Here is a 65,847-nt window from a genome sequence, read left to right on the forward strand (position 1 = left end):
AAAATGATGTTTGGGAACACAGATAGCAATAAAAACCTATAAAGTGCATTTTTGTTACTTTCACGACTTGTTTTAAAGTAAACCCTTCCTTCATCTTTCACGACTCCCCAAGTCTTTAACTCAGAACATCAAACAAACTGCTCAGTTCTGGAAAGGCTTGCCTTACAGTCCTGCTTACGCATGCAGCTGCTTTAAAATGGTTCATTTGGCTCTTGGGTTCCTGCTTTTCAACAGGCAGGCAGGCAGGCAGGCAGGCAGGCAGGCAAGCAGGCAGGCAGGCAAGCAGGCAAGCAGGCAAGCAAGCAAGCAAGCAAGAAAGCAAGCAAGGTGGGTGTGGGGCTGCCGACTCGATTGCTCATGACTAGTGTCATATGACACGTTAAAGATGGCTGAAGGGGAGAGTTGCACCCCATCTGCCGCGGAAACAAAAGAAGACTTTGAGATTATTGACAAAAACCAGATTCCTAATACGACTGAGTTGAAAAATGAGGAAAAAGAGAAAACGGAGGAAGCGAGGTGGTCTGCTCCTATCCTGTCGCTAGCCAAGAAAGCCTCGGAGAACTTAGCGCTGAGCTATGGCAACGCTCTGAAGTCTGCATCTTTGGTAGGATTCATATCCAAACCAGTCAGCAATGACAGCACAGCAAAAACAAGTATGGTTATGTTTATTTAGTAAACTTGCTTTTATGGTGCGCAAATAAGTTTGCTCCCGTAAGTGCTGTTGATTAGTGTCAGTGATGCATGGTAATTACTTTGAATTTATTTTAGAAAATGTGATGCTGCAGTTTTCTTTTTTTTTAAGCAAAATGTCCTGCTTTGAGGTAAAACAGGACCGATTTTGTTCAGTAACTTTATTTTTTAGCCAGGCCTCTTCTAATTACTGAAATTAACAGCATATTATAAAAACAACACAGATGTAGGACTTCACAAAATTTACTGTAAACAGAAGAATGTTGAACTGTTAATATATTGGGGAAAATGGACTTTAGTTTTTTGCAGTAAGCTTTTATGTGATTCCTTTTCCCCCCCTCTCTTGAAGTTCACCTCAGCAGCATCTGACTGCACTCACGAGTGATCTCGTCAATTTGTTATCCTTCCCAGGTGTGCTGGTTCAGAGAAGGAACTATACTGTGCTTCTTGTACAGCTTTCATGTCAGAAAGTGGACAAGTGAACTAAGATATAAATTTGTTATAAATTACTTTTTAACTACACTAAAAATGCCTTAAATTTAACCACAGCTTGCTTTATTAAACATCTGTATTCATGGATATAGCAGCTGTACAGATTTATGGAAGAGGTCTCTTAGAACTGAATTAAAAGGGCTTTAGTTAAATTCATATGGAAATTAAATCTCAGTTATATTCATAACATGGAAACAAGACCATTCAAATGTAGCAGTAATTGGGCCTGGAGTCTTGTACTCCAGGCTGTCAGGCTAGCACTTAATGGTTTTGGAGCAGTGGAGCTCAGTTTGCTAGTTGGTCCTGACCTTTTTGTTTTTAATGATATTAAGTATTCAAGCTGAAGTTCTGTGGGGATGAATTGTGACTGTGTCATGAAATAAGTACTGCTGATGGACTTTTTTATTTTTCTGTAGAAATTCCTCAATGTTGCGTAGTCAGAGTTTAAGATTTTCTGTCCTGAAAAAAAATAGATTCTTGTCTTTCCCTGCATCTATAAGTCTCACAGCAAACTTCTCAAAGACTTCTTTCCTGCATGCCCATCTGGAGCACCTGGGACCTAACCTAACGAAGGGCAGAATAGCCCATTTTCTTCAGTTGCACTTGGAATACTGCTGGGAATAGATGTAATTCAAAACAACATACAGCATTTGGCAAGGGGTAGGGAATAAAACGTTCTCCTGTCTGAAATGGAGCTCCCACACTTTGTGGCACTTTTACTATAATCTTTCAGCTTCTTATCTGTAAAGTAAGGGAATACAACACTACCTCTCCAAATTGTTCAAAGTATTCGGATAATATGTTGATGAGTTTTACGGAAAATTCCATAAGAAAAACCTGTTCATAACTTAAATATGAAATGTGAACAGGCAATAAATCACCTATTCTACCTAGTCATTATTACCTTTGACCAAGCACTGTAAAGTCAATTTAAAGCCTGTATTTTTAAGAAATAAGCTGAGGCCTGCAAGACCACTTGTGGAAAACTAGCAACTTGTTCCCTGCTGCCATCTTTTCCCAGAGATTTTGTAACATCTACCTGCTACTTCAGATCTGTTCATCACCTGTAAACTGTTCTACACACTATGCAGTCAGCTGGACATACAGAAAGGCACATCATAAAACCACACTGTTTGCCACTGAAGAAATTCTGTCCTACCTGGCTGAGAAAGCAGGGAGCTACAAATGTAAAGAATACAAATTAAGAAAGACTTGTAGTCTTAAAGACCAAGAGATGGGGAACTGTTAGCTTTTCTTTGTTCTTCAGTGTTTTCTGACTTTGAAGTGTGCTGAATAATTACAGTAAACAAGGCATGGGACTTCAAAACCTTGTTAAAAGGAATTTGTTGAATTGAATGAGATAGAAGACTGTGTGACCGCATTCTTAAAGATTGCAGAGTAATGTCTGTGATCTTTTGCACTTAGGTAAACTGATTCCTAATCTTTGACACTTGGCTTTGGTAATGTGTCTAATAATCTGTCTTATTTTGCATGTACCAACTTGTACACAGTTTTGCAAAAGATATAGTTGACTGTGTAAATTTGCAACAGTCTAAAAAATTATTGTTCAAGTAATTATTTAACTTAAAGCAAACCCTGATTAAGACACTGTTTAATTTAAATTTGTGTTCATAAGGAACATTTCATTCAGAGTTTGGGGTTTTTTTAAGTCTCACGGCTAATACAATATGTGTATCTTCATCAAGGCTTACAAGCAAAACATTCCTAATAAAGTAAAAATTCAAATTCAGGAAACCATCTATATAGGTTGGTGAGCTGCTACTGAAACACCCCAGTACTTAAAGGCACTGATTTTCTGTTCCTGATGTGTAACCTGACAATACTGACATCAAAACTTAAAATATTACAACCCTTTTAGTCCTCAGTCCCACCTCAAGACATTACATGCAATTTTGAGGGATCCATTACATTGACTATAGTCATTGATGCAATAGGCTACTGAGAAGACAGGACTTTGTGTGCTTTGTGATTAAAGATCAGTTTGATTAGATTGACTCCCTGCTTTTACTCTTCTGATACAGGAAATTTTGCTCAGTTTTAATCAAAAACTAACCCTATGTGCACAAAAACGTAATAATAAAAATTAGTACTCAAGGAGACATTTTTGGTGTTAGAAATAGTGTTAACAGTCTTGCATGTGACTGACGCAGGGGCTCTACCTGTCTGACTCGGGTCTTCTACAACTGCTATTTCTGCCAGGAAGCATGACCCTTTGATCCACAGGTGACAGCAGGACTCTCCTAATGCAACAGCCTAGGCTCAAAAGACGGTTTAGGTGGCCGTCGGTCTGCGGCTGGCACAACCTGTTGCTGACTGAAGGAAAAGCGGTAGCTGGCGGCCTGTTCCTCTCTCGCCCTCCTTCAGGTTCAGAGGAGGCGGGCCCGTCCCTCGGCGGCGGGCGGACGCTCCCACCGCCACGCACCACGAACTCTTTCTAAAATGGCGCTGGGGGTGGCCCGCCCTCGCCGCGCGCGCTCTCGCGAGAGTTCGCGGGGGCGGCGGTGCAGCGCGTGCTGTCGCCGCGGTAACGCGGGCGGGAGGCCTCGCCTCAGCCCGCGGTGTGGGCCGCCGCCGCCGCCCAGGTAGGGCCCCCCCCTCGCTCGGCCGCTGAGGCGGCGCTAGCCCCGGGGAGGGCGGGGATAGCCGCCGTGTCCCCTCCGGGGGGCGGCGGGTGCTGGGAGCGGCAGGGCCGGTGTCAGTTCTGGAGGCGCGCGTATGGGCGTGTTGGGAGGGATTCACCCAGACTGTGTCCTACACCCAGCTCTTCTCAAGCCGCTCACCGCCGCAAGATGGAGGCCAAGGCGGGGAGGCACCGCTCTTGTCCGCGCTGTGTGGGGTCAGGAGGAGTGCGTTCCTAAAAGCAGCTTCTCTTTCTCCACCCGTGTCCCCCCGGCCAGGTGCGAGGTGCCACGCCATGGAGGAGCGCGCCAACCTCATGAACATGATGAAGCTCAGCATCAAAATCCTGATCCAGTCGGCCCTGAGCCTGGGCCGGACGCTGGATTCTGACTTCCCTCCCTTGCAGCAGTTCTTCGTGGCGCTGGAGCACTGCCTCAAGCATGGCCTGAAAGGTGGGCGCCCGCTCTCCTGCGACTGGTCTGGCTGCTGTGCTGAGAGGACAATAAATGAGTCTGTGTTGTGTCTCGCCATGTCTCCGGCTTGACTTCTGTATGACGTTAACATTAATAGCATACACTGTATGATGCTAATCAGTATTACGGATGTAACTGTGTGGTTGCTTTCTGATATACCCTGTATTCAGTGCCTCCTAAACTGTCAAGGTATTTGTAATGCCCCCTTTTCATTGAGGTGTCAGGAACTGGTAAGACAAAGTAAAACACAGACTAAAATTTGTAATTCTGGAGTTGGAAGCCTGTCACTTTTCCTCACAAACTTCTCTGTATACTCCCTTTAGTGAAGAAGACTTTTATTGGACAGAACAAATCATTTTTTGGTCCTTTGGAGCTAGTGGAAAAACTTTGTCCTGAAGCATCAGATATAGCAACTAGTGTTAAAAATCTGCCAGAGTTGAAGTAAGTTGATTGTTGGGGATGATGCATTTCACTTGTGCTGCTGGGAAAAAGAATCCTTCATATAGTCTCTCTCCTTCCTTAATGAGATCTTGTTCCCAAAGAGAAAAATAGGGTATGTAGGAGGCATTGACCTCTCCAAGAGATAAGGAGGACATGTCAAAATACTCTGTGCTTATGATTCAAACAATGTAGTCATTAAAAAGCAGCATTTGGAAACTTCTGTAAGCTTGCTAAAAATAACTGCAGAGTCTTCACAGATTCTTTCCTCTTCTTTCTGTCACTTTTATGGCTTTGTCTAATTTCGTGCATGTGCTAGTAGTATTTCATTTGGGTGATTCAGGATGAAGAAAAGAGACTAGTTTTAATGCTAGGATGCATCAATAGTTGAGTTATGGTGGTAGTTGAAAATATGTATGTCTTTCCAAGTTAGGAAGGTTTTACGAGACAATTTCTGTTCACTGAGCTATGGGATTTACTCAGATGCTTCTGTGTTCTGGAGAGAACACTTTGTAAAGCGATAGTTTTGAATTGTATGAATCTAGTTAATAAACAATTTTGGTTTTACCAAAACATGCAACTTTTCATTTTAGGACTGCTGTAGGAAGAGGAAGGGCTTGGCTTTATCTAGCACTCATGCAAAAGAAACTGGCAGATTATCTCAAAGTACTCTTGGACCATAAGCATCTATTAAGGTAACAGTACAGACATACGTAGATTGTATTCACTGAGTCACTGAAACCTTGCATTAGTGCGGAAAGAGGTCATTATTTGACTAGTTTAACTTTAAGCATTTTCTTGCAACCTGCAGAGGAGGAAGTTGTTCATTGTTTTTGCAGTGAACTTACGCAGGAACAAGTAGAGTATTTTCTGTGAGAGTTCTGCGTCTTCCACCTTGTGCAATAAATTAGCGATGAGGGAGATTTATAAGGACTACATTACTATTTATAAGATTTCAGTGATGAAAGCACCATTATAATTGTTATGATGTGCAGTGATGCCTTATAATATTTCTTCTAGTGAATTTTACGAACCTGATGCATTGATGATGGAGGAGGAAGGAGCAGTTATTGTGGGTCTGCTAGTTGGACTGAATGTTATTGATGCAAACCTTTGCTTGAAAGGAGAAGACTTGGACTCCCAGGTGAAGATTGCAGACTGATTTTATTTAAGCTTTATAAGATTGCAGTAGAATTAAGCACATCTATAAATACTTTCCTGAGATGGGCCCAGCCAGGGTTTGCTATTGTTTTCATAAGAGGGCATTTGATTGTCTTATGGTAAATCAAAAATGGCATGAGCTCAGCTAATTACAGGAGATACATTGTCAAGATCAATCTTTTGGGGGCTTAAGGGAGCTTTTGTTTTGAGAAGGAACGGTGGTTTCCTTTTGACTTTGGGGGGGGTGGGGGTGATGTCACATACCTCTGCTGCTTTAATGAAACAGCCCAGGAGTATAAGGAATGTTTGGAGGTATTTGTGGTCCAAACAAATAAATGCCTTAGGTGAATCTGTGCTTAACAGATCTGTGAGTATCTTCTAATTTGAAACTGTGTTCTCTTTCAGCCAATCTGTTTTACTTTTGAATTAGGTAACCTTTGTCAAAGTGGGTCAGAAGTCTAACTCTTTCTAAGATGTAAATTTAAAATATGTGTTGCTATAATTTTATTCTTATTAACCTTTTTGTCCTTCAAAAGATAATGTTGCAGAAAATGTTGACATTATCCTGCCTGTTCTACAAAATATGAACATGGCTAACTATTAAAGTCTTTATAAGAACTCAAAGAATTGCTTAAATGTCCTGTCTACATAAGATACTGTGTTTTTTAGAAAGCATGATTTAAGTTCTTTTTTTTTTTTTTTCCTTTTTTTTGGGGGGGGGGGGGCGTAGTTGGGCAGGAATGTCAGGTGTGGAAGCTTGTCATGTTTCCCACATTGCATCAAGAAAAACTACATATGTATCCATCTGTTTAAGTAGTGATTTATAGAAATGCCGCCAAAACTGATAACTGCTAGAAACTGAGCACACTGAATATGGTTATTTTGTTGCTTTTACAGCAAACCCTAGCTTGTACATTTGCTTCAGCTGGGAATAATATAGTTATTACCTGTCTTTAGAAACTTAAACTTCAGATGTTTACCTGTTTCCAAATATAAAGTTATGCCTGCTCCTACACAGAATTGTACTGTGAAGGTATGTTAATGTCTTAAATATATTTTTCAGGTTGGAGTCATTGATTTTTCCTTGTACCTTAAGGAAACACAGGACAGTGATGGCAAACAGTACGTATAGTGAATTAGTGATTCTAAATTATTATGGGTTTTGTAGAACAAACCTGTCAGACAGTCTGTGGGAGCACATGAGTGCTAGAGATCTTAAACTCTCTTAGTTATCCAAAAAAGCAAATTCAAAATAGATTTTTGTTAGCTAAACAAAAGTACTGACTTTCAAAGGTTGAGTCCATGGTAGTTTTAACAACAATACGGAGTGGAGGGTTTTGTGTTCTGAGCTGGGACAAAATTAAAAGCACCCGAAATTTTAGGTTGTGCTTTTTATTGGGTTTTAGAAAACATGATCTGCCAGGTCACCCACTGCTAAATCACTGCTGTTTTTCGAAGCACTGTTTCAGAAATGCTCTCAATTAACAGCTGTCTTTGTGGGAGACATAAGTTATGGAGGAGAAACATACTTTTAGGTGAAATGCTAGGTGAATTAGAGACTGCAACTGTTAGCATCACTGTATCTAGACCTGTTGTGAATGGAGGGGACTTTATAGTTTGTGTGCTTCCTGCACTTCAGAGCACTTTACTGTTTAGCTGCTGAGGAGAAGTAGCTAAAGAGCTGCTTCGTCTCCCTAGTGCTTCCAGTCTAGCTCAGGCACAAGTATTTTTATAATAAAGAAAAGGAGAAAAGGTTTCAACTTAGTTTGCGAGTCCATGCTGAAAACTCTCATACAAACGAACACTCTAGAATGAAGGAGTTTCTTCTCAATCAATACATTCTCTCTTTTACAACTAGAGATGGAGGAATTACAGCTGTCCTTGACCAGAAGCATTATGTGGAAGAACTTAACCGACATCTAAGGTGGGATTTTCATCTATTCTAATGTACAAATACTTGTCCTGTTTAGCTTTTCCAGTATAGCTTTGAATGTCTCTGCTGTCGGTCATGTAGATTTTTGTCTGATACTGTAATTTCTTTTCTGATTATTTCCCAAAATCTTAGGGTTTTTTTTTGTAATCTTACTCTTCTGATGGCATATGCAATGCAGAAAACAAGTCTGTGTAATAATAGTTGACTTTTTTGAGACGTCTTAGTGATTAAGAGAAGATTTTTGGAGCTACTCTTTCGAGAGAAAACTGTTACAAGTGCATCTGGAAATTCATTCTTTAGAGGAAGAGTCTCTGTTCTTCCCCCATAGGTTGCTCAGTGGGAGGAGCAGGCCCCACTTGCCCTCTTGAACATTGGAGAGGTGTTAAGACTGCAAAAGCTAAGCCACAACAGGGCTGCCAAGTAATACAGTAGGCTGCCAACTATAGGGAAATGTATGGTTGTCTCAGAGCTTAGAGAGACAATTGTCCTTCCTCTGAGTTCTTTGCCAGCTCACCAAAGTATTTCATTGTTAACAAATGCAAGATGATAAAAGTATGATTGAGGATAGGAATAAATGTTGAACACTGGCAATTCTTTTATTGTTTATTATGCATCTCTTTTTCCTTGCTGCAGTTGCACGGTTGCAGATCTCCAGAACAAAATAGACTGTTTGGAAAAGACCAATTCAAAACTCCAGGAAGAGGTTTGTGTCTGATCTGTTAAATATTTCTCATAGCTCTTTTCCATCAGAGGCGAAACTCCCTAAGAATGTACCTTAGGACCTAAAATATTTGAGTTGATACTAGTGAAATGTGGAGGATTGGTATGACTGGCATGAGTTGGCACATGAGGAAAGCTCTGTGGAAAGCTTCTACATTGTGTTAGCTGTTAAAATGCTTTTGAGCACAAATTTGTTAGATGGGTTTCCTTAATTGAGTTTTTTTGCCTTGCAGTGGTGTCACCACTCAAAAGTGATCACACTACTGTAGTGAACATGACTTGTCCCTCTTCCTTCTGCGCATACACGTGTGTGTATGTATTTGTCATGTGAGTTAAACAGAACTTGGAAAAAGAGAAGGAAAAGAATCACACTTCAATTAGGAAATCTTTCCTAGCAGGGAACTGAAATAGAATCCAGCAGCATGCATGATAATGGTTGTTCTGGGTTTCTTTGTGGTGGGTTTTTATATAAATATATGTATGTAGTTCAGAGTGTATCTGTACAGTCCAATTTCCAATACTCTTGGGGATATCTCCCCTTGAAACTGCCATAAGGTTCCACCAGTGACTGTCAATGCTGACTTGCTGCATGACTTCTAGTTCATACCAGAATGAATACCACAGATCTGTGGTGGATTTTAGCCTTTTACACTATGATGCATTTCTTTGCATGGTTAATATTTAAAAATATTGATGAGGGCTTGAAGCAGAAATCAAATGAACCAATGTTGGTGAGCTTATTAATTGAGGCTGTACAGTGAGTGTGGCTGCAAATGGGCCAGGCAGCTTCTAGGGAAAATGAAAGATGAAAGGGGAAGTGAGCACTGCACCTGCTACAAAGGCTGAGCTACTAACTTTAGAATTCCTCCAGATGTTGCATGCTTGTACAGTGTTTAAATATAGATATGTTCTCTTTGTAAACAGCTTGCAGCCGCAACTGACCGAATTGGATCACTTCAGGAAGAACAGCAGCAGTTAAAACAACAAAATGAATTAATTCGTGAACGGAGTGAAAAAAGTGTAGAGGTGGGACACCTATTTAAAGATTATGAGGATCCTTAAAATAAATGATCTCTCTTGATCAACTGTAGTTAGTGTTCTCAAAAGCATTTTGAACTGGAGTGCTAAGTGCAGTTTAAAATGCTACTGTGTAGATCACTGGTTTTGTGTATAGTATGCACAGGCATTAGATTTTGCTGTTCTTTGCTACACACTTAAACCTACAGAAGGGAGAAAGCATTAACAGTATTAGAATGATTTATTTGTATTTTTACTCTGTTCTTTGAAATTTCAGCTTATTAACATTTGCCAGCTTAGTAATTGTAAAATAGTAGGATTTTACTTGAAATAGCACATAGAAATACTGTGTTAACACACAAGAAATTAAGGCATACTTTAAATACATACCTTTTTGATCTTTGGTGGCTTTTTTGCTAATGTTTCTTGTAGGTGACAAAAGAGGATACAAAAGTAGAATTGGATACTTACAAGCAGTCACGCCAGGGCCTTGATGAAATGTACAGTGATGTTTGGAAGCAGTTGAAAGAAGAAAAAAAAATTAGGCTGGTAAGGAAACTTAACTGTAGAAAGTGAAATGAAAGATACAGGATTCTGCCTACTTTAAGGTGGCATTACAAATGTAAGATGTATGCTCTGCACTTTTTGCAGCTACTCAGAATTAATAAAGGAATTACAAGCAAGATGCTGGACACTGGTCATTAGCAGTGTTTGTAAAGAACTGGAAATGGTGGTTTTAGAATGCTTGAAAATAGAAGGCCTTTCCCTGTTTAAGAACCACCAGTGTTATTATAGAGACTTAGAGAGTCTCTCTGTTATAGAGACTCACTCTCTCTCTATTATAGAGACTAAGATCAAAACACAAAGAGAGGTAACTGTCTTTATGGAGGAAAATATGGTATATGCACAACAGTCACTTCCACAGTGAGATGCTAATTAGTGACTGGTGAAGAGGCTGCCCAGGCTTGCTGAAGCCCATGACTCTTAAGTCAACACAAGTCCAGCTGTCAGGAGAAATGCTTCATTTAACAGGCCACTAAGTTACACACTGAGCTCTACACTTCCTGCCAGCAGATCTGCACCCTTGCCCTGATCAGGAGAGTTGAAATAGCATTTTGGTCTTACCAACTTATTGTATTATTTGCTGCCTAACTCTTCTGTAAAATCATAGTTCAGTATTATCTCAGAGTAATACATAGTTTGTGTATGGAGTCATATGGGGTTTGGAAATGCTTATCCCTGACATACACTATATAGCAGTAAGTAGGAAATCTTCTTTCTAAGGAACTAGAGAAAGAGTTGGAGCTACAGATTGGAATGAAAACAGAAATGGAAATTGCCATGAAGCTTCTGGAAAAAGATACTCATGAAAAACAAGACACTTTAGTTGCCCTTCGCCAACAGTTAGAAGAAGTGAAGGCCATTAACTTGCAGATGTTTCACAAATCTCAGGTATGTATGTAGTGGAGAAAAGAAACAACAGCTGTAGTGGCGGTCTTTTATGCATACATTGTGCGATGGGGGTGCATATGCACTTCTGCATCTGAAGTAATACTTAGATGCAATAATTCTTTTAAGAATATCTATTTTAAGCTGGTTAATTTTTTTATTATGCTTCATTATTGATATTATATTGGGAATATTCGGAAAGAAAGGGGGTTTCCTTCAGTGTGCTGCATAGTGTGCCATAGGATCATCCAGCAAACGCTGAGACAAATGGAGAGCTCTCACAGGGGAGAAGGTGTTTGCAAGGGTCCTTTGTTCTAACCACTAACCACTTTAAAAACTGCATCCACAGCTGTCTTGCTTTTCCTTCCCGTCTGTGTTGTCTTGCCTTTCACCTGCAGCACATTTAACCTTGTACCCAAATGGCCAGCTGAGTGCCAGTGGAGAGGCAACACTGGATTTGGGGAGGGAGGAAGTCTGTGGTCAGGCTGGCCTCTGGAGCTACCAAGAAGTTGTTGGATTGGTTTAGGTATTTTGTTACACCCTCTTTAGCACGCGGCTCTCCAGGTGTAAGATGGTTAGAGGAGTAAAATGGAAAACGTTTTGCTTTCTGGGCCTGTCTTCCTCCCTCAGTCTATTCCTTATCCTGGCAGTTTTTAGAGTTTACTTTCTCCATCTGTTGTGTCATATCTATTGCAAGGGTTTGGGGGTAGTTTTATGGGTTTTTTTGTTGTTTGGTTGGGTTGTGGTGTTTTGTCTTGTTTTTTCTCAGTTGGACAAAAAATACACTGATAGGCATTTCTACAAGAAGGTGATGGAGTAGTAGTATTCACACAAAAAGTGAATGAAATAAGAATTTAACTAGACTGTCCCTCCCATACCTGGTGCCAGAAATCCAGAGGGGATTTCTCTCAATTTTTATGGACTGTTACCTGATGCCTGTTCAGGCTTTATCCAGGCCTTTGCCTCCTTCACAGATGCACAGAAACTTGCGAGGCAATGGCCAGTGAAACCCCAGTGCTGAGGTATGCCTTTGCTTTCAAAAGCGGTATTTATTTTATGTTACTGTTTTGCTTCCTGGTTCCACACCCACCGAGTGCAGTTGTTACATTCAAATCATAATTGATATTCTTAGCCTGTTGATTTAATCTGATAATTTCTTTCTTCAAGCTTGTTTCTAAACAGGAGATTTTTGTCTTGTAGTTGATCTCATGGGACAAAACTTAGTAGAGTTAAGTTTGTTTCTTTCTGAGCTCTTAACAAAAAAAAGTTGCGGAGTATGTGCTTTGGCATTATCAGCATTTTGTTTGTACATTCCAGTCAGACCCAGGCATGGCCTGTAACAAGCCAAACATTCTTTATCTAGTGACAGGGTTTCATTAAACAGTAGCACTTCGTGCTTTAGAAAACTAAAATGTATTACCTGGAATATCTATTCACTTATTCCTACAGAATGCAGAGTGTTCATTACAACAGAAAACAGAAGCAATATCCTCTTTTGAAGGAAAAACAAATGAGATGATGTCCTCTATGAAACAAATGGAAGAGAGGTAATAATTACAAGCTCAAAAAGTCAACGCTGGAGTCAGTAGAAAGTTTCCAACTGAAACCTTCATAGGATGACCTTCATACACCTCCTATAGACACTTGGGCGTGTGTGCGAGCTTGACATTATTTTTCCTTTCCCCTCCTTATCGCCCTCTGCGCTTGCCTGTTCTCTTTTTCCAGGCAAACATGCCCGTAATTGATGCATTCAAAGACCATAGCTCTTTCCATAGGTAGGTTGTTTAAAAACATGTTGGCTTTAGTTTAAGAACAGGTATGACTCACTTTTGGTGGTTGGTTTTTGTTTGGGTTTTTTTTTTTTTTTTTTTTTTCAGAAACAGTTGCTTTCAAAAGTCTTTTTCTCCATTAGCATTTTCAGTTCAAGCTTTTATAAAGACCTGTATGGTAGATTTAAAAGAACAGAATGAGAGGGTGTAGGCAAGGAGTATGTGAATAGACAACAAATGTACATGTTCCTTACTTTCTAGATTGCAGCATGCAGAAAAGGCAAGGCAGGCTGCGGAAGAAAGATGCAACAAGATGAAGCAAGAGCTTGCAGGCAGGCTTGACACTTGTCGGCAACAGATGTCCCAACTGGATAGCAAATGGTATTTAATATAATCAGGTTTCTTTCCTTCCCTTTTACTATTTCTTTTAAAAGTGCTTTCTACTCCTTTTGTGCTGAAGTCTAAAGAGGGATAGGTTTGAATTATATTGGGTTCAGCAAGTGTTGACATAATTATGCAAGATCTAGGAAAGCACAGCACTTCTGTCTAGTGCACAGTTAGCATGAGGGTTTTGAAATTCTTTTTCCAAAACAACCAATGTGGACCGTAGAGTGCCAGTAGAAATCTGGTCAATCTGATGAGCAATGGAGCTTTCAATTGCTTTTCTACTAAATCAGGAGATAGACACGGTCATGCTTGTAGGCTGAGCATATAAGTGACAGCCATCCAAATGGATTGTGGTTTTTGGAGGGGTTTGGGGGTTGGGGAGTGTCCTGGTGTTCTTAGGGAATGTTACTCCTCTAAAGATTTCTAATACCTATAGAAAATGCTCCTTTCACTGTTCAGACTTCAGGGTAGAATGTCAGTTTTAAACATGGCTGTTTAAACACAGGTAGTCAAATATGTACTTGCGGGGATTCGTTTTGGTTTTGTTTTGAGGTTTTTTTTCCCTTTTTTCTTCTGGCCATTCATTGCTGCTTGTTTTCTGTGACCTGAAAATGCTAATGTAGTTTTTGATATCTGCTGCCATAACATCCCTGTTTTTTCCTTTCCCAGAACATCACTCTAGTGTTTGCCCTGTTTTGGACAAGGTTTTTTTCTCCTCATACTGTTGCTATCCTTAAGTGCTATAGGATATTTTTCTGCTATAGGGTTTCTTAGACTGAATTATTTTTAAATAGCTCAACTCTGGAAAAGGAGTTAAAATCTGAAAAGGAACAGAGACAAACTTTGCAAAGAGAACTACACCAAGAGAAGGATGCTACCACTCTGCTTAAAACAGAATTGCAACAAATGGAAGGACTGAAAAAGGTACGCGTAGTGCGAACGTACCCTGTGTTCAGGTTTAAAGCTGATTTAGAACCAGTGCAGTCTTTGCATCTGTAGTAGAGTATTTCTTCTGTACCACTCCTCTCTGAGTGGTTTCCAAAGCTTGGCTGACGTGACACAAGTCTGCAGATGAAGTGCCAATACAAAAGTCAGCTTAGCCAGAGGTGGCTGAGGAGGTTTCTTTGTGCCCTGCCGTAGCCATGCCAGTGTCTGAGCCACTCAGCCGCCAACTGAAGGCACTGCTGTACACCAGTTTCTGTCTGTACGCTCATGTGCGGGCATAGGAATGCTGCATTCTAGCTACGCTCAAGGATGTTTAAAGCCTGAAAATCTTCCTCTCTTTTTGGTAAATATAGTTAAATGATTTCATTGTTTGTGCTCTATAAGAACCCATGAGTAGTTCACGCATGTAATTAAAAAAATCAAGCCTTAGAAATAGGTAGCTTTGTAAAGGAGCTTATTCTTGTGAACTGCTTGGGTAGTTTGGATAGACCAATCTAGGTTATAGGTCAAACTTAGCACACAAAAAACCAGATTTTGTGCTTGATTTTATAGGAACTGAGAAAACTGCAAGATGAGAAGCAGCAGTTAGAGAAGGTCTGTGAGGAGCAGGACCAAGCTCTTCAGGAAATGGGACTTCATCTCAGCCAGTAAGTTCTAGGAACTGAACTCCTCTATGTGACGTAACCTGGACAGTGGAGTATCAAACCAATAGAAATAATTTTAAAATGCATCCAGTTATAAAAATCAACATGAGGATTTTAGGAGGCAAACAAAACAGCCGTGAAATAGCAGTGAGGGAAGATAGGGATCTTGAATAAGCGTGAGTAAGACGGCTGAGATGGGCAGCGATACAGTAAAGGGTTAGTTCTTACAGCAGAACTGGGCTTTCCCCACACTTCTCTGAATATGCTGAAAAGGGGACGGGCCCCGATGTGACAAAGCTTTCTGTGATCCTGAGCGGTTCAGAGTTGTAACAGGGAACTGAGTGAAGAATGAGACTTTAGATTCAGTGGCTGGACAGTGGAATGGCAGGTAAAATTGAACACAACTAAATGTAAAGTCATGCAGAGGGAGTTGTTTTTGGTTTTTTTTTTCCAGATCAAAGTTGAAGATGGAAGATATTAAAGAAGTAAATAAAGCGCTAAAGGTACTCTACATCTCATGGATATTTTGACTAAACACATGCATCTCATTTAACACCTTCAAAGTTCACCACAATTATCCTACTTCAAAAGATGGCTTTTGAAAAATACCAACTATGTTGGTAAGCTGCCTTTTGAATTTTATTTCACAAACTTATTCGTATATACAGTGAGGGTTTTGTTCTGATTTTCTAGGGTCATACCTGGCTGAAGGATGATGAAGCAACACACTGCAAGCAATGTGAAAAGGAATTCTCTATCTCAAGAAGGAAGGTAAGTGTCATTCAGTGGATTGGGGTTTTTTTTCCCCTTTTGTCACGGAAAACAAAAATTGTGCTGTTGCACAGTTTGCTAGGGAAGACGAACGCTGCTTCAATTCCAGATCTTGTTGGCATGATAACTGCATAGATAAGTAATTTGGTATTTCCCATCCTAAAAATAATGTTCTGCTTGGGTCCTTTCCTTGGTAGGGAGCTGTTGTGGGCTGTGTTCCCTCATGATGTGGTTTGTCTCCCTTCCCTGTTGAGCTGTGTGCGGGGAGGGCTGGGTGCTGACAGGCGTGCTTAGCGCCTTGTCACGGGGCACTGCTGCGGGGGTGCTGCTCTGTGGTTTGGGACCGCTCGCTGTGCCCGCACAGGGCAGCCCAGGCACCGCATTTCCTCTGCGTAGAGCTGGGCCTGTCCGTGCTTTCCTGGAAGCCCCGGCCTGGCTGTGTGGCGATACACACATTTTGTGCTGTGAAACGGCAGCGGAGCAGCTCCTGCAGCCCCTGGCCGGGTCTGCGCCGTCTGTGAGTCCCGGGGCAAGCAGCTCCTGGTGGCGGAGGGAAGCCAGGCTGTGCAGGGGGCGCACCACTTCACCTTCATCCTCTGTGCTGCCGGGAGGGCTGGGCCTGTTGGGAACTGGAGGATGATGTCAGTGGACTCCAAAAGCTTTTCTAAGGTCTGATTTATCTCTTCCTGATGACAGTTTTTAGGCAGCTGCGCTTACTCAAACTCTCTGTTTGCAGCACCACTGCAGAAACTGTGGAGACATCTTCTGCAACACTTGTTCCAGTAATGAACTTGCACTGCCGTCATATCCTAAACCTGTCCGTGTTTGCGATACGTGTCACACTTTGCTCCTTCAGCGGTGTTCATCTAATTCCTCCTAAAGCTTTCGTAACCTTGACGGGACCACTTTAATATTGGAAAAGGAGCCATTATTTTTTTAATTCTGAATTCCAGGCATCTTCTGTGCACCGGACTGCCTGGTCTCTAATATTTTCAACTGTAAGACAGAGCAGTGTAAAATAATTTGTAGGGATTATGCAAGCTAATGTTTCTCCAACTGGAATCATTAAGAAAATTCTATCAACTGTAATTTCCCTTAAAGTTCTATTTGAAACTAAAATGCAAATTCACTTTTCTGATTTTTTTATAGATATTTGTATTAAAATTTGTATATGGCATTTCTACATTTATTTGATCCCTCTAGACGTCACTGTCTTTCTGCACTTAACTTCAGTTCCTGTGTCCTCACTGTAGGTGCACCTGTCTTACTGGCTAGTGTACAGTTTTGTATTTGCTCTAAGGACAGAGAAAAGCCAATTTATGAATTGTCTACAGAAAGAGCTTTATGATGTGTCAATGAATGTGCCTTCTGTTCACTGCAGAGTCAAAAACTATACCTTGTACTTGTTCTGAGTGTTGCTGTGACCACAGTACAGTAGTTACACAATAAAGCCTTTTGTGAAAATCAAAAGTGAGACTGAAGTTCTGATTTTTAGCAGCTGTTAGTCACATATCCCAGAAGTGGATTTTCTTGTACAGCTGTGCATGTTAAGGGCTGAAGTGAGACATCGAAATGGATCTCACGGTGCTCTCCTGGATGGTGCCACAGCTTTGCAGTGGTAACTAGCTGCTGCTGTAGTTCCCCGGGAGTGGGGGCAGGACCCCAGGTTTTGCTGTGGCTGCCCCTGCCTTAACCAGCAAGGCTGCACATCTCTCGCTAATGAAGCTGTTTGCTCAAGCCTGAGCAAGGCTGTGCTCCGGGCTGAGGCAGGACAGTTCAGGAGTAGTTTGCCATAAGCTGCATTAATGGCAGTGTCAGGGCAGCAGCTGTCACATGACCCTGATGGTCAGGGGAAGGCAGCCCTGTCCCCAGCAGCACACACTGCTCGCTGCAGAACAGCTCTGGTTCAGTGACACGCGGTTGTGTACAGGCCCTTTCTGTCAGAGGCTTCATTTGGCACAGGATGAACCACAGCAAGACCCTGCTCTGCCCCTTGGCCGTTTCACTCCCCCCACCCAACTCTGCGGGAAGCTCAGCCCCAGCCCCGCCCCATCTGTGATTTGTGACTCTGGGCACCATCCCCCGAAGGAAGCAGGTTTATGTGAAATGCTCATGATTTAACCCTTTCTAGCTCTGCTGCTGCCAGATGCGATGGGGTTTTCTTCACTGTAGAAAGGGACCTCAGATTTCTAACCCTTACAGAAAAATGGTTAATTAGAAAGGGCAAACTATTTTACTATGGCAAATACATAGAAGCAGTTTCCATATTCTTTCAGGGGAAGCTCCAGTGCTCAAGAGCTGTAACTCAGTGTAACCATATCTTTAAACATGATGTTTGACAAGCTGAATTTATTGAAACATGGTTGCACTAAGGTGCAAAGTCAATTGAGGCAGCACTTTGGCTCCAAAGAAGAGATGCCTATGAGAAGTACAGAATCACCCCTCCACCCCAATTTGAGCCCCAAGACCCTGCCCAGCATCAGCTCTGGCCTTGGTCATATCACAGCCCAGGGGCACTCCAAACCAGCACAGTCAGCACCCACAGGTGCCGGTTTTCTTCACTAACCCCCCCTCCCCCCCGTGGCTGAGACACAATCACCACTGTAACACGCCCCAAGGACAGCTCTCAGGAGGGGACTCTCACTGGGAGCAGTCACAGCACTCATGGCAGATACATGTTTAAGCACCACAGTGCAGAGCACAGCAACACTCCTGCAGGTGCAGCCACACCCCAGAAGCTAGAGGTCAAAAAGGAGTGAGTTCCAGTTTTTAAAAGGAAGATTTATTTAACAAGTTTCACTTAGCGCAATACACCTAAAAAGGAAATCACAATACAATGAAAGATTAAATCAAGGCCTCAGAATTTTATACGAACACCAAGACCAAAATCCTAAAGTAGCCGTATTGCGTCTCAACATGTTTCCCCCATTAACTTAAAAAAAAAAAAAAAGCTTTAACGTGCCTTACAGGATATTAAAAGAAATAAACTAGAACTAACATGCCAAATGTTCACTTTGAATTTCAGACACAGCCCCTATATTGTTTCTTTACAAAAAAGCATGTCTCTTTCAACATGTATTCAAAACAGTGTTGGATGTAATATGGTATAAGAGCAACATTTAACATAATTCAAACAGCTTTAACCTAAATACGCTTACTGCTTAAATACACTCCTACAACAAAACTAACTTGAGAAACGCTCAAAGTTGTTTAACAGTTATAGTCTTTACTCAACTTGGTTATTACATCCTAGATGAATGTTCATTTCTGTATGTTCAAAAATACTGAACCTGAAAGGTTTTAAAATAACAATCCTGAATTCACTTACAGTAAAGCATAAATCACAAGCTCGTATTGCAAAACTGTTAAACTTAGTTTTTTGTTTTTTTGTTTTTTAAAAAAAGATGTGACCAAAAGTCAGCGATTGGTTACATTCCCCAGCCACCACTCATGTTGGACATGTTGGACATGCCGCCCATGCCGTTCACTCCCATGGACGCACGGTTCCCGCTGCTGTAGTAACTGCTGTTCATGGCGCCCTGGCTCCCGGGGTCTGGGGGGGAAAACCGACAGCAGGTTCACAGCTGGCTCAGGCAGACTCGTAGCATCCTTCCCCCAACGCCTGTCCTTGCTGGGCCACCGCGTAAACACCATCTACTGTGCCCAACACTGCAAAGCGTCAGTTCATTACAGCTCCGGACCCAAAATCAAGTTTATAGGTTGAACAACTCAACGAAGAGCCAGCTCTGTCTCACCCTCCTTTTTATTCCAGTGTTTTCTGTCACTGTTCTGTGGAGGCAGAGAGCACCCAGCCTCCCGCGTACCTTCCCCTGGTTGTACTCATGTATGTAAACAGGCTGGTCTCCAGCTTCCACACCAATTCCCAGTATGTAATCAGCGTAATGAAGTCTGGAGACCACCCCATCCAGAATCATTTCCCACATTTCCCCCACCCCGCACCCCGCTCCAAGTTCCTGCTTTGAATCCATTCCCCTCCAGTTCCCCATTAGTTCTACAATTCACAATAGCCAAGTCTTAACTTCCCAGGCTTGTGCTGCCTGGTCTGTACCATGACCCTTCAGCAGCAGCACACAGCACCTTAAGGCATGTTAAGCCAGCTGCACTTGGCCCACCTAAAACCAGTGAAGAAATGCTCTTACCATATCCACTCATGCTGCTTTGACCACCATATCCTCCTCCATAACCCCCACTCAGCTGCTGGTTAGCTGGACCACCATAACTGGATTGGCTTCCTTTCAAGTCAAGGATAAAAACATTAAGAGTTTGCATGTCAAAAGGTCTGCTCATTACCAACAAACCCACCCTTCGCTTAACTAACAGCCCCCATACGCTGGCACTAGCTCGCTCTCTCTCACCTAGGTAACTTGGTTCCTAAGTATATAAGGTAACAAGCTCAAGGTAGGTGATCACGTTTCTAAAGCCATTCCTACAATCAAGCAGCAACAAGAACTTTAAGAACTACAGCAAGTGGTTGTGATTCTCAAGCACTTCTTGTAAGGGTTTGCGCTTTTGCAGTTTCTATGGGTCAGTCTGCTATTGTATATAATACACGGACCAAGAGACTCAAACTTGGCTTTATGTGACCTCACGCAAGCCCGCAACAGCGCCCAGCCCTTGCAGAGGCATGCTGACTCATTAACCAGAATTACCCATTTGTATACGGTCCAGAGAGATGTACTGCTGTTCTGGACTGGCTGCACATCACAGCAGTGCTACAGAAGACCTCCACTTAAATCTAACTACTGTTCTTCACCTCATCACTTGTCTATGCTCCCACAAAGCTCTTCCATATTTAGAGTATCAGCATTAGACTTCAAACATTTCATAATCAAAATACTATAAAAGCAGCAGAGTATCTACACACACACACACACCCCCCACCCTCGAGAAAGAACCCCCCCCAAAACCCAACCACCACCTCAATCTCTAAGAAACCAGGGAAGTCAGGTATCAAGAAGGGTATCTGCTTTAGAAACACAATAGTGGCTTTAGATTTGTGTTGCAAACACACATTTTAGATTTTCAAATGATTCTGGAGTTTGCTAGAGCAATTCAGACAGTTTCTCCAAGCTCCTAATACATTTTTCCCTCACCACCACAACCAGGCTGGAACAGCAGGCCACGTGCCACAGATACACCCTCCATCACCAGACTGCGTTTTGGTCTCCAGAACAAGGGAGGGGGAAGGAGAGTAAGAGGACAGGCATCTCCCACTGCACTTCCACACCACCACACTCCCAGGAACCACTCATCCCACCACACACCCCACATTCAGCACCACAGCTTATTCAACCTATTAATTGTTCAAATTATTCCCAAAAGGTTTATATACCTGGCAATGTGCTAGTGTTCCAATCTTGGACTACCCCTTCCGATTCCTTGACTGTGATTAAGACAGAATGTTGAATTTCAGTTTTTATGCCAGGCATAGAATAAGCAGGAGCTGTAGAAAATTAGCCAGCTTCCTTAGATATCAAGCGCTTGCTTAAAAGTGCAGTTAGACTGTGTACACATACCCATTGCTCCCATCATTTGACTGCCATAGGCACCACCACTTCCTCCTGCTGTAGAATTCAAGAAGAGTTCTACATATCTGTGTTCTGCAAGAAGAAAATTTTGCCATGAGAGCATTTCAAACCAAACCCACACACTGTTTGCCTCACTGCAAGTAAGGCTGCAATAAAACCTTTGGCATTCTGGTTACAGCAGATGCACTACGCTGCACTGCTGCATTTTCCTTAAAGCCACATATTCAGAACAGTTGTACTTACGCATATTTGCTTTGTCTTTGGACATAGCGGCCACTGCATCCTCATGAGTAGCAAATTCAACGTCTGCCTCTCCAGTTACTCTGCCATCTGGTCCGATTTCAATGTGTACTCTTACAGGGTTCAGAGGTGAGAAGAACTACATACGAAATAGTCAAACAGATTAAAACGCACCAATGCAACAGTTCAGCTGTTTCCTCTAAAGGAACGCTCGTTAACTGCAGTGCAGTTGACATGTCCAGTAATGACCACGGACTCTTAAAGCCATGCAACTTAAGAGAATGGCAGATTTGGCACTCACGTTATAGATGTCATTCTCCGTAGCTCTGTAAGGCAGACCTCTCATGTGGACGCAGTGGCCAGTCGTGCTCTGGAAGGTGGATCCCCCGTCGCCGTATCTGTGGTCCGACATTCCTGCAGAGAAAAGAGTCCATTCTAGGTCTTTCAGATGTATTTTAGTTTCTTTTGGGACGTATTGAAAGGTTGGTTACTATTCCTATTAGAGAAATCTTACCTCTTCCAAATCTATCAGAACCAAAACCATAGCCATCATTATACCCATTGTAGTCATCATAACCTCCATAACCTACAAATAGATTGGACAACATGTTCATTTCAACTACAGCAAGATCCAAATATACATGAACACACTGCAGACAACCAGTATCAGAACATTCTATTTCTTCTATAAGAAATAAAGCCAAGGACATATACAAACCAGTAGTTACACAGCAGGGAAGACACTACCAGGTCCAAGTGTTGCTGCTTCTCAGATGAGCAGCTCCCTCTCGGACCTCATATACGTACCTCCTCCGTAAGCTCCACGCCTCATTCTTTCCAAGCTACTTCCTCGACCAAGACTGTTATATCCCCGCGTAAGACCAGGTCTGTCATAAGGACCGGGTCTCTGCATTGCCAACAGCTTGCGTGGAGGGTCGTAGTGAGTGCGCACTTCTGCTCGACTACTCTTGAAGATCTCAATGTACCTAGAAGTGTTTCCACAGAAAGAAGTCAGTCTTCAACTCTTTCCATAAATACCTCACAAGTTTACATTAAAACAAGCCATTTAGTCATAGCCTCAAAACTGGCAGTGTATTTAAGCCAGGTTTCTTTACGTTATGTAGGCAATGACATACTATTGTAAGCACTACATTACTTTCAAATCAGTGTATTTTCAAGAAATTACAATTACTGAAGGGTTCACATGCTCCTCATACTTCACAGTATCCCAGCCTTAGGGGTGGGGGAGCAATATTGATTCCCCACCCTCCTCCCCCCAATTTAAAGTGTTAGTCAAAAAAAGTAGGAGGGACTGATGTCCACTCAACTCCGCACTGTTTTGCTCACGTGGCAATATAAACAGAGGGTTAAAAACCCGGTCTCCACCAAGACTTTAACCCATCAGGATGCTACAAAAAGCTCTGCATGTGCTAGTGAACCCAGCCTATGCTTCAGTGATTCAGCGTAGGCAAAAAGTGCATGCTTCAATGAAAAATAGTCACAAGTAAAATAGAATAAAAACCCCTTTGTGACAATTTCTTGAAAGCTATGCTTATTACATGGAAGATTAATACAGTAAGAAAATTTGTTACATTTCAACTTATAAAACAAGTTTAGAAAGTATCACATTTTCTTATGGTAATCAAGAGTACTGTGCATGTCTTTAGAGCTAAAGGCATAATTGGTGCTATTTGAGAAGTTAAAGCCATAGTCTCTCAACTTCATTGCTTTCAAGCTATCAGTTTTGCACACCTCCAGTATGACCAAGTTTCCAAAACACATTTCAGCTTAGCCCAATTTTATCTTTCCTTTTGAATAGATCCAAACAGTCTGTGCCATCCACACATTAGCGATACTTTTACCAATCACCAAGTTAGAGACCAAAATACTGTTTCTATTCGGATGTTAACACTTTCAGAAGAGAGAATATGGATTTAATTGTTTACCATAAGAAAAGTGACATAGCCAACCAACCATCCATCCCCACCTGTGCCCTATTCTTTCCTTGTGTTTCTTTAGAGCCTTTTCAGCTATTTCCTGTGAAGCAAACTGCACGAAGGCCTCCCCCGTACTCCTCCCCTGGAAGTCCACCGGCAATGTTATCCCATTTGGCACGATTTCCAACCCTTCAACCCAAGGACAAATAACCCCAGTAGGGGGGCAATATTAACATCACAAGCCCAGTCATGAGTTTTTCTTATAGCTTTAAATACACCAGAATTTTAACACTTGTAAGCGAATGGTATGTTGATTCTAGAACACTAGAAGAAAAAGCATGTCAACAGAAAGAGATCCATGACCACATACCATTCAGTTTACTTTCTTAACCCACCCTGCAGAGCACAGAAACATTCTGAGTGTCACAGACAACTCCTCAGACAAAGCATCTAATGCAGGGTGCATTAAGAAGTTCACATATTACAAACCTCTCAATTCTGTGAAAGTATTTAAGATGAACTTTTTAAGATAAATTCAAACACAGCAAGTTAAACAGCTATATATATAGAAAAGTATTTTTACTCGAAGTCACTCAGGTAAAATAATTAGTCTTATGCAAATATCAAATTTCAGCATTTTTTTTATCTTTAGGAGTGCTTAATTAAGAAAAAATCATGAAGTAATTTGAAAAGTATTAGTTTCTGAACAGAAGAGGCACATTTTGTGTATTAAGCACATTAACAGTTTCTAAAAGTTTGAATCACTTAACCATGTAAGAAAGAAACAAAATGCACATGCTTAGGAATTGCTCTTGTTCACAATACACTACTGATTCAGAAAAAAAAAAAACAACCAAGTTCTGAAGTTGTAAAGTTGGAAGTACTTCTACTGTATTTTAAAGCAAAACAGTAAGCTCAATCATATCTTGTTATAGCAAACATTCCAGCTAATTTTAATGCTCACATTTAGAAACCTACTACTTTGAAAATAGTTAACTCCTAGATAAATCAACAGATTTAATTCCTAGGCATTTGGTTATAATAGTATTCCAGTTCCTAAAACATACAACAGCTGCAAAAAAGTGAGAATGAGTCAATACAAGACATTATTTCTTGATCTACAAAAACTTTAAGCTAGACATCAAGATTAGGGTTTTTTTTTCCTCTAGGAAAGGGAGAGGGGGGAATTGGTACTTGAATAGAGTTCGGCAGGTTGGTTTTTTCTGGAATTTTATCCAATACTGAATCTATGTTTATAAGAAATCATGGGCACGATGCGTACCCTTCCTCAGATCCTGCTCCTTGTACCGAGCCCAGCAGCAAGGGTGTTCTGCATCCTTCACTGAACAGTGTGAGCCAGCTAAGGCTGTGGGTGGAAATATCCTCCCCATCTGAATTGTTCACTTTTAATTCAGAAAGAGCAACACTTGTTTTCTGTTATCCTTTCTTGGAACAGTATGTCCCACTAAGTATAAATTAGAGCAGCTTTGTGGAGTTCCCTCAATTACTTAATGAACAAGTACTTTAGGAATTGATCCCTCAAGCCCAAATAACTAATGAAGAATTGCTTATTTACTTTTAATACCCATCAGGATACTGTTGGAAGTACTACTGGGCAATCCACTGTGATTTTGCTTAGCATAGACCAATAGTGCTACAGCTACTACTTTTATCTCACATACCTGAAAAAAACTGTACAATTTCTTCTTTACTACAGCCAAATGGGAGTCCTCTAAGACGTACAAAACCATCATTAGCTGTATCAGGACTGTTGGGACCAGTATGCTTCAGAACCCAATCCATTTCAACGTTGTTTGACTTGAAAACTGTAAAAGGCACTTAGAATTAATGCATTCTGCAATACACAACAGTTTTAAAAGCCATTTGCCTTGAAACTAGTCAACTTATGATATACAAGCCCATTTGTCCTTTCACATGCATTTTAAAGACACAGAAAAGCAATTAACCAAAAACCCATCAAGCACAAACACATTTAGTCAGTTACTAGACCAACTGAGTCAAACCTTCAACATATCTGTGTCCCATTGTTTCTCTGTCTTTTTTCAATGCCAATTTCACATCCTCCTCCGATTCAAGTTCAGCAAATGCTTCCCCACTTGGTCTGCCCTCCCTGGTGTAGATGAAACGGATACCTAAAGCCCCGTTTAAAATTTTGCAATCTGAAAATGAAACAGGAAGGCCAGAATTAGTTCAATTATTACAGCAACATTGTAATTTTAAAAGTTTCAGATATTCTATAAGGGGAAAAAAAAAAAAAAAAAAAAAAAAAAAAATCAAAACAACTATCAAGTTATGCCAAGAACACAAAACCAGGAGTTATAACTTTTAGTGACCAATAAACTAAGACTAACTAAAATCAAATTACCCTTCTCACCAAGTAAGAAGATTAGCAAAACATTAAGGATAAAAAAGTCAGCTATCTATTTTCAAAGCTTTGCTGCCTCAAGTCAAGTTGATTGCGCTATCTGCTTTTGATTGTAACTTAGACTTTCCCATCAGCATGAAGCTAAATGAGGAGTTAGTAACAGTAAGTGTAATGAACTAAATCAGAACCAAGTCCAATACACCAAACTCCTGAAGCAACTTCAAAACCTCCAGCCACCAAAGAAAGCGTGTATTTATCACCACTATTTATTACTGCAGATTGCTAATAATTTGGGGTAAAGACACAATGCACTAAAGGTTTAGCACAAGAAAGCTTATTAGGACAGCACCAAGAACTAAACTAATTCAGTTCAGTCTGAAAGAGGAATTTTGAAGTTTTCCTTAAAAGGGAAGCTTCTCTCTTCTGGCTGATTAAAAACCTAAGGCTGTTGTGGCTATACCAGCAACTGCCAGACTAAGCTCCTTTGTGTCTAGTTTCTGCTAGCAAAACCATAGTTTTCCACACTGCATCCTAGCTGAGGCGCTTGTTGCATTACAAACTTCACTAGCTACTGCAGTGCCCCCAATGCTTTCTGGAACTACTCACTGCAGCACTCCAGCTGCCAGTGTCCCCAGGAGGAACCCAGAATCGACAGAGCCCAGCCCCTCTCCCAGACCCCTATCCCCCCCTTCCTCCCCCAGTTCTGCTTACCAGAGAAAAACCTCTGCACCTCCTCGGTGGAGCAGGACCAAGGCAGCCCCCTGACTTTCACCACGTATCCCTCACTGCTCTCCGTGTTGAGCATCACATTAGGGGTGAGGCTCTGCTCCGTCTCAGTTTCTGTGGTTGCTGGAGAAATACAAAGCAGACACTTTGAGATACCGCACAGCACGGCCGCCACCCGCACCCCCTCAGAGCGCCCGGCGGCCCCCCTGGCCTGTTGCCCACCCACCCCCGAGCCTCCTCTACCTCGGACCGCTGCCCGCCTCACAGAGCCGCTCCCGCCTGGCCTGGCCCGCCCCCCCCGGCCCGCGCCCAGCCCCCGTCCCCGCACGCACACATGGTGGGGCTCCGCGGTGGTTCTAGGGCTCCGAGCCTGATCCGCTGTCCGGAGAGCGCCTAGTCCCAGTCAGGCGGCAGCGAGCGGGCGAGCCTGTGGCGAGAGCGCGCTAGGAAATGGCGGCGGGTAGTCCCGCTTCCGCTGGGCTGGGCCTTCCGCCGCACAAAGAACCCCCGGCCCCAGACACCGCCCTGCTGTGCCCGACGACTTGCAGTCCCCGCCGACGCACACAGCACCCGTAGCCGGCAGAAGAGCGGCGTGTGGCGAGCGGCGCGTGGCGAGCGAGCTGCCCCCGCCGGTACCCGCCTGGCGAGAGGCGCCGCGGCCTGGCTGCGAGCGCGGCGGGGGGCGCACGCGCACCAACACCCGGCGGGCTCCTGCCCCGCCCCCGCAGGCCCCATCTGCGCATGCTCTGTAGTACCACCGCGCTCCTCCGCCCCGGGACACGCACCCACGCCGTTCCCGCCAGGTTGCGCATGCGTCCTCGCTAGTCTATGGTCTTCCACCCGCCCCCGGGTAGTTTGTGCGCATGCGTCGCCTGCTTGCCCTTCTGAACAAAGCCGCCGCGGCGCCGACTCCCGCGCAGAGCGCGGGCCGGGCCTGCGCGCATGCGCCACTCTCCACACCGCGCAACCCCCGTCCGCCCTCCGCCGCCCGGCCCCGGGGAGGGGTGGTGCTGGGGAGTAGGGGGGGGTGGGGGTGGCCGGTCCCCGCAACCGACACTCGCCCCCCGCAGCGGCACGGCACGCGTGGGAGGGAGAGCGAGGAGTCTGGCTGCACAGAGAGGTGTGTGGGAACTAGCACTTACCAGCTTCAAATGCTGACGCTACCCCACGTGAAACAATCTGCTCGCTTCGGTCACTGAAGCCTGGTGTGTTTGTAGGAGATGGGGGAAAGAAGAGACATGGGTCACAATTATCATAAAAGAAAGGAAAATATAACTCCCTCCCATCTCCTCCAAACACACCAGACCTAGCTAGGTTTCACCCTGAATCTCATTTTTATAGAGGCAACAGGAAGTTACAGGAATAACTATGGTCACACAACCTCAGATAGTTGCACCCTTAAAAACTATCCTCTAAGAATCCTCCATCCCCTCTCTTTACCCTGGAAGGAACAAGCCGTTCATGTTTCGGCTTGCCCACACGGGTAGCAGAGAACCCGTGCCAGGAGTCAGGCAGATTCCGCACAGGGCCGGGCATGCCAGCGCTGGCAGGGGAACCCGAGCAAAGCTGCTGCGAGCAGCACCGAACCCTTCATGCATATCTCTTCTCCCGTCACACCACTGCTGACCGACAGCCCCAGGCTGAGCCCTTTCACTGCCCTCATCCCTCACGGAGCTGCGTAAAATGGTTCATTTAACAGATACCGATCTGGGCCACTAACAGCTACCTCCCCCCAAAAGCTGGAGGCTTTTTGAAAAAGAGGAGAAAAAAAAAAAAAATTACCACAAACCAAGAATACTCTCATGTTTATGTCTTTAAACCAAACAATACAAAGAATTCGTATACGTTAATGCAAATCAAAGCAGCAACTGGAACCTTTTGACGTTAATTTCCTGAACAAAAACAGCTCTGCCCGACCTCACTCGCCAAACACCCAGTTAAATCCCCGGCGGGGGCAGCTCCCCCGGCCCGGCCCCGCGCCCACCGCGGTGGGGAAGGTGGGAGGGAGGAAAGGAAGGAGGGGGCATCGCCTCCGCCTCTTCCCGGGGAGTGGCGGCGGCCATCCCGCCCACCGGCTGGCGGGAAAGCTTAAAGCGGACCAGAGCAGCCAGCAGCCCCGCGTGCTCCCGCCCGGCACCGCCATGTCCACCCCTGCCAAGCGGCGCTGCCGCAGCCCGGCCGGCTCCCTCGACTCCAGCTTCCAGAAGCGCCTCAGGAAGATTGCCATCGAGGGGAACATCGGTGAGCGCGGCGGGGGAAGGAAGCGGCGGTGGGGGTTTCGGGAGCAACCCAAGGTGGCGGCGGAGACGCTGTGGGAGAAGGGCGGCTGAGGGGCCTTTTCCACCCGCCTCCACAGGAAGGCAGGGGGGTCTGGTTAAGGGAGAAGCACCGAAGGGCCGAGACCCGCTCCCAGCGGTGCTCGGGAATGGGCGCCATCCCCGGGCAGGGAAGGGGGGAACCCCGCAGCCACCGCCCTGCGCGGACCAGACACGGCGAGGACGCGGTGTCCTCGTCCGCGGTGGGTGGGCTTGAAGGAAACAACCATCCCGTCCCTCCCGGGCTCAGAAGACCGCCCGCGGCCGTTGGCGGGCCGAGCCTGGGCACCGCGGGCCGCCTCCCGCGCTCCGTCCCGCTACTGCGCCACCCGCCCGCCGGCGGTGCCAGCTCACTGCGCGCACCGCGCATGCGGCATAAGCCTTTCCCTCTCCGCCCTAGCGTCGCGCATGCGCGGCCGCCGCCCGCCCGCCCTTCCCCCTCCCCGCGCGCGCCAAGGCCCGCCCCCGGCTCAGCCGGCTCCTAAAATGGAGGCCCTGCCGGTCCCTATCGGCTGCCCGGCCCAGGAACGGCTTCTGGCGCTGGAGATTAGAGCTGTTTTCTCAGAAGGCGGAGAGGCGGCCTTCCAGCCCTTCCCTAGCGCCGCCCCCAGCAGCCCAAAGCCTGCCCGGGCTCCTGTGCGCCGCACACACCAACAGCTCCTCAAGAAACCTCACACGCTGTCAGACCAGCCTAATCCAGCCCCTCAGTGAACTCTCCACATCCTCCGCAGCTGCAGGGAAGTCAACGTTTGTCAGGCTGCTAAAGCAGTACAGCGATGAGTGGGAGATCATCCCTGAACCCATCGCCAAGTGGTGCAACGTCCAGACAGCTGAGGAGGAGTACAAGGTAAGCATGCTGCCATCGGGAATCATGGGGCACTGAAGAAGCCACAGCGGTTGGCCAGGGAGCCATGCTATTCATTCAGCTATGCTTGGTGGGGATCCCACTATCATAACAGTTGGTCAGACATGGTAAAGGCTACCTAAGAGAATAATATTAAATGCATATTCCACATAACCACCTCTACTCCACAGGAATCACAGTCTGGAACCGGGTGATCAACCTCTTCTAAAGAAGCTGACTACCGTCAGCTGAGAAACAAATCTCATTATTCCTATGCCTAAGCAATTTCCTAAAATAAAAAAAAAAAAAAACACACCACAAAAATACAAGGCCATGAATTCTTACTTCAACATACCAGAATTCTAGATTAAGAAAAAGGAATAAAATCCTGCAAATATGCTATTAATTTCTCTCTTGTGCCATAGGAACTTTCAACATCTCAGAAGAGTGGAGGAAATCTACTTAAAATGCTGTATGACAAACCCACAAGATGGGCTTATACATTTCAGACTTATGCTTGCTTGAGCAGAGTAAAAGCACAATTAAATCCTGTCTCAGCCAAACTACATGAAGCAGAGCATCCAGTGCAATTTTTTGAGAGATCTGTGTACAGTGACAGGTAATTACTCTCAACAGCAATTAACAACTGGGGAAATAATTAATATTATCTACAAGGAGCAGGTTTAATTCAACAGTAAGAGTTGGATGGAATAAAGAATACTTTACAGATGTAAGAGTAAGCAGCTATTTTTTCAGTACCACAATCCTGATTCTAGTGAGAAGTGGTTTAGTAGTTCACTGGTCATTCCTGGCATGAGACTAACATCTTTCACTGCAGATACGTATTTGCTTCTAACCTGTTCGAGTCTGGAAATATTAATGAAACAGAATGGGCTATTTATCAGGACTGGCACACATGGCTTTTGAATCAGTTTGAATCAGATATAGAACTGGATGGCATGATCTACCTAAGAACGACCCCTCAGGTAAGTTCACAATTTTCAGCTCTAACTTTTTGTACTCTCTTAAGCTCCTGGAAACAAAACATATGTATTCATGACATAATACCGCAGTGACTAACACTGAATTAGCTCCCCCACACAATGTAATGGGAAGCCTAGCATAAATTCAGATTTCATCCAAAAACTGAAGTAAGCCTTCCTTCTGAGCTACTATTCTGATGTCAGCCAGCAAATGCTGCAGTCACCGGCACCCACCACTCTCAGTAATGATCCAAGGCTGAAACTGAACTAATGAAAAGTTTGACTTCCTTTCCCATACAGTCCTGAGTTGAAGTTAATTTCTAATAAGAACTACTGAATTTAGCTGAAGTGGCCTCAAGTTTGGGTTTTTTGTTTTTTAAAAAAAAGTTATTCTAGATTTAACTCATTTCTGTTCATTCAAGCATTTAAAATTAATGCTCAATAGTGTCTAGCATCAGTCCTAATTTAAGGATGGCTTGATCTGTTTAGCTGATTTAACCTTCAACATGATTAATGTTCAGACTTTTTTTTTTTTTTTAGAAGTGTATGGAAAGGCTACAAATGAGGGGAAGAGAAGAGGAGCAAGGAATTGAGCTTGAGTATTTGGAAAGCCTCCACTATAAACATGAGACCTGGCTTCATGAAAGGACTATGAGGTATCAACCCCTTTTCTATAGACAAGTTTCATCTTACAGCCAAGGCTCTTTCCTACACTATGCTAAAGTTGATTGGGGATAAAACTAAGGTTTAAGTCCAGCTTCACTCAGGTACAGTTGGAAGGACTTATCTTTAGACCCACTCCAAGCTTTTTTGCACGGGTATCATTACTCTAGGTTACATGCAGAGGGAAGGTCATCTTTTGGCAGGGATAAATAAACTGCCAAGAGATGAAACTTCATCTAACTTAAAGCCTTTGTTAAGCATTAGCTTCAAACTCCAGCTAGGATATGAATTTTGTTAACTGGAAGTACACAGGAATAGGACAGAGTTGAAATGGTGTTCAGTGTCCAATCACATTAAGCTACCTACTAAGCAGCATTCAGTTCCAATGTAAGGGAGGGCAAGGTCCCAACTACCTTTAAACTAGAATGACTGTTTCAAAAAGGTTTAAATATTAATCCTGGATTCAAAATAAACAATAATCAGAAAGGCTTTTGGCAGGCACTATTACACACACACGAAACCCAGTCAGTGACTAAGTGATCTCTGCATACCTTCCCCCCCAACTTCCTTACTGACTCTTACTAGCTTTCCCGTCCAAACAATCTCTAAATGTGAAAGCAGACTTTAAGTCTTCCCCTAGAGGTGCCTGAAATACTCTACTGAATGGGAAGCATAACAATTCCAGGAAAAGTACATTATCAGTCACATCTACTTTAAGTTTCATGTAAGATGACCCAAACACTTAGAAGACATGAAGGCACTGTGTACTGTGGAATTTTGGGAATGTTTACATCATGTACTCTTCCAAACTTGTGAGTGAGCATTTCCTGTATTTTTCATAGGAACACTTTAGTCTGAAGAACACAAGAATGTTGTTCAGCACACTTACTGCATTTTAAAAATGCTTTTCACACATAGGAAAGGAGAATAAATACTGCTTTGAGAGAACAATACATCCAGTTGCACAACTACTGCTCCTATCTGCTCCTAACACGTAGCCAAAATGGTCTTGCTTATCTCCAAGCCATTTTAAATACCAGTCTTATAACCTGCTAAAGAGGTCATCCCCACCAAAGGAAGCTTTAAAACTGCATCGTAGTAAATGGATTAGCAGTTAACTAGAAAGGGGTGGGGGAGACAGAAGGCAAGTGATATTTTAAAAAATACTCCCTTTTATCAAAATCACATTTCTGATAATTGATTCCATAACAAAAATGAGGTAAAGAAAATTAAGGTAAGAAGCATTAACTATCTTCCCCCTCTACTTGTACAATAAAACCAAATATTGAAGGCCAGATTTATGAAATACATTTAAGTTATGGTGATACAATGTTGACTGGGTTATACAAGAGCAATTAAGGACAGACTTGACTTGAGCTTTATACTTAAGTCATGGGCATGAGCATTAACATCTCAGGTGCATGTGGTAATCTTGAGTAATGAATGCTGCACCCTCTGGATAACTGGGAAAGCAACATTGTTTTCTACACAGTACTTTATACCATTTTTACTAGCATTATGTTCTTCCATTCAACAGAGTTGATTTTGAGAACCTCAGAGAGATTCCCATTCTAGTTTTGGATGTTAATGAAGATTTTAAGAATGATAAGATTAAACAGGAGTCCCTGATTGATAAGGTAAGTATTAAACAGCATTTCCTCATATCTGCTTTTCTTCTGCAGTAATAGCTTTAAGTTATCAACTTATATTCTTAAAATTTGTGAAGTGCTTGCTTGTTTGGGACTAGTATAGTCAGTTTCCTTCACAGACTTACAGAGCTACACAGCTGCAGAAAAGGCTTTTTGCTTTCCTTCAAAAAAAACATTTACCCCACCTCCTTATCCTCACAATTGAAAAGAAAACTGGGTGTTTTTAAAAGAGGGGCAGTTGTGGGGGGATGCAAGTACGCAGCAGCTGGAGTAGTCAGACTACTCTCTGCCATACTGTTCATTAGATAGTTTACAGAATGATACTGTCCCATTCCAATCAGCCATGACATCAAAAAATCCTGCTATTAATGCCCCCCCGCATTCTAGGGATCTAGGCTCTTCCTCGACAGAGCACAACGCATCTGACAAATGCAGAAATGCAGAGATAACTGAACCTTGTACGTAGTTTTAAATGCATGAAAGGATACTTTGCAGAGTCAGGAGGAAAAGTCAACAGCCATTTGAGGAAAACAAGGTGCTAATAAATATGTCACTTGAATCAAAATGGTGTTTGCCCATTCCAAGGAAAGATGAGACTTAGGAAGTAAGTGCCTAAAGAAATTCTTCTGCTAGAGCCATGTGCTGTATGCCCAGTCCACCTGGGGGGAACCCAGCCCTGATACTTAAAAGCATGGGGCTCATCCCCAACCCTCCAAGCAGAGCTGTAACAGCACTTATTCACTCAGTGGGACACTTTAACCTTCTGTTCTCACTGCCCCAAGACTTTTCTTGTAAAATGGAAAGTGACCTATCAGGCCACATAAACCATTTTCTGTCTTGTTCTGGGTCATCAATTTGAGACTCCTTCAAGCCAAGCCTCATTCTCCCAGTTAAATAGCCCCATATAAACTGGGAAGGGGAAAACAGTATTCAGTTCTGGAGGTATTTGTTGTTAAGTTACAGCCTCATGGAAACCAGCAATTAGAAGCTTACACTTATGAACCAAGCTACACTCATACATGCTGCCTTTAACTTGCCCCACTGGAAGTGCTGTCTTCACCAAAGTCCCTTCACCAGCCAGCCCCAGCTTAGGGTAGTGGGTACAGCAGCCTGATTAAGTAACATTCTGTAAAACATTTCAGAAACTACCTTTCATAAGTACTTGCTACTTTTGAGTAATTACTCAATTCTACCTAGTATGACTTTAGAGATCTTGGGTTCACAGCTGTCTGCCATACTGAAAAGCATTTCAGGTCATGAATTAATTATAGGTAGAGGCTGAACAGCACTGAAGACTGGACAGTAACAAACCATTTGTTTCGGAAGAAAGAAAGGGAAAACCCTCATGACTTGCTGTTATTTTAATGCAAATATATATGCTTTTTGTTTTCACAGGTCAAGACTTTCCTGACTTAAGAACATGAAAATTAATTTGCGTGACAAGTCTCTAAAGTTCGAGAGTTAAAACTAACAATCAGTGCTTTCTTAGACAATTTACTTTAACTGAATGCATTACCTGTCTAGCTTATTTTAAAACAAGACTGAAGTACAAAAGACTGTTTGCGTTTGGGTTTTTTTTGGCTTGTTTGACCTGTGTGGGTTTCGATAGAATTTTTTGTATAGTTAAAAGGAACAAATACGGGGTGCTCTTATAGTGTTCTTTGTGTGTATTTTCTACTGCTTAATAAAGATTTTAAAGTAATATTGACTAATAATTGGTGTTAACAGAGGAGGAGTTAACCAGTTATCAACGGCTGACAACCCAGTAAATAGAGATAGCAGGCGCTGAGGCAGGGTTGTTTTGCAATAACTGGCAGAGTTCACCATTTTAAGACGAGACTGTTATGGCGTCCAGAAACCTTTACTTTCAACTTCTGCTTTACTGAATGGCTGTTTTCACAGGATTTACGCTACTTAGGAATGGATATTACTGCAGTCGCAAGGGTTACACCTGCAATAAACTGCAATTTAAACATATCTTGTTTACGGTTCCCCCCCCCGCCCCGGTACACGCATTCCCCCAATACCCAACACGGTACGGGGGAGTGGGGGAGGCAGCCGCCGGCGATTCCACCGGGGGCCGGACAGCCGCCCCCGCCCCGGGGCCCCGCCACGACGCACGCGGCGCTGGGGGGGGAGGGGAGCGGCGCACGCGGCCGCGCCGTCAGGCCACCACCCGGTCGGGCCCCCGCCGCCATGGCCGCCCCTGCCCGGGGCCGCGCCGCTAAGACTGTACGCCGCCGCCCCCCTTTCCCCCCCCAACCGCCGCCATCAGGCGCCAAGGCGGGTGCCCGGCGGGGCCCCGGAGCGGGCGGGACCAGCCACCCCTCCCCCACCAGCCCGCCCGCCCCACCCCGCTTCCCCCTCGCCGCCGCCTTCCCGCCCCCCCCCCCCCCCCCCCCCCCCCTCCGCCGGGCCTTACCCAAGCCGGGGATCTCGCCCTCGGTCTCCTCGGTGTGACAAGGGTCCATCTTGGCCACGCCTTCCCCACAGGGGCCGGCAGAAGAACAAAGCTGGGCGGCGGCGCTTCGGGTGCTGCGCAAACGGAAACAAAAGCTCAATAGCTGTCGAAGGGGCGCTCCGGCGAAGGAGGATCGGGACTTTTCGGTCGGTTTTTCCCCGCTCCTGGGGGGGGATGAGGCGCGATGAAGCCGCCGGCCTACCCGAACCCGACCCGCCTGCTCGCTCCGTCTGCGCAGCGCCCCTCCGCCCCTATAAATACCCGCCGGCCGCGCTGCGCAGCGCCCTGACGTCACGCACCGGCCGCCAGCCAATAGCAGCGTGACAAATTAAACTAGCCAGTCACGTCCGGCCGCCGCGCGGCGGGGGGGCGCCCGGGCTTGGGGGGGGGGGGGGGGCGCGTTGCGAGGAGCGCGGCCGCCCCGGGGGGGGCCCCACAGCGGCGGCGACCCTCCGCGCACGGACCCCGTGGGTCGTGTCCGAGTCCGACCCCCCCCCCCGGCTCAAGGGCCCGTTTTTCTACCCAAACCCCCAACATGGCGGCGGCTTTGTCCCTCCCCGCCCGCCGCGCCCACCGCTTCCTCCCCTCCACCACCTCCCCGCCGACCCCCCCCAGCACCCCCGCTCACGGCGGGCTGCGGCCGCGGGGCTCCGGCGCGGCGATCGGCGGCTCCGCGCACTGCCGCAGCGCCCGCCGCCGTCAGGTGGGCTGGGCTCCGCCTCCCGCCGCGGCGCGGGGAAGGGGGAGGGGAACGGACACGACACACAGACACGGCGGGGCGCGGGCCCGGCGCCGAGCGGCCTGGTCGGGCCCTTCCCGCGGGGAGCAGGCCGCAGGCCGCTCCGCCGTGAGGCGGCGGGGTTGGAGGGAGGGTGAGGGGGGGTCAGGCCGCGCTGCCGGCCTCGGAGGAAGGAGCGAGGGGCAGCCTCGCGGTCCGGCAGGGCGAGGCGCGGCCTGCGGGAGGCCCAGCGCCGAGATGGCGGCCGGGGCCTGGGCTGGGAGGAAGGCCTTCCTCGGGCCGCCCTTCCAGCGCCTGAGCGACGCTGTTTGCGAGCGCTGGCACGGAAACGCTAACAATGGGGAGAGTAACGGCAGCGCCTGACAATCCGCCAACCCTGACCTTTCCAGATCGTGCTTTCAGAGTGACTGACTGTTTGTTTGGGGTTAGATGCATTCAGGGTTATTTGCGGGGTCTCGGATTGGAGATCACCCAGGGCCCTGGCAGGGTGACACGAGTGGCCTCTCTCTTGTGTCCCCTGCAGTCTCCTACACCCAACCAGACCAATCCCTTCTGCAAAATACTGTTGCAAAGAATCATTAGGTAAAACAACTTTAGATTAGAATAGCTGTAAGGGAGCCAGCGCGATTGAGCAGATAAGTGGTGACCTTAGGACTGTGGAGGTGTGGCATCTCTTCACAGCTTTGTTTCTGAGTGGTTAGAGTAAAGCGAATCCCTTTGCTAATCCCTATTGAAGCCTTTGCATTTCTAACAGTGATGATAATTTCTGTCTTTTTTTAATGTATATTAGTAACCGTAGTCGGGTGCATTTACTATGTGTCATTTTATTAGTCTGATTGGTCTTTTTAGTCCCCATTACTGCATTTGAATAATGGAAAATGGGTTCTCTGCTGTTTATGCATCACGATCCACATGATTTCATGGCTTTGAAGTGGGCTGTACTGGCTGATTTCTTGCTATCTTGCTATTTCTTGCTATTTTCAATGATAAATAAAGCCTGGTTTGCCCAAAATTTTCTTGATCATATGTTTATTGTTGTCAAACAGCATTCTGACATAAGTTTTTTCTTTAGAGGTCTCTTAGGAAATTAAAATCTTCTTCTGTTCACACCAGGAAGAAGTTCTGCATGCATATTCTTCCAGTGTTAGAAGAAAGGTCATGTGGCTTTTTTGTAAATATGTAATTGCTATTAAGAGTAGGCAAAATACCTGCCTGCATTGAAATTTGACACATCCAACAGGAAGGTGGGTACAGCCACTTGTAGGGAAGAATGTGACTGTGGACAGCAGAGGCAAAGACATAAATAGCTACCAGAAGAGTTATAATTAGTCAATGTATATGTGGTGTTTGAAAGATGAAAATAATTAACAATTCAAGTGGAGTTACTGTTAACAGCAGCAGCCCTTCTCCTGAGAGGCCACCTATGGTAAGTGCTTTTGTAAATTAAGGGTAGTCCCATGGTATGCGAGCACTTGCAAAGAATGACATAGGGGATAAAAATCCTGCTGGAAACATCCGATGCAGGATTTTATTAGGTTTCTTGAGCAAGGAAACAACTATGTATGTACTTTACACAGGCAAACTTCCATGTCTTGCTTCCGTGATTTCTTCTAGGACTCCGGCATCATCAGTTTACCTGGCTTTTTTGTTTTATGGTGCCAGCCCGACATCTGTACCTTCCCTGAGAGCAGACGCAGCTGAAGTGTAGTGTGTCTGTCAGCATGTCTGTCTCAGCAACGCAAGCTGCAGCTTCAGGTACTTGTTTTTCTCTGAAAGGGCTTTGTTCTACTTCAGAATTTCACTGGCCCGTTTCTATGAAGGGGAAAGGCACACCTGCAGCTCAGACTGCTGGGGAGAGGAGCTGCTCTCATTTTCCCACTTGCATTCCCAGAAGATAAATTTCACCTCGTGGAAATCGGCCTGGGGAGGTCTGTAATCTAAGATGGGCTCAGCCTGCTGGGTTTTGTAGGCCACCCAGTAGAAAATGGGCAAAGAGGTGGCTTCTTGGGTAGAAATCTGCTGGAGAAATGATCTGCCGGATAGTCACACAGGTCCTGTGCAACATCCCCAATTCCCTCAAAGTTCATGGTGAGCAGGACTGGGAGCAGAGACCTGCACCAGGACAGCATGAGCACCAGTCTAGCCTACAGAGGTGCATAAAGCTGAGTAGACATGTTAAGTGTTAAACTGGACCAAAGTAAAGCTCTTCCTTGAAGCCTGCTGCCTGCTCAGGACATTTATTTTTGGTACCAGTCATAAATCTCTATTTGTTAGCTTGCTTAAGTTTCATTCCTGAGCAAGAAAATAATGGAGAAAATCTGCAACTCTGGTTCAAGGATTTTATAGGCATCTAAGCCTGTGTGGAGGCACTTTGCATGTCTGGAAGTGATACAGATGCTGATCTCTGAGTAGGTCTTGGAGATATTACTGCAATGCAAAAAAAAAAATCACCAATAATTCTTTTATGGGTCAGCATTTGCCATTACAAGGAGAAGAGAACAGTAGTCAGAGTTTAAATACCTGCTCTGAAAAGATGACAGAACTCATTATCCATCATCCCGACCCCATCACTGTATGCGCCTTCCCTTTCTCTCTTGCCTAGCTAGATGTTATCCGTTCCTCCATGTTATCCTTCTGCCTCCATCCTTCATGTCTCAGCTATGTGTGTTGCATGTTCCTTGCATTTGCATATAAGCATGTATAATTCAGGCTCTTACAGTTAATCTGCAAACCTGATTAACTCTCAGCAAATACTGCTAGCAGCTGAATTGCTTTATCATCTGAGGTCTGAAAATGGGGAATGCATGGAAGTCTTATACTACCAACGCTTTGTAGGTTTCTCTGTATGAGTGACCTCCAGTTAAAAGCCCTAGAATTCAGTTATAACCTTTTTGTCACTACCTGTGGCTTTAGAAACAGCCTCTAGCTGTGATGCTGTGACGCTGTGACAAATGCAAGCTAAACAATGCTATTAAATATACATGATGTGTGTTCTACCATATTAGATAACTTGGCCACATCCATCATCTGCTAATGCTGCCAATTCACAGCTTTGCTAACGCAGCTTTTCTCTCACTTTTGCTTTGGGCAATTTAAGGGGCTTTTTGGGTTATATTTCACCTTTACTTTCTTCCTTTTCACCTTTTTTATCTTTATTCATTACTCTGAAGATGGCTGGCTGCAGCAGAGGATGGGCAGAGCTTGTGTTTCCCCACTTTCCTGAGCTGAAGTTCACTACGAAGCCAAGCCAGGCTGGAAAACAGCTGGAGAGGCTGATGGACACTGCGTTAGTGAAAAGCAGATACCCAAGTCCCTCCTTGTCTCTGAGGCGGCTGTTGTAATGTTTGAATCTATCACCCTTCCCTTTATACCACCAGTTTATCCACAGCTTATGCTCAGCATCCTTTGTCAAAAGGAAATGGAAGCACTGCCTCTCTTCTGCTCCCTCAGTGATCGCATCGTCTTGGGGCTCAGTTGGGAGTTCACCTGTCTGAGGTTTTTTTGTTCATTAATGTAACTCAGGCCTGTTACCATTTCGGGTTTGTACCATTATAATCATGGCAGTTGGCAGAATACCTTCTGCTTTTTACTGATACGGCTACCTACCTTGCTGTGAATGTAGTTGCAGCAGTAGAAGAGATATCTTCACCCAGCATACTTTAGGTATCTGCATGTTTTGCCTGACTCCGAGCTAGGTGAGCATGAGTCAGCTTCTGATCCAGATGCCATCTGGCCGTGCAGTGCTGTACTGAGCTCATCAGGCTGCTCTCCCCAAGAAGGTTTCTTCACTCAGGCAGAACATTTACAGCTCTTTGGCAGTTCAGCCTTGCACCAACCAGAGGGAGGTGGGCAAGTGTCCATTTGCATCCCTTGCAACAAGCTTTGTCTGCATTTCCTTACTCCTCCCAGAAGGAGAATGAGCTGTAAAGCTGTAAATACTTTACAGTGGGGTGACGGAGTCCAGTCTTGTGAGAGTGTGCTGCGGTATCTGTATCAGGACAGATAATACGATGCCTGAGCTCTTGTTCTAGCCACGCGTGTTCATGAAATGGAGCCTGTTTTAGCCACTCACCAACAGCAGTGACCACAGCAGCACACTGGTTTCATCCCTGCTGACATGATGATCCCCAACTTCCAGCCCATGCAGGTAACATGTCCCCAGCTGTTTGGAGTCACCCAGCATTTTCTTGTCAAGTAGTGCAACGTCAAAGCAACATGTGCTGCTGGCACAGATCCTCTTTTATTCTCTCACTCTGGGAGTGCTCTGTGAGTCCTCCTGAGCGCTGACCCTACTTTTGCTTCTCATATCTAACTTTTACCTTCAGCTTTTAGGCTCTGGAAATCCCTGAACACAGAATCAGGCACAGCATCGGCGAGGGCTGGAGCAGGGCACACTCTCTCCTACCCTACCACAGCAAATGTCTGTTTTCCTTTGGAAGGAGGGCATTCACAAAGGGGCACATTAAGCCCTGTCCACCTTGTAGTATGTACTGCGACTCTCCTCTCACCAGGGGAAGGATGAATTCTTGGTGCTGTCTTACAAGTGATAATTGCTGGGAGGTATAAAACTGATGAAGATGAGACAAATTGTAACCTTAGAGTGTGGATTTTCCGCGGCCTCCGTTATCTTGACCTGCTGACATGCAAAGTGGCAGGTAGCTTTGTTTTTTCTTGGATTTTACCCCACTATGCAACCCAGGAATGGCTTTTACTGCACAGGGCTGTGGCCTGTGGTAACGTAAAGGGAGTATTTGCCTGCGGGCGAGAGGCCCGCTCTCACAGGCCGGTCTGAAACATCTGCACCTCCTTCCATGGCCGCGTCTCTTCTGCGACGGCGTGGTGTGCCAGCCAAACACGATGCTGTCAAACCACAGGTATGACACAGGTCAGCCACGGTCACGCTCTTCACCCCAGTCCACTTCAGTCTCCAGCGAGGGTTGTGCTCTTGCACCCACACCCTCCTGTTCCCCTGGAACAAAGGACTCCTCCTCCCTCTGATCTTGCTCTGTTATGCACCCCGTGGATCTGTGTGTCCATACGCTTCCCCGGAGCAAGAGGGTTCTGCGTATTGCTGCCTATAACATTCTCCTCGGTTTTGGCGCTGATGGATACATCATTCAAAACGACCGCGCTGCACGCAGGCAAGCACTGAAACGCTGTTACGTTGACAGCGAGGCCTCTGCAGACTCAGCACATAAAATGGGTCACTACCGCAGTTATTTCAGTTACACAACTCCAGTGTGCCTGCCTGCCTTCTTCCTTGCCCTTGAAGTCACTTGAATGTAAACAAGTAAAACTAAGACAAGGGGGTAACCAAATCAGGATGAGGAAAAGAGAGGGGAAAGGAAAGCGTCCCCCAGTACTGGTCCGGAGACGAGCATCCTCCCAGCTCCAGCCAGCTGGTTCTCCAGAGCTCCCATCCTGGAGCTGCTGCAGAAATAAAGAGCCATTGAGAAGTCTGGCTCCAAATTAGCATATGAATTCCCTTGTAGTCTGTTGTCAGATGGGCAGGAGGTGGGTGCTAGTCTCCATCTCTCAGTACTGATACACAAAGGTGGCTTTAAAAGGTCCTTATTTTTCTGAGGGAAAGAAATGCATTGCTCAAACTATGGACACTTTGTGTTTTCCTTTTTTTTTTTTTTCCTCTTTCCCTCTCCCTTTCTCTTCTGTTTCACCCCCTTTCCCGGATCAGGCTGAGCTGTAGATAGACACGTCTGGGTATTGTTAGCCCAGTCTGACCTACTTCTTTCCCTCCCCTTGGCCCCGTGTTATGGATGCTGGTGCTATGGAAACCTGGGTGACATGCCAGTGCCACAAAGCCAGGGCCACCAGCTGCACCCTCTTCTCCCAGCCCCACAGGCCCTTCCTCTCCCAAACACACCCCCAAAGAAAGTCAGCAGTACTGCTTCCCAGGGAAATTCAAGGGTGTGCTCTGTCTGTCCCACCAAGCCGTGCTCTGGAGGGACTGGGGGGGCTCTTCAGCGGGCTTGGGCGCACGGGTGCATTTTATCCCCGGTCCCAGGGCACCGTATTTCGGTGCTGGGGGCCACCTGTAAACCCGCTGGTGTCTGCACACCAGACCTGTCTGTGCACATATCCCACACGGGCCATCACATGACAGGTAGGAAAGTACATGTGGGCACCCTTGAAGTTTTCAAGATAAAAAAAAATAAGCTACGAACTTCTGCAACGTGGTACAAAAGCCTTACAGGAACCCGGCTAGGCTCCTGCGAACACCGAAATGGGAACACCATGCGTGCCGGCTGTCCCTGCAGCGGGTGGGAGTTGCTTCGTCACGGGGACATCATCATCACTCACTCGCTGGCGTGGGAACAAGCCCCACCGGAGGACTGAGGCTTGTTTACAAGTTCAGCCCGTGCGTTTCCTGCGATAAAAAAAAAACTTCTCGCTGGTTCTGCAGGTTTCCTTTCCTCTCCGCTGGCCTCCCCTCCAGCTGGCTGCCTCACCTGGGAGGCTGTGGCTGTATCAGAGCGGACTGGCTTCCAAATATCTCACCCCAAACCTTTTCCTCCCCATTGCTGACACTGAACCGGCAGCGGTAAGGGGAGGAAGCAGGATGGGGCCCGGGAACCCGCAAAGCGCTGGCAGGCAGCTCTTCTATCTGCCGTCGGCCTTCTCCAGGAGATGCTGCGAGGCTCCGGGTGTCGGTGGTTTGGGCCTCCCCGACCCCAATCCCCGCAATGCCGGGGCCTGGCCCGGCACAGAGGAGACCCGGAGCAGGAGGGTTCGTGCGGGAGCGCCGCCGTGGGTGCCCGCGGCCCGTCCCGGGGCGCAGCCGGGGTGCCCGCGGCCCCCCCCCCTCCCCGGGCTGCGCTGAACGACGCCTCTGGCGCAGTCCGCCGCTCCGGGAGCAGTTGCGGCCCTCCAACACCGCTCCACCCCCCGGTCCTCCCGCTCCGGCGGCCACAGCCGCGTCGCACCAGCGCCCTCTCCCGAGCGCGGCGGGAGGAGCGCGGGGGGGGGGCGAGGCGGGCGGGCAGGGCGTGCTGCCGGAGCGGGGGGGCCGGGGGAGGTACCGGGGGAGGTACCGGGGGAGGTACCGAGCGGGGGGCGGGCTCAGGCACAGCCTGCGGGTCCTCGGCCCCGCCTCAGCGCAGCCGTACCCGAAAGCTGCGCGGCGGAAAAGGAGCTGGGGGTGGTGGCGGAGGGCCGGCCGAATGTGAGCCGGCAGCGTGCCCAGGTGGCCAAGGTGGCCAACAGCATCCTGGCCTGCATCGGGAATAGCGTGGCCAGCGGGGCTAGGGAAGTGATCGTCCCCCTGTACTGGGCACTGGTGAGGCCCCACCTCAAAAACTGTGTTCAGTTTTGGGCCCCTCACTACAAGAAGGACATTGAGGTGCTGGAGCGTGTCCAGAGGAGGGCAACGGAGCTGAAGAAATTAACCCAGGACACAAATCCCCAGGTGGGGGGAGCTGAGGTGGCTGCGTGGGGCACCCGCCCCGGTGGGGAGGGGGATAGCGAGGACTGGAGCGGCAGCGGGGTGCATCACCCCGTTAGCCATGGCCACGGTGGCTCTGCGAGTGGCCGTGCGGCAGTGCCGGGGCAGTGGGATTCGCCGTTAAAGTGGGACTGATGGGATGGGCTTTACCCCGTGTGGATGGTGACCTCGTAGCTGGGTAACCTCAGGGTGTCGGGGCAGATCCTGTCCCCAGCCCGCAGCCCGCCAGGCCAAATCCGGCCCCACAGCATCACCGCCACCGGTGCGGGTGTGCATAGAGGTTTCCTACAGCAGATCCTGAAACCGTCGACCGCATCGCGGTCTGGTGCGAAGTGATTTTCTTCCATGACAGTTATGAAGTGGCAGAGTAATGACAGCATCCCTGGCTGGAGGGGAGGAGCTCTCCTTCTGTGAGAGGGCACCTGAAATGACCCCTCTGACAATTATTTGAAGGGGATGACGTGCCCTGCAGCTTTTCCGTGGCAGAGCTAGCAACGGCGGGCAGCTGGGGCCAGAGCCTGGCTGTGCTCCACCAAGATTTTTAATGATCCTCTCTGCATCCAGGGGGAGAAGCCGGCTTGCCACAGCCTCGCTGCTGAATCATTAAATTCCCTCCTTTGAGTCACATTCTGCAGCCCTGTCACACGCACAGGGCCGAGACAAGCAGGGCTGAGGTGGGTAGTGGCTCCGGGTCGATACGGCGGGGTTAGAAAATTGGTTGCAGGGTAAAAGATGGAGGTTGCGTCTGCAGAACCAGTGAGCACCAGCTTGGACTGACCCGAGACAGCAAGCTTTGGACACGGAGCCAGGACCTGCACCAGCAGCTGGGGCTGGTCCTTCTGTATTAACCCTCTGGGAGGTGACTGGCTGTGCTGGTAAAAAGGTGAGGACTGAGAATTAACTTCAGGAGGTGGTGGTACGTGTTAACATAAAGGCTAAGTAAGGTCGCGCTAGGGGCAGCTGGCATGTCTCTTCCTCCCTGGGCCTCGCTAAGGCACAGCCAAGGTTAAATGGCACTCAACTTCTTCCAAAGTGTATTACCAAAGCTGCTAGAAAAAAAAGTTATTTTGTTGTTGTTTATCTTGCTGTGACACCCCGGGGGGTTCCTCTGAGGATGGGGCCCCGCTGCACTGAACACTTTGCAGAGGCGAGTGCTGTACAGTTATATTTGCTTAGATTTAAGCCTTCCCCTGCAGTGTTTTCCAACTTCATGACTCCAAGGCAGGAGAGCCTGAAAGGGAAATGGACTGGGGGCTTTGCTGGATAAGCCAATTTAAAATACAGGGAAGGAAACGAAACAATGTGAAAAATTAATCACTTCTTCCAAAAACCCCCTGCCTTTTGTTCTTACAGTCTGGATGTGCAAACCCCTGGGGAAGGGAGGGGAGGACAGCAGGCTTTAAAATGTGTTTGGACTGGCAGCACGTTAATGCAGTTATTTTCACTCTTTGGGTTTGGCGTGAAGTCCCCCCGTGACGATGGCACGGAGCACTGCTGGCGTTTTCTGAGCTGTGTCGCTAACATGAGCGGACCGATGGCCAAAAGCATCAGCGTTGTGACCGCTGAGCTCCCGGGAAAACCCAGCCCTTCCTGCTGCAGGGGGGCCAAGCCCAGAGGGGGACCTGAGCCCCGTCCAAACCACCCCGTGGGGACCGCTGTTTGGTGCTGAGTGGCTCAGCCCCTAATCCGGGAGCTCGGCACCTCTGAAAATCAGCTCCTTCAGAGCTCTCGTCCCGCGGGACGTAGGGTTGCAGGCTGCGTTGTGCTGCACGGCAAGGAAACTGAGGCAGACGCCTTGTGCTCAAACAGTCGTGGTTTTGTTCTCTGCTAATTGCTGACCCACAAGGAGACACCCAGCACAGCAAGCTCAGGGCCCTTTTATTCGTGCACGTTGCCGCTCAGCTGTATCCAAAGTTACACATGCAGTAGTGGTTATGAGTTTGCGCAGTCTGATTTACAATATCGCCCACAGGCAATGGCTAATAACCATTACGAGGGCACTAATAGACTTTTGCACAACATGTTGGTGGCTGCTCCTGTTTATCCCTCGCCTCCTTTGTTATGCCTCAGCCTGCATCTGGTTTCAAACAAATGCCTGCCTTAGGTGTGGGCCTTGGAAAACTGGCATGAACCCGCATTTGGCGCCAGGGCTGAGGGCAGAGCCACTGGAGGAAGGGGAACGCGTGGCGATTCCCTGGGGTGGCTCACTGGGAAGCTCAGGCTGAGATGAGTTTGCTTTTATGTGTCCGGTGTTCCTAAAAATCTCCTTGTTTTGGACCGTTGTTGTTTCCACATCAGGCATGATATGGAGCGGCCAGATATGGAGCACTTGGCACAAATTGTGCCATGGGGGAAAAATACCTCTTGAAGAGCTCAGCAGTTCGTGATGGTGCTGGGCAGCGGGGAGGGAGGTGTTAAAAACTCAGCTGAGTGTGGACTTGTCGTTTGTGCTGTATTAGGTACAGCCAGTCTGTTACCATGGGCAGGAGGGGCAGAAGGCGAGGACACCGATGAGGGACAGAGGAGCAGGTCACGCTGTGAGAAGCTGGAGGACATTCAACCCCACGTAGTGAGAGAGGAAGAAATGCAAGATGCCCAGGGCTGATGCTGCAATGAGAATCCAGAGAACTCCGGCGCTAACGTATATCGGCGCGAGCCTGGCAGGAGAGAGGGAACCTGCTGAGCCAGAGCATCGCTGCTCTCACCCAGAACAGTCCCTTTGTCCCTGGAGAAGGGGGGTGGAAAGGCATCCTCTGGCTGTTCCCTGACCCCTGAGTGGGGTCCCAAGCCCTGCTCCCGCCTCGAGGGAGAATACGCACACCTGCAAGGGCTCGGGGAAGCTCCAGCCTTGCCCCGTATCCGTGTCTCTGGTCCCAGCCCTGTACCCATGCCTATGTTATGCCCTCGGTAGAGCTTGGCAAGGCTGAGTCATGAAGGGACCCCAAAGCAGTCAGAGGGAGTCCCAAGCTTCCCCAAAGTACATTATATTTCCAAATGCAAACCCACAGGGGTTACTGCATACTCCAGGACGGCAGAGGCATTTACCTTTCTGAGGACGATGCTCTGTATCCCATAAAGTAGCAGTAGCGGGCATAGAGATAGAGCAGACCCAAGGCTGCAGCCAGACCTGCAGTGGAGAGAGATTACGGTGACCTTTTCAAAAGGCTTTTCAGAGCTACTTTGAGCCAAGCAGGTAGCCCAAAGTGAAGGAATAGAGGCTCTGTGTCCCCTGGCTCTTCCCTCCCATCAGAGACAGAATCACTGCCTAATGTATTACTCAGAAGGTGAGCAGGATCTGAGGACTGAGCCAGGACTCGGGGAAACAGATCCAGTGACAAACCAGGTAACGAGCTGTTCTCACCTTGATGGAAGAAGAGTCCAGCCTGCCACAGAACTGCCAGGAAAATGGGAAAATATTCGGAAGAGTTCACCCTGTCAGGAGAAAGGAAGGTCATAAACAAGAGAAAGGAGGAAGATCTTCCTTTTTTTTGCTTCCCGTAGCAGTTTCCAGAGGCTGGAGGCTGTTGCTTTTTAAAGCTGATGTCACCATAAAAACCTCCAGGCTTGCACCATTCCCCACAGTTCCCGTCCCACCTTTACTCACAGGAATTAAACAGCGGAAGGAACTGGGTCTTCAGGGCACAAGAAATTAAATAAAAGATGCCCAGGTCAGACAGTGCACAGAAAGGCTCCATGAACCACCCCCACTGCCCATTCCCGAGTGAAGGTGAAGTGCATCTTAAGTAGATAAGACCAGCGCAGCTTGGGCTTGGCGCAGGAGTGGGAGGGAGCACTTAGTTGTTTAGATTGTTTGTACGCCGTGTCCTGTCTCCCCAAAGACAAAGTAGTAAGACCAAGAGATGCTGGATGAGGCTGAGTCCAGGCTGGCAAAGGAGCAGAGAAGGGGATGGCTGAGAAGCGGATCCTGCTCCTGCTGCCCGCCGCTGTTTTTTGAGCGCTCGGCTACAGCAAAAGTGGAAGTTTCTTCCCCCTGTGCCTCCCTCCCCACTGCAGCCCTAGCACAGAAGTCACAGCAGAGATGCTGAACTGTGCTATCCCCATCCCAGCCCCAGCTGAGATCTCTCTGGGAGCTTATCCTTCCCAGCGAGCGGGGTTCAGAGCAGGGCTGAAGCTGCTTTGACACCGCTTGGCTAAAACCAGCCTAAGTCTCAGGCACCAACAACTGTGGCTTTAGCAGCCCTTCACTCTACAGCAGGGATTCCTGTGTGATTTTTATCAGCAGTGGCTGGTGTGTTTAGGACTCATGATCCAACACAGTCTCAATGCTGACTCTTAAGCCCATTAAGTTAAACTGGAGGGAGGTGGGTAACTGCTGAATTACAGTCTGCAGAAATGAATGGCCAAGCAGGGGAGGGGCAGTGCCATGAGATCTGGAAAGCATCTTGTAAGAGGAGTTTCTTACTGTGCTCGAAAGATCCTTTCAAATTCGGGTGGGCCTGAGATCTTTGGAGGAGAAATGCCAAACGCCCTCCTGGCATAGATCACCTGGAGGAAGAAGTAGGCTGCAGCAAAAGAGAGAAAAGTAGCGGTGGTCAGTCCTCCGGCTGGGCACGGTGGGGCCAGGAGTCTGGCAGAGGTAAGGGCAAAAGTTTTGTGGTCTTCTCCTAACCTTGCACCCCCACAGAGCAGAGAAAACTGGATGAAAATCCCAGATTAAGTTTCAGATGTGGAAAAGGAATGACCCAGTGCAACAGTGAAGCGAGGAGTATGCAGTCACATACCACCAGCAGATATCTGCTCTCTCTCTTGCATAATTAAAAGATCATCTATTATCTACAGAAATTGTTACACAGTTCAGATCCACTTTGTTACTGCCGATTTTAAAGTTTTTTCAATCTTTAATTTTTTCCCTTCTAAATCCTGATAGCTGAGTAGGGAGGGAACTGATGCCACAGATAAGCAACCCAGACACTGAATTGAGGAACCACGGCTGGGAGATGTTCTGTGTGACCCACCACAGCCCATTCTTCCACCTTTCTGCACTGTCGTGCTCTTTGTAGGTTAACATTTACATGAACCTCAGGAACTGCTGTAAACCCATTTTTCAAGGACAGAAATTCTACATGTTTGCAGGGGAGAAGATCCACCGAGAAATTTCTGAACTGAGGAGGTAGGTCCTATCAGAGGAAGGTCTTCTCAGGTACTCATTTTGTTGAATACTTTTCAAAACCCAGACAAGATATCAGTCCACTGAAAAGCGGGGAAGTGCCCACGCAGCAGCAGAAATCAAATACGGAAGTGAAGGGAAATCAATGGAGGTGCAGTAGACTGACCCAGCAAGTACTTGGGCATGTACGTCCGATGGTCCCTACCTTGCTCCAGGACTCCCAGGACTGTCACAGCAGCCAGCAGATGAATCTGATCCAACATATTGACTTTTCCAGACCCTAGAAAATCTGATTTCTTGATCAGAAGCTCCTCTGGCCAGGTTTAGTCCTTGCTGATGTGGCAGTCGGCGGTGGTAGCTGGCAGCATAGGTTTGCTCTAATTGAACAGGGAAGATTTGTACGTGGTGCTTAAACCCAGGAGGAGTCTGGCTTGCCCGTTACTATATGCACCATGGTATCGGCAGAGAGAGGTCTAACGGAGAATTTCCGTTCCCACCCTCCCTTTTCCAGGAATGAGTTATGAGGAAGCTAGCAGAGAGTGAACACATGAGAGATAAGAGAGGGGAACTGGGAGCTGGATAGGGGGGGACAAATCTCAACAGCCCAGCAATCCACTCCCCCTGGGGCATCTGGCTTAAAACTGCTCCTAATGAAGGCTGAGGCACATCCCTCTTGCTGATGTTGCATGAGAAACCGCAGCCCCGCTTGGGCTGTTCTGCACCTCTTGAGCATCAGGACAGGCAGCATTCCACGGTCCATATCACTGCATGCCCAGACTTTGGAAAGCGTGCGTTGGACAAAGTGCATGATTTATGGCCACGACACCGAGACAGCATCGAATAAAGCCCCCGAGTGAAAAACCCACTGCAACGGTAAGACAGGATGGGAGAAAGTATAAAAGGTACAGATCTGTCTTGCACAGTGATACTGTATTTGGGGATGGGTCCTGCAGAATGACTGTCAGACACCAAGAGGGTTTCAGAGCCAGCCCTTGTACTGGAAAGACTGGGAGCTGTGTATTTAAGGCTTCTGATCAATCCTCAGCCAAATTAACTCTCATCGTAAACACCAGAGACTTCTGTGTGGGTAAAAACCTGCGAAATTCATTAGGATACAGCAAAAGGAAAATGATGTTTTCACATGTCAGGAGAGACCCACTCGGCTAATTCCTATCTACGAGCGCAAAGCTGGCGCGGCTGCGAGCTGCTGAGACTGTCAGCTTTGTTTCCTTCCTCTCCCTCCATTCCAAAAATTTTTTCTTTGGACCATGGTAAAAGGAAAGCAGGTTAAGACAAAATGATCCTTAAACGTCACTACTAGAAAAAATAAGATCAGATTAAAGCAGTTTACAGAAATTACATTGTATGCCTGATGTCCCTGATAGACTTTCTAAGAAGCAATAAGGTGGTTCTGGTTTTCCGCCTTTCTCTATAAAGGCATCCACAGAGGCTATAACCGTGTCCCAGCCTTGTATTTCTCAAAATATCAAACATAGACACCACCGTTTTTCAAGCTCCAGCTGTAAGATTAATTCTTTCATCTCAGAATTGATCCTTTTTCATTCCAGCGACTGTTTAGAAATACACGGAACACTGTGTTTTGTTTTCTCCCATTTAGCTGTCAAAGAAATTAAGGACTTTCCCGTATCAGCTCAAAAAGGGCAGAGGTCTCACAGTGCTTAATGATGTTTGATTTCCCTCTGCTCCTGTCTGATTACAACCTGCTAGCAAAAGAAAATATAAAGCAAAACAACCGAACAAAAAAGATCTGAGCTTACGCCTCCATTGGATGACAGTGCAGTGTAACCTGCATCAAAAGCGCGAAATATGTGTAAAGAAACCTGGGCCAGGAGGAGCTGCCATAGAGCACTCCCACTCCCCAGATCATCATTAGATGCAAAATACTTCTAGTATCATCTAGCGTAGTCTAAATATAATAAAGGCTAGTAGAAACATGAATGAATAAACAAGCGCAGATGTCTCTCCCCTCCTCCTCCCTCCCCCATAAGCATAATTTTTCAAGCTGTCTTTACCTCCTGAAGGGCACCTCCTGTTTGTCACCATCAGAACTCGCCTTATTTTCCATTCTCACTCGGTGTTTGCAAGGAGCAGACACAAGTACCCTCCTCCTGGCACCAAATGCCCTTCGATGTTGGGATTGTCACTGGTGCACAGCCTCAGCATCCTGCGGACCACAATGGCCACCAGCATCCCTGTGTAGGGGTTGCCACAGCTGTCTCTGGCCGGCAGACATGGTCCCCCTCACTGCCCCGGCCTCCATCACCTTCCTGCCATTTGCGCCTGACCTAACGACTCCGCAACCGCGCAGTGACTCGGATCACGCCGTTGATCAGACAGAAAACTCTCCGCTCTGCAAGCAAAGAGAGACCTGCTTGGGGACGGCTCGGCGAGCCCGGCTGGCTGCACGGCCACCGCATCCCTGGGCTCTGCGGGAGGAGAGGGGCAGGAGGGGCAGCCGGGGCGGGGAGATGGGGACAGGGTGTCACCACTCTCATCATCCGCCTGCAATGACACTAGAATAAGCGTGTTGCAAAACCTCACCCTCTTGAGGCTGACGCAGCCTAATTTCCTCCTAAGCAAAGACAAGTTCTGCAGTCCCAGGCTCACCTCGGGATGGATTTCCTGAGCGGGAGCGAACAAAATGCTGTCCCACTCTCCCACTCCCCAGCATGTACTCTGCTCTCCGGGTGACACTGTGCAAACATGGCCCTGCGACAACGGGGCAGCTGGACCTGGCACGGTTCAAACTCCTCGCACCTCCCACTGAGTCATCGCTAGAGGCATTTGTGTCTCTGCCCGTGGTTGCTTCTGCCACCTCCTCCTGCAGCCATTAATCCTTTATGCCTCCTAATTACCACTATATGGCCACACTGTGAGCTGGATTGCAACACCAATCAGGATTAAAAATAATCCTGGGAGGAACAAAATAAGCAACACAAAAGGCTTGGAGGGGTTTTAAGCAGCCACAGAGTTTGCAGTACCTATTACTCCCCAGGAGCAGCGGGGCGAGGAGAAGCCAGCAGCACTGAGTCCAGCACCGTTACAGGCAATATCGTCCCCCCCAGAAATATATTCCGTGAGACTACAACAGGCCAAGAGCTCTCCGTTAGTGGAAGAGGGAACATTTTGCAGCTGAGCAACTTACCCTTCAGCTGTGAAGCATCACCTTGTCCTTCCAATCGTATTGTAAAAATATGGAAGTATTTTCTAGTCTCGTCGGTGCTTGTGCTTCCTTTCCCTTCGAATTCTTTTGCGAACACTGAGCACATCCAAACCCGTGACCATGGAACTGCTTGCGGGAAGAGTTAGTGTCTTTCCAACAGCCACATGGGAAAAAAAGAGAGGGTTTTTTCATTCAAAAGAATTAAAAGCGACACAGAAAAAAAAAAAAAAAAGAGTTTTCTAGTTCCAGAGAATGAAAGAGAGCTCAGCCCCGAGCCCCTCCATCTGTTCGAGGCTCGGCTCCCTTGGGCTGGGGCGGTGGGGCCGGCGGCACTCCTCCCCGACCTCTCATGCCTGCGGAGCCTTCTGCAGCTCAGACCAACATGTGTTGAGATTTTCCTGGAATTCTTGGATTTTGCAGCTGTAAGAGGGAAGATGGGCTAAAAACACGGCAAGAAAAGGCCAATTCGCAATTTCATCCCTTACGAAGATGCAGTTGGCCACGTGTTCCTAGGAGGGGGGGAGAGCGGCAGGGAACTTCTGCTCTGCGGTTCCCATCAGGGCTCCCAGTAAGGCACAAACTGGCTCAGATCTCCTGAGCGTTTTGAAACGTGTCCTGGGTTCTGCATTTTGCAATAACCATAAAAACTTTGCATGACAAGAATTGCCATGTCCTCCTAAAATGTGCATCTATACAGAGGCTCCTCCTTTCAGACCGCAAAATAGCAGGTGGTTGGTTTTGCCAGCAACATCCAGGCTGGCATTATGCGAAGCATCCCTTGGAGTACAAAGCGTGCATGTTGGAGATGTGCATTAGCCTGTTGATATCTAGACGGGTTTCAGACAGATATTCCTGAGATTTCTGGACCTGTGGCATGTCAAACAGGCCATGTAAACGTTCTCAAATGATTGGTTACAGCAAAATTTTTAACAGCAAAACCAATCTTCTCTGGGGCTGCTTTAACCCCTCTGAATGCCACTGCGTGGAGCAGGACCATGGCCAAGTGCTCCTACTGACAGTGCTTCTCATCTCAGTAAAGGTGAAGGTTTCACTTTAAAGATAAAATGGAGAAAGTGTTTGAAGCCATTTTCTAAAAAGCAAGATGGAAAGCTGAGGCTTTGGGAAACTACCTAAATTAGTATATGATACTTATTTAGTTAAGGATAATTTGGAGAAATTTTTCTTAAAGCTTTCTTCTAAAGGAGTTTGGTGAGCTTTATCTGTACGCGTATTAAATGTGACTGGAGAGCACATCAGTATAAAAGCAATGCCAAAATTCTCCCCTTAACCCATCATCAAAAGGCACTGATACATGCAAATGAATAATAGCCCTGCTTTTATGGTCAACATCTGTTAAAAATATTAAGCCAGGCAAATTAAATCCCTCTCTTGTCCTGCCTTGTCTCATGCTATTGTCACATGAGGCAATTCCTTTCCATGTGTTTTGCCAATTTTCCTATTCCCTTTTCAGCAGAATGTCAGAAATAGCAAATAAACAAAAAAGAGCAACACCAGAAAGGCAACTGCACTTCTGGCTAGCTCGACGAAGAATGAATCTCTGGAGCGATAAGTGCATATGGCAGGGAGGGGGAGGATTTCCCTTTGCGGAGGGACAAACAAGCCTTTCAAACATCTTTGGCAGCTCTTATGTTAACACACGCTTAGTATTATCCTATAATGATGTGGGGGAAATATTGCAAGGCTACAGGGCACATCGAAATACATCAAAGGCTGAAGAGTGGTCATGGAGTGCAGCTTCCCTTTTCCTAAATTACAGGGTGAAGAAATAGAGCTATTCAGCTTTTCTGTCTTGTTTGGACCAGAAGTCTGGATTCCGGTCAGCCCTGCCCGGTTTTGAGATAGAGCCGGGCAGGGCATCGGGGAGGGGCTGGGTAAGAGCAGCTCGAAGGAGACATTTTAGGGGGGAAATTGGCATTCCTGATAGGTGTCCTGTGAAGGAGAGACCCTTGGCTTGCCAGGCACAGGGGAAGGGGGGGGATTTGCCTGAACTGGGGAGGCCTTGCTGTGCAGGGTCGTGTGTGCAGGGATGGGGCAGTCAGGAGGGCAGTGGTCCCTCTACCATTACTTTTCACACCTAAGTCCTCTCCCACGCAGGGTTAGGGGAAAGGAGGAGTTTGGGGGGGACGAGGGAGATGGTCCGGGGGTAGTTCTGTGGGAGGCGGCGTGTGATGTGGACAGAGATGCAGGCTGGGCTGCCCGCGCTCCAGGCCAGCTCTGTAAGCAGGGACCACACTGCTGGGAAGAGATGTGTGAGCTGCCAAAACCCCCTGGGGGGGCTCCCTGGTTGGGTCGGGAGCTGTATTTAACCTCAAGCCATCGCACTCAGTTTTTGCCATGGCCACCTGCATCCAGCCATTTGCCTCGACCCGGAGCTTTGCTTCCCTGGGTGTCACTCATTGCTGGTGTGGCCATCCCTGGGCTGTGTCTGTCCCGTGTCACCCTCACTGGAGCTGCTCTGCTCTCCTTGCTTGGTGCTGCAGAGCTCTGCCTGGTGGGACCCGTGTCCTGCCAAGTGTCCTGTCCCGTGTCACCTCATCCATCACCTCGGGCTGCGGCTGAGCTGGATGAACGCAGAGGGTGAGACCACGGAGTCTCCAGCCATCGGCGTGGGACAAGGGAAGAGGCTCACGGAAGAACTCGTGCAAGGGCAGAAGGTGCTGGGGGCAGTGCAGCCGGATGTGTTTGGAAACAGATGGATGTTTCTGTAAAGCTCCTCTGACGTCAGTGGTGTTAAAAAATTTTGAAATATATCTTGGGAAGAAACCAAAGGCAGATACTGCAGATGAGAGTGGGTCATCGTTTGGACTGTTGTTCTTTGAACTCTTTTAACTCTTGTGCCCCCAGAAGATGCCCTGAGCGATGTGCCCGAGGGGACGGGGCAGCCGGGCAGGGAATGGAGCCCGGGTACCGGGTGGGATGCTGCCAGCGAGGGGTACACACACCGTGCTGTGGCTGCGAGGCTGCAAGGGCAGCGTAAGCAGTGTGAAGAGGCTGCCCAGGTCATGTAAACAGCTGAGCCCAGAGGAATGCGAGTGGGCTCCGTCTCTTCTCCCATCTCCAAAGGAGAAGTTAAATAGAGCCAGTCTCCGCATCTCCTGCTGGCACAGGACTGGGAGCTGGCGGCAGCCACGGGACACAGGGCAAGACGCAAGTCTGGGAGCGGACGGGTTTCTGGGTACTGGCTGTTACTTCTTGTAGCCTTCATGTGTCGGAGCCTGGCCGAGGTCAAGGTGACCTGGGTGTACTCGACAGCGGTGGCAGCTGTGGGGAGAGGTACCATGGGAGTGCGACTCCTCTGGCCTCATGTGGAGCCCAGATGCCGCATGAAGGCTGACCCAGCTCTGCTGTCCACCAGCACGGCCAGATAACTCCTACTCCCAGTGTCTCCGGTTGGGGGGCATCATTTGAGGTACCAGAAGTGGAGGCTCCTTCTGCGCCTTTCCCTTTCTCTCTCCCCTCCCGATTTGCAAAGCTGGGCCAAGGGCAGTCCCAGAGGTGCCACTGGGACCAGGCAGCCATCCTGGCATCAGTCTTCTTCCAGCACCTTCTGAGCAACCTCAGCATCTCCAGCTCCAGCTTCAGCATCTCCAGCCTCTCTGTGCTGGCCCACAGAGGCAGGCAGCGAGGGGCTGTGTTGTGGGAAGCCAGGACAGACAGACAGACAGACAGACAGGAGCTCTAAGTTAGAAAATCGTGCTCTTCCCAGAGGCCTTTGAGAAGCAGCTGATAGGTTCATCAAGGACAGGGAAGTTTTGCAAAACGCAAGAAACTGCCTCTCAGCAGTCACAAAGCGGTGACCAATCCCACACTGGGACAAAGGAATTGCTTTAAAACCAGCTGGGCTTATTTTTAGGGTGTGAAATGGTTGTATGATGTAATTGTGTAAAAGAATAGAACAACCAGAAACAGTGCTAAATACCAAACTTGCCTGCACACCCTTGCTTTTAACCACTGGGAGGCTGAAATGGCAATTGAAGTGATGTTACTTTGCAGACCGTCTGCCTCCCAAAACCTGGAGGTGGGGTGGATGGTGTCGATACATGTTCTGACAAGAAGAGGATTCAACAAGTGGCTCCGGGCAGTTATTGAGCTCCTGATTAGAGCTGTACTACCGCTACCCTGGAGCTCTGCTGGGGAAAAAAGCAGAGAGAACCTGCCGTAATTTCAGATTTCTTGTAGCCCTTACGCAAGAAGTATTCCACTGCTTCCAGTTTCCTGACGTAATTCCACTGCCCTCTTCCAGCGAGGTGCATTCAATATTTGTTTTAAGGAAAAGTTGCTTTCTGAGTGATACAAATCCCTCACAAGCCATCATGCTTTCAATACATTGTCTGCGAACCATGCAGACGTACTCTTTGTGATCGGTGCCTGTGACGGCAATAAGCAAGATGGACAGTACTGGGATGTGGATCCCGCTGCCCCTTGCATCACACTTAAGGAAGCCCATTTTCCAGCATCCATCTAACTGCTCCACACGGCACAGGGCTGGGATGCTGCCTAAAAACTTTGCATGTCTTGTTGGTAGCCACTTGATTAAGCAAATTCTCAGTGCCCAAGTCAGTGCTCGGCACCTCCTGGCCACGCAGGCTTCTGCCTGCAGGACAGCATTCATCCCCTCTGCCTGCAGGATCCGAGTGGGCTTTTATCCTGGGTCTGGCGTGGCAGAGTTGAACACCGCCCACAGGAGCTTGGTCTTTGGTGTTTGAAAGCCCTGACATTAGTGCTGGTCATCGCAATTTAGTCCTTTTGTTTAGCACCCGCAGAGATCCCAAACGGATGCTATGCCCTGTACAGTTTCAGTGATTACATGTAACAGCTTGTGCACTTTACTCACTGTCTTGGTCTTCTCCTCCTGAATACCCCTCTTAAATTTTTGGCCGTTGCTATAGTTCTGCGAATACCAAAGAATAATTTGCCTTGCCCTTTGAGAGGACAAAAGAGCTCTGGTATCTGTGTGACAACTAAGCTTTTGGCAGCAGGAGTAACAACACTAGAAATTAAAAATAAAAGCAGATTTTCCAAGAAAGGGATTTATGGGAGCTCAATCTCAAATTCCTGCAATTGCCGAAGAGGAGCACTGGTGTCTCACAATCTATTGACAAGATCTTTCACTAGGCCACGTGCTACAGAAAGAGAATTAGCAATAACCTGTATGACTGCTCATCATTTGAGGATATAATCCAATGCTGTAAGGATATTGCATGGGCCAAGGCAGCCAAATAGGATTTTAATTCATTGACATCACAAAACCAGTAATTACTTGCTGTATGTAACTGCCTGTCTGCCAGACTTTCTAATGCAGGCAAGACGAAGTGACAGTTATCAAGTCACCAGAGAGCTTCTGGGACTGGCTACAGCCAACCAAGCAGCAAAATCCCTTCCGAGCTGGTTAGCTGGAGCAGGGGAGATGGGCAAGAGAGCTGGGACTTCAGCTTGAACCTCCGTTTGGAAAAGCGTATCTGGAGGAGAATGTGGATGCTCATCTACAAGGGCATTTATTGTACACTGACTTTAAGGATCAGTCTCACCTTTCCTATAAAGAAATGCCAAAGACTATGCTGCAAGGAAAAATCCTTTACTTTGTCTGATAAATAGCAGGGTGAAGGTCAAGATGACAATAAGATCCTGACAGAGATATCCTTAATTCAAGTTCTTGTGCGAGGTTTTATTAGGACACTACTAGTTTCTATGATTTTTAACTTCTGTCAAAGAAGGATGTGGCTATTCAGGAATATACAATCCAGTTTGTTGGTATAGGACTTATCAGGGACAAGTGTTTAGGTTATTACTAAAGCAAACAGAAAAATCTCCACCCATAATTTTCAAAGGTTCAATATTTACAATAGATTAACATGGTCAGCTGCTATCTGCACAACACTTTTTTTTTTACTCAAGTGAAAATGAGTCCAAATTCCTCCCAAAGTCCTCTAATGATCAACTCTTTCCGTATTTAACATTTCTTGTACCAGTCATCTTCTTAACCCTAAATGTAGGGGGGTTTAACCAGATACATACAAATAGATTCTTTTATTAGACATATTTTATTACATATAGATTTTTATTTTGCATATAGATACAGATTTTTAATAAATATATACACGTGTGTGTATATATATATAATGTATGAAGAGCTGTAAAGCAGACCTTGGTTTAGTAATCAGCTAAAAAAAATAGTAAACCATTAGAAACAGGTTTCATGTTAAATTTAATTTGGGGATTTTTCTGAGTTTGCCTTAGATCTACAGCTTTATATTCATAAAGGGACGAGGATCTCTTTGATCTCCTTGTAAAAAGGTAGCAGAAAACAACCTCTAACAAAAGTCTATCTAGAATAACAGAAAGCTTGCAGCTCGGTCCACTTCTGTCTCGGATAGGGGTTGTCCAGCAGGAACAAAAGAACAGCCCCTGGTCACTGAGTTGATGGACAGATGAAAAATGTACCTGTTCACAGGATGAGGTCTTAGATTAAAATGTCCCAAAATAACAAAGGAAGCTAATGATGTGCTTTTATAAAGTAAGGCAGCGACTGATTCCGGTTCCACTTACAGACATTTGCAAAAAAGGAGAGTCTGATGGGGGAAATGTTTTGAATAAATGAACAGAATGAGCTGGAAACATAAAGCCCAAATAGTCAGCTTGTCTGATACACATCGCATAGTTATAATTCACAGTTTCTAAGAAGGCAAACAAGGGCTGCAAGCCTGTTCCTCTCGGCAGGGTTAAAGAATTCCATCTCTTACCTAGCCTGGTTTCTTGATGGAAAACTAAAGCACCCTATTTTTGACTCTGGAATTTGTATTTGAGAACAGCAACATTCCCTGAGGCACGGCTGATATTTTTATTCGTCTTAATCAGATCTCTCACTTAATTCCTCCTCATTCTTTCGAGTTTCCATTGAGCTTGGTAGCAGCTTGCCTTTATAATTTGATCTATTTCTTTCAGTTATAATACTCGCCCCATGATTAATTCAAGCCTTGAGTGATAAGATCTAACTGTAAGCTATTTGACTTGAAAATGAGAGCAAAGGTTGTCACGTTTCACTTGTGTAACCTTAACCATTCCTTTCACTCTCATGCCAAGCAGACATTTTCTGTGACTGACTCTAGACTACCTTCATTTTCCTATCAGCCCTTATATCAAAGGAAGCCTCTCATCCCCCAAGTTCTATTTGATTTTCTAATAGCCAGCCAGTTCTGAAATAAATCCCCACCTCCACACTCTCTTGGGTTTCTACATTAGAAACCTTCTGCATCTTCTAACTCTGCAGAGAATACGGCGCCGCTTGTTGCACTTGCACACAGCCACACTGCTGCTTTTCAACCCGTGACTCACTGTTTTCTCTGGAAACATTATCAGAACAGCCATGTTTAGGGTTTTTTAACAATTTCCAGCTTTTCAGCTGGCTTCACTGAAAACTGGGGTGAATCTAAGCTCAGGACAGTAAAGAACATCGATAACATCATGCCCTTAAGGCCACGCTAAGCACTCTTCTTACTCCCAGCCAGAAGAAAACCCAGTGGATTCCAGATTCTTACTTACATCTTCTTTGGTTTACAAGCTCTTCCCTAGATTTGCTTTAAAAAAGGTTATTTGATTTCTGAAATAACACTAAGCATCGCTTCCTTTCATTCCCCCATAATCAAACAGCAGTGGCTGCAAGACCCAAACTCGGTAGGTAAGCGTAGAGGGCAGGCTCTACCATTGCCTTGGTCTGAGTCAGGATGGACAGAAATGTTTGGTGTTGATACAAGGAGAAACACAGTCATGAGGTCCCTTGTCTCCACTTTGTCATGCACAAGCAGCTCCAAAGCAGCGCCCTCAGGTGACGCTGGGGAGGGCTGCAGAGCTCTCAGGGGCACTTGTCTGTGATGTGGACAGCCTTGGCTTCCCATCCAAAGGGTGTTCAGATGTTCACAAAGACAATACAGACACCACAGGCTGTGTCTCAGGTTCACCCTACACTTCAGAGAGCTCCTGGGAGCAGTCGGCTCAGGTACAATGTAAACATAGATATTCTCATGAAAGAAACCTCCAGTACCTCTCCACACCTTTTGCTCATTACCAGAAGCTTTCAGGCAAGAGTTCAGACTGACAAGAACCAGCAAACCAAAGGAAATTTTCCTCTGTAACCATTCAAATGAGGGAGGGAATGCATATGGCACCGTAACGTTATCTTGGTTTTGTCAGCCACAGCAATGCAAGAAAATAGAGCATATTCCCACAGAAAACTCTGGCAGACCACCCGGTTAGAGCAGCCGAGGTTGCCTTCGCTGCACAAACTTCATGCAATGGGCTGGAACTAGGGTTCGCCACGGTCCTCCTCTTCGTCCTGCCGCCGCATCCGTGCCGACTTTGCTGCCATCCCTGGTTACAGCGCAGCTCGGCAGCCGTTCGCTCTGGTGGTGACAAAGTCCTTAGCAAACGCTTTGTTCCTGCGGGACTTCAGAGGCCAGGCAGCCGCGGGACCACCTTCGGACCCAGCAGCTAATCCTTTCCTAGGAGATGACTATCACAAATACAAGCAGCAGCAAATCCTATAAGCCCTTCACTCCTGGCTGCTTTGCTCCTGGCAACCAGGGATGGAAATCCATTCACCATTCCCAACCAGCTAACGCCGGGCAGCCAGAGCAAGCGAGCGAGCCTCAGAGGTGCCTGTATTTTTGGGGCCATTGGCAAAGAGCTGCCAGAAGCTGAGAGCCCCTGCGAGGCAGGGAAATGTTGGAGACACGTCTCATCGCCGTAGGCAGAGTCAGACCCTTACAAACAATGGCTTTGCTTATTCCTCACCTTCCTTTCTGGCACAGAAGGGAGCCTTTTTCTGCAGAAAAGAGGAGGCACTTCAGAGCGACCCTGCGGGGATGGGAGGGCCAGGCGATGCCAAGAAGGGTGCGAGATGGGGCCCCAAACCACATGCCCAGCACAAGTGTTTGGCACCGGCTCTGGAGAAGCCTGAGCTGGGAGGGAGATTTTAATACATTTTTGCCACCAGAAGGCAGTGGGGAGCTGCAGATGTGAACAGTGGGTGTCCAGCAGGACTTTCTCCTGGGAGAAGGAGCAGAAGGAGCCTCTCCCTCCACTGTGCCTTCTTATAGTCCTCTTCTTCAGCCCCCTCCGCTGCCTTAGGGACAGCACAGGGGATCGCAGCTTACCAAGAGAGCCTTGTTATCATTTTCTTTGGGAATTAAATGTGCATCGGTTGGTGGGGTTTTTTTCTGAGTAATAGCTATACGAGACAGGAAAATAAAAACATCAGAATGGGAAGGTGGGGATGGTCTCCAGGGGCTGGGATGCACAAGCGGCCATAGGGCAGTGAATGCATGGGCAGTGCCTTAGCTGGGAGCGTCACAGCCCCCGGGTCACAGCAAGCGATGTCCTGACTGCAAAGGGAGGGATCCCAGCCTGTGGCGAACGTGCCAGAGATCTTCTGGCCGCTCCTTGGGGCAGAACATCTCTGGCTGCGCAGGTCACCTTCCCACCAGGCGCAGTTAGGTCAGGGGACACCCCAAGCAGTGGATGGAAATGCAGACACAGTGTGCAGTTCAGGGATTTGAAACCAGCCCTGGCAAGGCAGCCGGGAGGGAGCACCACTGGCCAGGCCAAGGAGAGGTGCAAGGATCGGAGCTGCCCGTGATTGCAGCTTCTGCATCACCTCTGGTGTGTGTGTGACCTTGGTTAGAAGCTGGAGTCAGGAAACGGCTAACTAACTTCCATTTATAGGGAAATATTTTCACCTAATTAATGATGAAGTTCTAACTGAGAAATGGACAGAAATCCTCAGCACGCACAGAGTTACCTTGCCCCTCCATCTGCTGAAAACTTTCTGGGGCGAGCACAGGCATGGATAACCCCCAGCATGGACCATTTCCTTGAGCAGGGATTCTCCAGCACTGCTGTTGTTTTCAGAGAGGGAGCTAAATGTGCAAAGTCACTCTGCCCTGCAGCTCTGACGTATGACCGAGTGGTTAATATGGATCCAGTGAGGGCACTTGAAATCCTTGTTGGCCAGTTGCAGCCACCACGACCACAGCGCAGCTGTGCTGTGACTCTCCCTGCAGGCATGTGCCTTCCCTTGCATCTCACGCATGGCAGGGAAGGAGCTGTTTCTAGGAAGAATTTTTCCCTGGGAGGGTTGTTTCTCAGAAGCAAGTCCCTCCTGCACCTTACTGACTTACAGAGCTCTCGATGGCAATTTTAGAGGTTGCCAAGCTCAGTTTTCCACCTGGGGCATCCACCAGAAGATGATGCTCAATAGCTAGGACAAGCGAACAGGATGTATGTCCCACCTCAGCCATTCTGATTCACAGTGGAGTATTTCAGTACAAACCTACCTTCATCAGCAATTACGTTGGGTGTTAGAGGTTCAATTTCACAAGTCATTTAAGCACACCGACATCTGTGTTGCTTCTAAAGAGGCCAAGCCTGCTAGTCCAGCTGAGATCAAACCATGTGTCCTTTTGCTGAATTTGTTTTCAGCCAGGACAGGTACCCGACTCCAGCCACGGCGCAGCCACACGAGCACGAAGGAGGAAGCAATGTGGAGGGTGGAACACTGCTAATGCAAAGAGAAATGGGCTCAGTGTGAAACCGCATGCAAGATTTAAGTGAAAACAGTACAGAAGCGTAAAAAAAAAAAAAAGCTCAAAAGCCACTGGGCAGAGTGCCAACCACATCCAGATTCCTGTCTTCCTTAAAAGAAGAGAGTAATGAGGGGTCTTTGGTCAGACACAAAGACCCACCAAAAGGACTGAAATATCTGTATATCTGTGCCCTGCAATCCAGCCTCTTCAGCGCCAGGAGCTGATGGTTGCGAGCGGGAGAGTGACAGGTCTGGAGAGGTCACCGAGTTAAGTGCTGCTAATTCCCTGTTTATTGAGTTCAGCAAGTCAGGATTAGGATGGGCCAGGGGCGCGAGGTGGCCTTGTGCTGTTTACACGGCATGTCAGGAATGCAGCTGCTCTACTGGGATTTTGCCTGTTTTTTTAAGAAGCGGACACGGTGGGGAAGGCAGGCAGCTGCCGGGGGAGCGCTGTGCTGAAGCCACCTCAGTTACCCCAGGGTCGTATTTGGCCCCCGATGGCTGGCTTCTTGGGCAGGGCTGGAGGCGTTCGTGTCCCCTGAAAACAACAGGTGGGGGGCTCCTGGCCACGCAGCAGTCACATGTTGGCATGGGCGAAAAGGAGGTTTCCAGCCTGCCTTCCTTCATAGTGTCAGTTGGGAAGTTGTCCTGCCCTTCTCTCTCCTAAATAGTAAACCCTTTTACCTCTTTCCTTTCCCCCTGTGATATTCTACATTTTACTGGCATTTCAGTTGCCATTAATTGCACCCAGTCACTCCGTCAAAACTTAGGACGTTTGGAGACTTGACCATTGAGAATTGAAAATGGTTTTTGTTCTTCAAAACAAACAAACAAAAGCTTCCTTGGCAAAACAACTGCTTCCAAACAAACAAACGAACAACAAGCCCAGAACCGGCAGCCCCCCGGCTGGCCACGTGCGAGACGGTACTGACTCATGGCGGGGGTTGTGCGTTGCTGTAGGGACATCGGTCGTAGAGGAAAGAGCACGGAGCCAAGAGCAGCTGGGAGAGAGCAGCTTTTGTCAGTCACTATCAGCCCCGGCTGATCTGAAACGCGTGAGCTAAAGCGGAAAGACTTTCTGTTTCAGCACAGCATTCTCTCTTTTGGCCTCATTGCTGATAACACTCACAGTCTCTCTCAGCGAGCTGCATGGAACCAGCGTTCCGTCCTTTGCAAAAAGTTTTGGGCATTGCTGATGCACTCAGGCCACTAAGGCGGTGGCAGCCTGTTGCCATTGCAGGCAGGCTTTCACTGGTTGGGGGATGCTGTGTTTGTCTCTGAAGGATACTCAGCATTTCCCTAGTGAGGGAATAACAGCACAACCCTCAACACACCAGGAGGTATGTGATGTCCCATTCCTGTTGCATGCGTTGCAGCCATGCTCAGATACAAATGCCTCAAGCATGAGACCCTCAGGAAGGATGCAATTCTGGGGATATTTGAGGGCCACTCTCAAGCAAACCTACATCTGGTCTGGGAAAGAACTGGTGGAAACGAGCACAGGGGGAACCAAACAGTGTGCAGCAAACTGGTGCAATGCCTAAGGAAGCCACTAAAGCTGTGTACAACCCATGGAAACCATCAGTATTTCCCTAGCTTACGTCCAGACCCATCTTGCACCTATTGTCTTGTCTGGGGTAACTCCCAGCTTCTGAGTCCCAGAAGATTTCCGTAAAGTTCCTGTTCCCAGGGGCACTTCTCAGCTTGTGCGAATGGTATCAGATGGATGGGTTATCTTCCTCCACCTCAGTACTGTGCCTCCCTGTCTCCTCCCAGCCATCTGCTAGTGCTCTGCTTCTGGTTCTGTTGCTTTTTCCTTTTTCTGATTAATCTGCCTCCTCTTATTGCAATTAATTTACAACACTTGTAACTTTCACGTTTATTAGCTTTGAAAACAGCAGGACTTTATTGTTTCTTTTAGACGCTTAGCCCCCCCGCCCTGTTGTGATAATGTCAGTGTATCTTTTCCCATCCAGGCGTGCTCTCCAGAGATGTCATTGTAAAGAAATGTGTTTTCCATGAAAAGCATACCAGGGCACATGAACATTACCCCATACCGAGATGCGATCCTGCAGTTTGAAGTTTGAAAGAGCAAAAGTCAGTGTTCTCCTGCTGGTCGTCTGCCTTGACTGCCTGCTATCTGCCAGTGTGGTGTCACTCATGTCCTGCAACCCTGACCTGCTTGATTTTCCACTCACTTTTTGCCAGTTTTCTGGAGGAGAATGAGTCTGAAAAGATCTACTACTAATGCTTGAAATACAAGGAGAGTGCTAGCGATGTGGCAATGCCCTGCAGGAATTAAGGAAGGAGGAACTCTTCGGAGATTGAGGTTAGAGGGATTTAAGAATGGAAAGTACCTGCTGAAAGTGCAGGAGGTTTCTCTGTCTGATAACAGTTAGGGCAAGAAAAGTTCCCCAAAATACAATTATTTTAAGCTATGCTTCACTTATAAACTGAGGATTGCCTCTCACCTCTGAGTTCTGCATGTTCAGGCTCTGCCAGCTTTGCCACACTGCCCATTTTCTTTCCAAACCTTTGCCAAAATCAGAGAACAGCGCGCTCCCCATGTGTTTATGAGGGGAAGGAGGCAAATCTCCTGCAGCAAAGCCTGGACACACCTAAATGGTTTTCCTTGACAATGTCATGTTGGCCGTGCGGTATCTGCCATCCTTCTTTCTTTCATCACCCCTGCCTTGGCACTCTATAGTCTGGTCTAAAAATATCACCATCTCGGCTGCCAAAGCAGTTAAAACTCTGTGCATGTTTCTTCTGTTCCCTTTATCCCTCTTTTTTTTTTTTTTTTTTTTTCTGGATTATCTCTCTCTCTTGTGTTGATTTTGCATTCCTTTTATCTAAGTTCCAACATCTTGAAAATCACAGTGTGTGATATGCTTTTAGCAGCTTTTTCCCCCCCCTCCCCAAACTTAGGTTGTTCTGTTCCCCTCGATGACAAAGCAGCACAGGCAGGAGCAGGCTTCAGGGCTGCCTGCCTGTGGCGTGATTCAGCAGGTTGTAAAAGGAAGGAATGTCTTTTTTGGGAAAGGGTGGGAGAGAAAGGGGAGGCACGTGTGCCAGGCATACATATGTATATTTGACTTCCTGGTGCTTGCGTGATTGCAGCTTTAGTATTATGCTGTTCTGTGAGTTATGTTGCAGTTAATAACCCGTTTCAAAAGAGGGGCTTGAAAGATATTTGGTGGAAAAAATGATTTTGCCTTGATTGGGGAGGGAGCCTCCTGAATTATACTGCTTTGTTACCCTTTAAAGTATTCCTCTGTGGTGTTTTTAGTTTCTCATTTAAAGCACTTGGTGTCTCCTGCGCTGCCTGTTGTTTGTGGCTGTTTCCCCGCCTGTCTGTCTGCATCTTCTGTTCAGTCTCTGGGTGTAGCTCAGTCAACAGGGAGGTTCAGGAGTTAGCTTGGTGGCTTTCTGGAAAAATGTGAGCGTTTGATTCCAAA

General features: G+C 46.9%; 4 protein-coding genes across 16 annotated transcripts; 2 read left to right on the top strand and 2 right to left on the bottom strand.

Moving 5' to 3' along the window:
- Nucleotides 1-385: 385 nt before the first annotated feature.
- Nucleotides 386-16,955, top strand: RUFY1 (RUN and FYVE domain containing 1; the record flags this gene model as incomplete). Of its 3 annotated transcripts, none has more annotated exons than XM_082489917.1 (18): nucleotides 386-653; nucleotides 4,101-4,274; nucleotides 4,619-4,736; nucleotides 5,327-5,428; nucleotides 5,754-5,877; nucleotides 6,958-7,016; nucleotides 7,753-7,818; nucleotides 8,461-8,530; nucleotides 9,472-9,573; nucleotides 9,997-10,113; nucleotides 10,849-11,016; nucleotides 12,463-12,560; nucleotides 13,044-13,163; nucleotides 13,964-14,093; nucleotides 14,667-14,761; nucleotides 15,213-15,261; nucleotides 15,452-15,529; nucleotides 16,266-16,955. In XM_082489917.1, 18 exons carry the CDS (start codon nucleotides 386-388, stop codon nucleotides 16,407-16,409), a joined length of 2,082 nt encoding a protein of 693 aa, XP_082346043.1. In that variant the 3' UTR covers nucleotides 16,410-16,955. The 3 variants fall into 3 exon arrangements, with proteins under 3 accessions (XP_082346043.1, XP_082346041.1, XP_082346042.1); XM_082489915.1 differs by lacking the exon at nucleotides 386-653 and adding an exon at nucleotides 3,726-3,785; XM_082489916.1 differs by lacking the exons at nucleotides 386-653; nucleotides 4,619-4,736 and having other exon boundaries at nucleotides 4,185-4,274.
- A 1,340-nt stretch (nucleotides 16,956-18,295) lies between these two features.
- On the bottom strand, nucleotides 18,296-35,963 carry HNRNPH1 (heterogeneous nuclear ribonucleoprotein H1). 11 transcript variants are annotated; one of them, XM_082489748.1, is made up of 15 exons: nucleotides 35,911-35,963; nucleotides 35,244-35,356; nucleotides 27,510-27,569; nucleotides 26,353-26,490; nucleotides 25,280-25,435; nucleotides 24,938-25,081; nucleotides 23,306-23,444; nucleotides 22,126-22,304; nucleotides 21,833-21,904; nucleotides 21,620-21,753; nucleotides 21,322-21,457; nucleotides 21,067-21,150; nucleotides 20,883-20,933; nucleotides 19,690-19,782; nucleotides 18,296-19,082 (listed from the first exon to the last, which is right to left on the bottom strand). In XM_082489748.1, exons 2-15 carry the CDS (start codon nucleotides 35,290-35,292, stop codon nucleotides 18,958-18,960), a joined length of 1,560 nt encoding a protein of 519 aa, XP_082345874.1. In that variant the 5' UTR covers nucleotides 35,293-35,356; nucleotides 35,911-35,963; the 3' UTR covers nucleotides 18,296-18,957. The 11 variants fall into 11 exon arrangements, with proteins under 11 accessions (XP_082345874.1, XP_082345877.1, XP_082345883.1 ...); XM_082489751.1 differs by lacking the exon at nucleotides 35,911-35,963 and having other exon boundaries at nucleotides 21,620-21,732; nucleotides 35,244-35,519; XM_082489756.1 differs by lacking the exon at nucleotides 35,911-35,963 and having other exon boundaries at nucleotides 18,976-19,183; nucleotides 35,244-35,519.
- Nucleotides 28,793-34,626, top strand: LOC309677184 (deoxycytidine kinase 2-like; the record flags this gene model as incomplete). Its single annotated transcript, XM_082489936.1, has 7 exons — nucleotides 28,793-28,885; nucleotides 29,083-29,529; nucleotides 29,952-30,145; nucleotides 30,365-30,512; nucleotides 31,050-31,165; nucleotides 32,710-32,809; nucleotides 34,217-34,626. The coding sequence occupies 7 exons, from the start codon at nucleotides 28,793-28,795 to the stop codon at nucleotides 34,235-34,237; spliced, it is 1,119 nt and encodes a 372-aa protein (XP_082346062.1). The 3' UTR covers nucleotides 34,238-34,626.
- A 10,047-nt stretch (nucleotides 35,964-46,010) lies between the features above and the next one.
- On the bottom strand, nucleotides 46,011-51,836 carry LOC309677220 (leukotriene C4 synthase-like; the record flags this gene model as incomplete). The annotated part of the gene is made up of 6 exons (XM_082489983.1): nucleotides 51,775-51,836; nucleotides 48,814-48,985; nucleotides 47,904-48,003; nucleotides 46,842-46,912; nucleotides 46,526-46,607; nucleotides 46,011-46,137 (listed from the first exon to the last, which is right to left on the bottom strand). Exons 2-6 carry the CDS (start codon nucleotides 48,869-48,871, stop codon nucleotides 46,011-46,013), a joined length of 438 nt encoding a protein of 145 aa, XP_082346109.1. The 5' UTR covers nucleotides 48,872-48,985; nucleotides 51,775-51,836.
- Between the last annotated feature and the right edge of the window lie 14,011 nt (nucleotides 51,837-65,847).

Source organism: Vanellus vanellus, assembly GCF_965231255.1.
Source record: "Vanellus vanellus genome assembly, chromosome: 13".
In the NCBI taxonomy this organism is placed as follows: Eukaryota; Metazoa; Chordata; class Aves; order Charadriiformes; family Charadriidae; genus Vanellus; species Vanellus vanellus.

Excerpts from the sequence above, each read along its gene's own strand:
- HNRNPH1 (XM_082489748.1), bottom strand. The coding sequence starts at position 35,292 with ATGGACCCTTGTCACACCGAGGAGACCGAGGGCGAGATCCCCGGCTTG. Across the intron at positions 23,445-24,937 it reads AATTGTACAGTTTTTTTCAG|GGTTGGAAATCGTGCCAAAT; the intron begins GTATGTGAGATA and ends CTTGGGTTGAAG. Across the intron at positions 19,083-19,689 it reads AAGCAGCATGAGTGGATATG|ACCCCGGGAGCCAGGGCGCC; the intron begins GTAAGAGCATTT and ends TTTCCCCCCCAG.